This window comes from Pollicipes pollicipes, unplaced genomic scaffold (genome assembly GCF_011947565.3).
Source record: "Pollicipes pollicipes isolate AB1234 unplaced genomic scaffold, Ppol_2.1 Scaffold_3447;HRSCAF=4054_pilon_pilon_pilon, whole genome shotgun sequence".
In the NCBI taxonomy this organism is placed as follows: domain Eukaryota; kingdom Metazoa; phylum Arthropoda; class Thecostraca; order Pollicipedomorpha; family Pollicipedidae; genus Pollicipes; species Pollicipes pollicipes.
The window spans coordinates 19,227,432-19,298,113 of record NW_023596297.1 but is presented as its reverse complement, the minus strand read 5'-3'; the positions used below and the strand labels follow the sequence as shown (position 1 = coordinate 19,298,113).

At 51.6% G+C, this 70,682-nt stretch overlaps 4 protein-coding genes and 1 pseudogene across 4 annotated transcripts; 3 read left to right on the top strand and 2 right to left on the bottom strand.

Annotated features, from left to right (window-relative positions):
* Positions 1-8,565: 8,565 nt before the first annotated feature.
* Positions 8,566-12,783, bottom strand: LOC119092697 (7,8-dihydro-8-oxoguanine triphosphatase). The gene is made up of 4 exons (XM_037215666.1): positions 12,705-12,783; positions 10,458-10,615; positions 9,727-9,872; positions 8,566-9,123 (listed from the first exon to the last, which is right to left on the bottom strand). Exons 1-4 carry the CDS (start codon positions 12,705-12,707, stop codon positions 8,948-8,950), a joined length of 483 nt encoding a protein of 160 aa, XP_037071561.1. The 5' UTR covers positions 12,708-12,783; the 3' UTR covers positions 8,566-8,947.
* Positions 12,784-26,377: 13,594 nt separating this feature from the next.
* On the bottom strand, positions 26,378-31,530 carry LOC119092246 (uncharacterized). Its single transcript, XM_037215217.1, has 5 exons — positions 31,515-31,530; positions 27,434-27,563; positions 26,858-26,961; positions 26,525-26,769; positions 26,378-26,473 (listed from the first exon to the last, which is right to left on the bottom strand). Exons 1-5 carry the CDS (start codon positions 31,528-31,530, stop codon positions 26,378-26,380), a joined length of 591 nt encoding a protein of 196 aa, XP_037071112.1.
* A 2,616-nt stretch (positions 31,531-34,146) lies between these two features.
* LOC119092245 (uncharacterized) lies at positions 34,147-65,308 on the top strand (annotated as a pseudogene).
* Positions 65,308-66,052, top strand: LOC119092244 (uncharacterized). Its single transcript, XM_037215215.1, has 2 exons — positions 65,308-65,838; positions 66,044-66,052. Exons 1-2 carry the CDS (start codon positions 65,308-65,310, stop codon positions 66,050-66,052), a joined length of 540 nt encoding a protein of 179 aa, XP_037071110.1.
* Positions 66,053-66,372: 320 nt separating this feature from the next.
* Positions 66,373-68,108, top strand: LOC119092243 (putative tRNA methyltransferase 9B). Its single transcript, XM_037215214.1, has 3 exons — positions 66,373-66,685; positions 67,316-67,512; positions 67,890-68,108. Exons 1-3 carry the CDS (start codon positions 66,400-66,402, stop codon positions 68,106-68,108), a joined length of 702 nt encoding a protein of 233 aa, XP_037071109.1. The 5' UTR covers positions 66,373-66,399.
* Positions 68,109-70,682: the final 2,574 nt, after the last annotated feature.

Sequence of the window (70,682 nt, the reverse complement as noted above, 5' to 3'; positions counted from 1 at the left end):
TGCTCCTTTGCTGAATATTCCGATCCGGGATTTTATCGAATGGACAAGGAGATATATCATAGTGCTCCTGGAATTTAGTGCCTTTCCTCAAAAAAAAATTATGAACTCTGTGCGGGCTCCTTGGAATATGATGTCTCTTGGAAGTAAAGGCTATGGGATTTCGAAGCATAGTTTTGGTGGGGTCCAAGGGAGTGGCTAATGATTGGCACAAGGGGTGGCGATATTTCGTCTCCCACCCACCCTCAGGAACATCACTGTCTGCATTGTTCGATTGCGAGCAGAATGAGATAATCGAATTAGTCGATCTTGGAGCATTGCCATCACGCCATTCAATGAAGCACGTTAAGCCCCAGTGGCCAGTATTCCTGGGAGAAGCAAACAGTCACCTAAAATGGCTGCCTTTCTGCAGCCTCATGGAGTAGCCCCGAAGCAGTGCCATTTGCAAAACACGTGTGGTGTGCATTATGATAGCCAGGTGTTGTGACCGTGTGGAGGTTGGCCCTTCTCCACCAAATGATTTGTCTTTGAACTAAAAGCAGGATGCAACACCGGTACCTTAATTTGAGGAATCTTGAGACGTCTATAAAGAAACATTACTAAACTACCGATGTCCATATGCTACCCTGTGCTCATTCTCAAGAGATGAACTCGTGCGGACGAGCGCAGCTCGTAATATTGCGCGTCGTCATTACACTATTCATTAAGCACTACAATGCCGTTTAACTAGTACCTCCTGATATACGGGCTGTCATTAGCTGACTTTGGCTATGACTACTTAAAGCCTTTTCATGCATGATTTGCCATTACCTATTGCATAACACAATTCCTGCCGAGTCTGCACCACCTCTTCGCCTGCTTCTTTATGTTCGCTCTCTCTCTTCCTAGCTGGGAGTGCTGCGACTTGATTTTGTTTTCTGGCTTATTGTTTACGGTTTATTGCGTCGTTGGGCTAGAGGGAGGGGCACTCCTGGTTACCTGTTCTTGGGTAGTAGCATAGAAAAAATCGAAGGCCGTGAAGTCAACGCATGAAGTTTGAGTTCATAATAACGAAAAACCAGCAGCTGAACTTTTTTCTTACGTCAAGTTAAAATCATGGCCGCAGAGTAAAGTATGACAAATTCGTGAAGACATGCGTGTCGGAAATAGGGTAGGCGAGGTTAATGTGTTCGTCTCCCCCCCCCCCATCCCTGCTTACGCGCATTTGTTACCTGAGCCTTTTCAACTTTTAACCCTTGTAACCCTTTTAACAGGCCCTTTCCCTTGGTACGTACACTACCGCCACGGTGGTTGGGCAGCTGCCGTCTCCGCCTAGCGTCCTCGGTTCCGATCCTCGCTCGTCTTTGACCGCTCCGGTGCCCGCGCGCCCTGATGCTGACGCTCGTTTGACAATGACCAGTGTTCGCCTGAGTTCTGAGCCAGTTCTGAATCCTCTCTGCTCGTATGCTGCCGTCCAGCCTTGTGATGAGAAGGTGTCATTTCGAAAAAACAACATTTTCTGGCCATTAAGGCACATTGAGGCTATGTGCGACCCATGCGACTTAAAAATTGAAGTACCGGCAAACGCATCACTTAACATTAACACAACCACTTGCGCACAGATCAGGAGACTTCTCGGAACAACGTTATTCTGTAGCAAGCACGTAAAAATGTCCCTTCATCATGTCCGCAACACCACCACAGGCACCATCTTCGCGCCTGAGCTTCGTTCCATGACGGAGGAGATCCCGGCGGAGCTCGGAGGCGAAAATGTTTACCATGTCTGACGGCTGGCGACTTTCAGAGACGGCCAGCGCCGCGACCCCAGCCTACTTGTCATCACCTTTGCTACTACCCGACTTCCCGAAACGTTCATAGCTGATTACCTCCGTTGTGAAGCTATAGCGTTCATACCGAATTCACTCAGGTGTTTTAAATGCCAACGGTTTAAGCACGACAGCAAAATTTGTAAGCAGAATACCAGGTGCCTGAGGTGTGGCGAGACCCCTCACAATAGTCTGCTTGCACACCACCCCAAAATGTCTGAGCTGTGGGAACACTGATAACGCCGCCAACTGTTGACAGTGTTCCACACGAAAAAGAAGAATTTCGCCCCCAAAAGACCAATACAAATGTGTCATATCCCGTGGCACGACGCACTATTCAGTCCAAAACATCATCGCAGCCCAGCAAAACATATTCATAGACAACAAAAGTCACGATGGCCGCATATGTAACGCAGACAGGCTCCATTTCCCAGCTGCCTTCCCTGTAGCTTCCACCCCTCGCACCTGTTGTCTCAACTGTTTCAACCACGTAGACCCAAGCGAAAAACACCATTGAGTCGTCCCTTGCTGGGCGCTCGGATGCTCAGGCGCCCGTGCACCCCCGGCCCCAGGCTGGCCGGCGTTTCAGTCCGTCGGCTACGCCTGATGCGCGTGCGACTTAAGCCGTCCTGCGTCATAGCCCTCCGGCTATGAACAGTCGGCATCCCGGTCCCTCTGACGCCACACGAACGTTGCCTCCCCTCCCCCCCCCCCCCCCCCAACGCCACACCTGCCGTAACACGCCCGAACTAAGGCCGTCGGCCCCGTCTATCAGTGATGGTGGCGAGGGGACGGCCGCGGTCTGTCCCGTTCAGCCAATTCCCATCAACCGGTGGGGATGGGTTCCCTTCATCATTAACACGAGCCCAGGTGGCCGGCTAGATACCCTGCGCTCGGGTGGGTCAATTTGACTCCCCTGAGATCTCCGGAACTACGAAAGCCCGAGACACCAAATTTGCGCCAATTGCGCCAGCGCCCCCCACCACGAATCAACCTACATCCAACACTCAAGCTTTCCAAATTTAGCGAAAGAAGGCAGGGATGCTTTATCGCTGCCGCCCTGTCTCACGGACATTGACCTACGCTCTGGGGGTCCAGTTACAGTCGGTGGTCCAGTAAAAACATGTTGTACACAGACAAACGTGTATTTTATGGAAGCGTTACAGGCAAAACCAAAGTTAGCTTGCCAACCAATGGCACTGAGACCCGAACAGACTGTAAGGACCAGTACCACATTTTCTAACTCCGATAACTCTTCGCTGAATACCCACACAACCAGAATCCACACGACCACACTACCAGGCTGTATAACGCTGCAACCGCGTTCTAAAGGCTTGTGGAAGCTGCGAAGTAGGACTGCATCGTCAGCTGAATGAGCTCCTCATAGAGGTGCTGGTATTTCCCTCGTTAGATGGCAAACATGGGAAAAATGGCTTCCTAGCTTCCCTCGTTTCCCCACTGCACTGGTACCTGCGGTGGGTCTGCGCTACCAAGAAACGTAGACTGTAAAACATAAGGAGTTTTTCGCCACAGATCGTACTGGAACTGAAACGACGGAGCCAGTTCTTTTCCGCCCTGACTGAACCAGGCTGGCCATCTATTGAGAACATGATCACAGATACGGACTTGTAAATAATCCCTCCACTGTATGAAGCGGGCCTCATATTTCAGGAGACCAGCTCGTACTTCGTAGTCGGGTAACAAACTACACGTCTCGGTCTCACGCGGCACCACTTGTAGAGCTGTCACAGGTACGCCGCTCCCTCAGCTTTAGAACCTTGCGTCAGGGGCGGATCCAGGATTTCGTCAAGGGGGGGGGGGGCACGCATCATTGTGGGGCCCCCTGGAGTTTGGGGCCCGCTCCAAAAAAATATAATTGCATTTTGGTCATTACATCCTAAGACAAGTCGTATGTAACACACACACACACACACACACACACACACATATATATATATATATATATATATATATATATATATATATATATATATATATAAATACATATATAGACATGGCTATATATGCATGGAGGTACGTATATATGCATGTGTTTACTTGTTCATTTATTTCATAAATACGGAAACCCATCTTACTGTGCGCGGCCTTATAAAACTATGCGTGCCACACATGCATACACATGGAACTCACTCACTTTCTATTGATCATGTTGACCAACCCCTCACGTAAGACCAACGTCACAAAGCCTCATGACGACCAACGTGATGGGCCCATGAATCGTAGTGCCTCGGCAGGCTAAAATGTAAGGCCCCGGCCAGAGCACGGGACCCTCCAAGCGAAGGGGAATTATCCAACACCATGAATAAGTACCCCTGCGGGATCAAGAGTGCGTGGGCGGGTTAACAACACGAGCCTCGATAGGAGTGAAGAGTCCCTCGCAAATGAGACCAAAGGGAGAGAGCCCTCGATCAAAGTAGATGGCCCCTGAGCATCGAGTGTCTCCGTGCCTTACCTTAGCCTTAGCAAGAGCACAAGGCCCTCCACGCGAGTAGGAAGAGCCCGACACTTAAATGAAGGTCCCTGAGCGGCTGAGCGTGCCCTGGCATATGGTGCCTGGAAAAAGCGTAAAGAGCCTTTCGGGCGAATGGGGAGAATCCGCGGAGGAAAACCTGATCGATCAACAGAGCTCAGGCATGGGGCCACATAGCGTCGCAACAGCACATTGGGGCCTGGGAGAAAATGCAAGCGGATCAAGAGCAACGTGGAAAGCTCCTTAGCGACCAAGACGACCCGGCAAGTGGACATATAGGGCCAGGAAACCAACAGCGCAATGGCTCTAGACAGCGTAATGATCTACAAATGAGCCACTCCCTAGTTGATGGCCTGGTTACGCCCGTGAAGGTAACCTCCCTGCCCACGCAGGTCACGACGATGGGTACCGAACACCCGATGTGAAGACCTGCTAGTGTTTTCAATCATCTACCTTTATGACAACGTTCGACTGCACCCCAACCTCTTCGAGGGGTCCATTTCCCACATTTTTCGCAGAAGCAGGTTGTTTCCATCTTTTGCGTTTTACTGAGCAATTGTTTCCATGTTACGTACATGCTCATTTCGATGCTGGTCATTCCTGACTATCCGCTGTAAGAAATCCACCTTTGGCATGCATGTCGTCTCATGCCATTTGCTCAGTATGCCATCCTGTCTGTTTTACTCCCCAGGTCAACTGCAGGCACACATGGAGGCAGTTACCCATTGAAATTTCACAGTTTTATTTTCAATATGCTTGCCCTGGTTCGGCTCTCCCTGAAAAGTAATATCCATAGTATTCTCACGTATCTTTCCTTTCTTTAGGCAATCCATCGCAGCCTGCCATGGACTGGAGCGGCATCGTCAGCCCCATGGAGCAGTGCCCTGCGGAACAGTCGAAAGACGAAAGTGCCGTTCATCCAGCCACCCACCCATCGACAGGTCCAATTGAGGCACATGTCAAGCTGAAGAACTTTGTACAAGGTAGGTCACAGCTCCTCAACAAGTACCGTTGTATCACCAGACGGCAACGTATCAAAAAAAGAAACTCAAAGGCGTCATTCCGCCTGTGACAACAGGAGAACCCCTAAGACATCTGTGAGAGCTTTTTCTCAGAAACGTATTTGACTTTGCCACATATGAGGTAAAAGCAGCGGGATTAAAACATCACGGTCACCGCTACGACGACGAGGAGCTCACGTTCTGTCTGGCTCCAAACTATCATAGCGCCAGAGCGTATCGTCTACTCTGCAAACAGTTCGTCCTGTCCAACGTCCGCGTGCGGCGCCGGCGGATGGAGAACATCCAGATGCAACGAGGCTTCCAACAATGCGTCATCGTCATTCCCCCGAAAAACTGCGGCAGTCATCCGACACAGAGAAAATTATCGCTACCTCATTCGATGACATCCAGCTGAGGTCAAAGTTGACGTATCTCCGTGGCGCTGACCGTGTCCAAGACGTTGAGGACTACGACCAAATGGGAAGAACGTCCAGACTGGCAGACCATGCGCTTGTCTACATGGTGCGTGGCGTCACCAAGCGCTGGAAGCAGCCGATTGGCTTCTTTTATAGCGCCGGGTCGGCACCAGCAGACGTGCTTGAGACGCCGCTGAAGCAGCGCATCAGCCAACTTCAGAATGCAGAGCCGCGTGTCGTCAGCACCGTCTGCGACATGGGCGAGACGAACCAGGAGCTGCACAAAGAAAAACTGGACGCAACGGCGGACAAGCCGTGGCTCGATGCGGGCGGGCAGCGAGATTTTGCGATGCATGACGTGCCGTATCTTGGAAAATGTTTGCGCAATTGCTTGTACAAGCACAGCGTGGGGTTCGACGGCGAGCTATGTCTCAGAGCCACATCATAAGCTTGTTCGAGGCAGACAGCAAGCGGCACTTGCGTGCGGCGCACAAGCTGTCGTGGGTCCACGTGCGGCTCGGGCCCTTCGATAAAATTTAAGTTCAATTTGCGATGCAGGTTATCAGGTCACTCCGTTGCTCGTGGGATGCAGCTCTTCTCAGACTTCGGTGAGTCCAACAATTCGCAGGACTTGCCCCTGGCGTTAGTGGCTCGAGACTGGTCCTCCCACATGTCGAACCGTAACGCAGCTCAAATGTTATACGCAAAAATTGCCCACAACAGTCGAACTGAAGGCAAATTCTTCATTGCTCGATTCCTGCAGGCCCCCCATCTCTCGCTGCTTTTGTCACGTGCCAGGGTTCCCGCTGGCTGCGTCGTACGAACGCTCAGCTCCCCATGTGGTGCATTTCCACGTATTTAAAACAAGCATCGGACGTTTCCATGTTCTGTTGAGAATTTAGAAATGCATTGTTGGCCGTGAAGCGAAATAAAATGCACGACTTTTCACGGGTAATTGGTATCGTGGCCTGCATCGCTCTAACTGCACTCGGATTTTGCTCATGAGCCCATTATTGTGCACAGGAACAGCCGTGCAGCATTTGCGCTTAGGTAATGTGTGTGCATAGATCTTCTACACACGTGATCTTTGGGTGCGTTTCTGTCTTTCTCAGGTCTGATCAAAGAAAAGTGAGGGGGACCATTGAAGGGCTGAAGCGCCGCAACGACGCGACGGACGTGCTGAACAGCAGCAGCGTTTCTGACCCATGCGCGAACAAGGAGCGTTCTCGCGATCGACTGAGACGACCCACACCCAGCTATTGGAGGAGACGCGGTACTGGCTGCAGCGCTGGGTGGCGAGAGGCGGGACGTCGGTGGACAGCATCCATGGACTCCAGCTGACCATCAACGCCTGCATTCGTCTGTGGCAGAGGTTGAAAGGATCTGTAAAGTTCTTGTTCACCACGCCGCTGAATCAAGATTGCATCCAACACTTCTTTGGAGTGATTCATAAGCTGCATATCATGAGTCATCCCCGAGACCCCACTCAGTTCCGGCAGGGTTTCCGTACGTACGCGGTGAACGGATTCCTGGTGACCATGGATACTGCGGACCTGAAGCTGATAACCTCATGGCTATCATCGCGTCCATAGCGGCTTGTCCCGGCCGCCCATCTACGGCTACCAGTGTGCATTGCACCAGAGACTCCCGCGCCGATCATGGAGGTGACCACCGACGGCATCGATGAGAACGTTCTCTCCCACACTGGCGAATATTTGGTGACAAGGGACCGGGAGCGGCACTCGTGCGGACAGTGCAAGGCTGCGCTCGTCAGCTCCGGAAAGCTCGTTGACCGGGACCGGGGCGCTCTGATTGGGCTGAAAAGCTATACGGTATCAGCTACGATGACGTTGGGAGCTTGAAAGTGCCCTCCGAGGAGTTCTTCCAGTTCGTGGTGGTCACCTTCGAGGTGACGGAAGCGCGTGCGCCCGGCGCGCTATGCGGGCGTGGCGCGCTGCGCAATCTGCTCGCCTGCGTGGAAAACACGCAGCGGTACACAGCAGTGGCTGACCTCTGCAACCGAAGCAGTCTGACTTCATGCTGCAGACCTTCCGGCGCATGCGGCTTCATGAGCTATGTGAGAGGGTCGCGGCGCCGCCTGGGAAGGGTGCCAACAGGTGGAACCGGGAAATGCTTAAAGTATGCTTCCGTGCCTAGAGCTCAGCTGCGCGTAGGCTTTCGTCCCGGTAAGCCAGGTGAGGCTCCAGTCCCGAAAATCTCTCCTGGTACCGACCATTTCCGCCGCCCGAACCCTGAGTGATTCTGTGCGGCGGCATGGCATCACGCTAATTCGCTCCATTTCTCCTGACGCATCGTTGTCAGCACTTTTTGTGCTGGCTTCACATTTGCCGCGCTGTTTTACTATTTCACCATCGCAATTGACATTTGTCCACCTGCCTGGAATGATGTATAAATATACTGGTACTGACGACGCGAACATGCGACCGGCGGTTGATTTTGGGCACTGGCATTGTCGACAAGAACAACATCGGTGAGAAATCTGTCTCACGGCGTCTCGTGGCGAGCATCATGTATCACATATATCGCGTCGCGTTATTCCGTTTGCTGGACTGCATATCGTTACCTCTCGCTAGATGGCAGGAGGTCCGCGCGTGATCGCTGAGAACAATGACTAAACCCGAAAGTGGCCAATCCTTTAGCAACTTCATCTCTGCCCTGACGTAGTCTTATAAAATGCGTCGTCTATAAATATATATATATATATATATATATATAATATTCATACCCCATGCTCGAACGCGTTCCTCTCCCTCCAATTTTTATTGGAATGTTCCGCTGGCAGCACATTGCCGAATGCGCGAGGCCAGCGGAGGCCTAGGTGAGAAAATACGATAAACGTCAAAAATTGTCTATAATCCAACTCAGAACGTGACCTTGTGTATGTCATAGCTGAACAGGATGATCATAAAATTGCACTGTAACATGTTGATCGGCTGATGGCCTTCCATCAGGTCTGCTCTTCGCTTCATAACTCGACGAATCGACGCCGATCCGGTCTGAACAGACCAATGGCGGCTGATGAGAAAGACTGCACGTGGCCATTGCATACAATGTTTTGCGTCAGATCTAGAAACAAGTATACTGGAAACTACAACATACGACAAAGATATACGTTACAAGTACACGAGAAGGAAGGTAGAGCCACATAAAAAGGCGGCGGAATGACTGCTCATCCGAGTAAACCCATGGAGGGTCACCATCCTACGCACTCAACGATCACGTTAAACTGTCCACAGCCTGCAGGGAGTGTTTGAGAATGGTGTCGTGTCCTTGAAAAAGGAAGCGCCCGCGGAAGAGCTTCCGTTCGAAGACGAATGGAAACCAGTGTATGTCGTCAACCCACATCTTGTCGAAGGGAATGTCTGCTTCCTGGTACCAGGCCGGCCGCATCTCTGTCCAACGGGGGCACAACGGTGAGGTGCAGTCCACGATCGGCTACTCGGTCAATGAATTACCAGACAAAAACATATGTTAATCATACCTACACAGACTGAAAACATTGCCTACACACGAAAAGGGTGCGAGAATAATTACGGGGTAGGAGTTGACCAACTCATGAACATAAACTTTGCTGTTGTTTCTTGGGGTTTTCGGGCTTATAAATTGTGCATTCTTCTATTTTGCTTCTTAACACCGCCAATATCCTGCAAAGGAGGTACAAAAAAAACAAGATGTTCAAATATGTCTGTGCATCATGGGTGGAGCATTCCACCTCTTCGCGGAGGCTCGGGTCCCATTGCTTGCCTCTGCCCCCCCCCCCCCCCCCCTCCCCTTCCCATCCCGAAAATGAGGACATGATATGACCACGTCATTGAGCTGCGACAAACGTCTTAAAGTTATAGTTAGAGTTATAACCCAGCCACGTGATGTCGCGAATTGCTGCTCACGCCCGTTAACGTCAACAACTATACACAAGATGCCATTCATTCTGATGTTATTGCCCGACGCCCAAGATACGGAATACCGCGATGCGCCAGGCACGTGCTTCACCGCACCTTCCGTCTCCTGTGGCTCGCCGCTGAACTTCTCCACGGTGAACACGTGGACATCCAGCAGGCAGGGGTCGCCCTCGAACTCGAACTCGATGCGTCCGGCCGGCAGCAGCTCCTGAGCGCACAGGCCGCTCTCCTCCAGCAGCTCCCTATCCCGGACCGATGAGAGGTCAGCTCGTAAATTGTGCTCAACTGAGCCCGTCGCGGCAGACTACTTGTATCTGACTGTTCACGAAAAGAACAGCATATTAGGGGAACCAATGGGTAGGGCCCATAAAAATGTTTTCAAAATATTTTCCCTAAGAACGAAGAGAATGATGATTATAAGAAGCAGCATATAAAACGAACAGAAAGGGCACGCGAAATACGGCCTGAAGAAACTCATCTTCCGTACAATCCGTGTTACAGCCGCACATTTACGTGCCGGAGAAGTGCCCGACATACCAGTGTGTACCATACGCATCAAGAAATGCAACAACGTCCTGCATAATATTTTCCCTGCACTGAACCATCTTATCAAAAAGACAGCCTGCCTTCGTCCGTGGAAACTAGATAACCCGGAGCCAGCAGTCATCCAGCACAAAGTAGCATCTGCGGCACGCCGCTGTACGGCCAAGGCACGGCGTGTTGACATCAGCCCCCACCACCATCTCACTCCGCTCCACCTGGCCCTGCGTGAGGGACCTAATCGCAGCAGCGGTACGCGACGGCATGGCAGTGGCGCAGACCCTCACCGTCTGGCGCCCTCCTCCACTGTCTCGCCTGGCTCCACCTTGCCGCCGAACCCATTCCACTTGCCGGCGCCAAAGCCACGCTTCTTCAGGCCGAGCAGGACGCGGGAACGGGTCACGTCCCGCACCAGCACCAGCGTCAGCAGCTTACTGCGCAGCGACTGACCGGCCACCCCGGATGGCAGCAAGGTCAGAATTGGTGCGGTATTGTTCGCACCCAAGTTAGTTACTTTCTGAGCTCAAGTGCAGTAATGTGATCCTATTCCTAGGATGTTGCACACTAATATGTTTGCCACCATTTACACACATACCTTTACACAAAACCAATGAAAAATAATTTTTATCACAAGGCTACACATGACCAGCTATAATGGCTAGTACATGACAACAAAGCTGACCAACAGCATGTAACACATGACAAATATCCATGTTTGTCATGATTTGCTGCCATTCATGATGCAGTGCTTTAGTACTCATACAGCTTTAACTGTGTAAAATGTCTTCTACTGGCTCATATATCAAATCTCTGTCTCTTTCTTCTAAAAACATCAAGACATGCAGTGTGAATGCAAAAATGAGCCAGAGGTGCACTCCTATGCTGTTCTGTCACTGCTAGTATTCACTAGTGTAACAGAAGTACATAAATTTGTCACGGCTCCCTCACAAATGCCAAAATTTTGAAACATGCCCAGTTTGTTTGAATGTATCCCAGAATGTTCAAAAATAATTCCCTGTGACATTCTTGCCTACACTTTTTCTAAAATATTGAACAAGCCAATATCAAAAATTTCATCAGGCAAATTGTTCAGATTACCTTCTACACAGTTGCCCAAAATAGCAGTGCACTTAAGTCCTACACTCAATTTCAATTTGGTGTAGGTGTCTTTCAATTTTTGTAACTAACACAGACTTAAATTACACCTAGCCAACAGGTAACACTCCTCTCCATAACTTTGACCCCAATCCTGGACACAGTAAGCAACAAGTGGCCTAAAGCATCCACAGCTTTTTAAAATGATCCTGTTACATGCATATAGTACATTCATATTAGCCCAAAACATTTCAAGTATTTTCTTTTCTTTTGTCTACTAACTGATCTGTTGCTAATTTACTGTAAATAATGACATCTAGGTCTGATCTTTTTAGATCATAAAAGTTGGGCAACACTCATAACACATGGTGTGTTCATATCATCTTCCTATATAAGTACTTGCACCATCTTATTCCCTTGAGTTAACCGCTCAAATTATCTGCATACCATTTTGAATTTCATCTACTTCCTATATAAGTAGATGTACCATCTTATCCCCTTGAGTTGCAAAGACCTGTGTACCATTTTGAATTTCATCTGATGTTTCACTTAGATGCATATTCATAGATTAATTACGCAAATATACCAAAGGTAAAGTTGAATCATGTTTCCACCATTCTCTAAAAGCCCAATCCAAGAACTTCGCTGTAAGTCAAAATCCACTTTTTCCAAATATGCGGCAATGGGATATTCCAAAACCAGCAACATTTGTGCATGTTCACATACCATGGGTGTGATACAGAACAGTTTTAATCTCTACTTCTCCCATCTTGCAGTTAGACAGTTTCATGGCCAGGCACCATGTACCAATATTTTTGTTTTCATTGACACTGACATCTCTCTGTTATGTCCCAACAACTATAACTTCTCAAAAGTATCAGTTAAGTCCATCTCAGAACTCACTACTCAGTTATTACAGTGTCTTATGAGTATTTCACCCCTTGTAAGTATATCCGTTCACTTCTTTACATCACCTGCTTTACATCTAGTCTATATGAGCTGAAATTTGAGCCACAAAAATTGCAAGACACAACACTCCCTCCAGGGCCAATCCAAGCATAATATGCACTGCACCAGTCTTGTGGTGTCTGTGCTGCTGTTCAAGTGAATTTTGTACTTTCGTAATTTTTGCAGGAAGCAATGACAGCTATTTATTAATGTGGCCAGCATTAACTCCACTCCAAACTATCAGCTTAGATCAAGGAGAACAGCTCCAGGAAAGCGACCACAGCATTCCTTAAGAGGAAGTCAAAATTTGTCCCACCTCCTACGACTTGCGAACGAGTCCCTGACAAAAGTTAAGGATATAGCATGATCCTCCTGGCTCAAGGGGGCATGGCATTAATCCCCGACCCGTTGGCCGTGTTTGCTTCAGCCACAGGATAAGCACTTCACATGTGACATCCGCAAGAATGGTAGATATTTCTCAATACGCTCACCATTAAAAGAACAGTCAATCAGAGAAACGCAAACCCTTCCTAATCTACGCTTTGGGAGGCGGAGGTCGGAGAAATCAACACCCACACCGAAATCCCAATTTGGCGCGTGCCTCATTACGACTAAAACAAGGGCATTGCCCGCGGACAAACTGATCTAGGAGAACCACGGAGTTAATTTGTGTTAAAATTACACTGATCGGTTAGTAATAACGAACTGACGATGTGGTGATGGTATGGAAGCCTATCCAAGAGTCATACAACTCATAGGAACGCTCCGCGTTTGAAGATATGTAGGATCAAGAGGGGATATAATCAGGATTCACTCAGGGAGCCGGGAGCCAGGAGCCAGGGCCCAGTTGGATCGTGGAAGTCTCCACCATCATGCTAGCTGTCTAAACAGCAGAAATTACTCTCGAATTGTTCCTGGATGTGGTTTCCTGCAGCTGCACTGCTGAAAACAAGGCGTGCAGCGTCGCGGGCTGCAGATGCAACACACAGTGCCGGCCTTTGGCTTATAGACTACTTGCAAGCGTCAAGGAGAAATCGCATGCTATAGTTCTTGCACGAGCAAGCAGATGGACATCCAAGCAACCGAGGAGAGCTAAGTGTACAGCGACGATGACTACGCAAAATAGAAGAGGAATGTGACGGGTGCTGGAGGCAGTGCAGCGCGCAATGTTTCCTTAGATGTTGTGGCACTGCACGTGATAAGCTGTTTCTGCGTTTGACATTTGTTCTCCGAAGTATTGACCCATAGCCAAAACTGTTGCTGAGGGTGGCCAAATTGTTAATGTGTCTGGTGCCATCCGGGAGCCCTCCAAGGTGTATCATGCCGTTTTACCGATCACATCCATTAACCATCCAGCTCATGGTCATTGTAACTTTTGAAAATTTGGTAGGTAGACAGTTTTTGCCTATGAATACCATGGGGATTACATAATATTTCAAAGGCCCGGTTGTCACGTAGTAAGGCTTGACGTGCATGCAAGTACTGTAAGTGCAAGCAAGTAAAGATACCTGTAATTTCATAAAATACTCTTCGCTGAGTTTCTTTTATGCATTTTCGTTTTTATGTCAGGGTAATGTCAGGAGGTACATATCAGTGAAAATTCTCACTGCATGATGACCATGCCACACGTGATGTTTTTTCATGGTTCATTGATTAACCCCTGCCCTGATCCATTGTATTTTCATAACGCCGACTGATAGGAGGGGAAAGGGAGGTGGGGTAAATCGATGCGTACCCTTTCCTATGGCGTTTCGACATTAAGAAAGGTAAAGCCTCGCGAAAAGCAAGCAATAGCTCGGTCTCAACTAGATCTCGCAATTGGTAAAAAGTTTTATATTTCTATAACAAAGATAGCTCAAGAGTCAAATTTCCTGAAATTCGAAAATTTCTCAGCTTTACGTGTTTATATCTACGAGACCATACTCATTTGTACCACGAAATCTGCATTAGCATGTTTTTTTGTTGTTGTTTGTTTAATTATTAGTCAATGGTGTGCGGTTTTATTTGTAGTTCTATATTTATCTGTATTTCTGTATCTGTGTTTTATTTATTTATATTTATCTATATTTATCTGCATTTCTATAACAAAGATAGCTCAAGAGTCAAATTTCCTGAAATTCAAATATTTCTCAGCTTCACGTGTTTTCATCTGTTTTGACCATAAATTCATCACTTAGAGCGCCGTTGATGAACAATGTCGGTCCGTTGCCCGCGCCGTCCGTTGATTACCGTGCTGTGTTCCTGAAAGCAGCACTTCTCAGTATCCAAGAATGCTGGTGATACGTGTTTCGTGTCAAAACATGCGCAATAGATGCCTCAGAGGCCACCTAAAAAAGTGCTATTGCATGGCATACAGGAGTGGTATCGTCAGAAACGTTTAAAAGGGACGCTGTGGGCATCCCCTTATCAGGGTGAGGGTTAGAGGGGGTGTTTCACAGTTATATGAGATTTTGAACTGAAATATCCATCTTGAAGACCATTTGGCGCAGTTCACAGTCCTGCCCTTCTTAAGACCTAAATCTCTCTAATTTCCGAGCTACGTGCCCGGGAAAATGGGGAGAGTGTTTCAGGAAGAGCATTTTAAGGTCACCTAGCATGCATGACAAAATGGTGCCATTCAAATTCGGTCGTTTCATAAGCCATGGTGCGAGCAAGGTCGAGAAAATGTGATGGGCGATTCTTTCACATCTGGCGTTCGTGAGCACGATTTCCAGATATGACCGGCCGTCAACTGGTCCTCAGTTAAAGCTATGCGAGGCACGATGACATGATCTCACAATGAGGTATCGAGGAGCATTTTTTGTGCCTGCCCGTGACGCAGGGGACTGCCGGGGCTGGGTGTCCACCTGAGGAGGCTGTGGCCGCAAATCTTGCTGCAGGCCAAGCCACGGCTGGAAATCAGCCGGCAGAGGCCGAGGCTGCGAATCCCACGTCATCCCAGCCCGCGGCTGAACCGCCTAACGAGCCGGCAACAACAGCGGTGCAGACCCTGTGCCATATCCCGGCTCGCAGGTCACGTACACGCGGCCCACGTCGCCACTGTCCCTCCGTAACCTGGCCCGAAACAGTGACTCACTACCAAGTCCGAGTCCCCATTCGAATGCGCCCAGGTCTCGGATCCCAGTGTCTGTAGGGCAACCGTCTTCGAATGGTCATTGCGAACAGCGGAGCGCTTGAGTCAGACGTTATCCAGATCGATTTAGCACGTGACTGCGACAGCTGGGTGCATTACAATGATTCATGGTGTCTTTGTATGGTTCGTGTTAATATGTTGCCTAGGTTAGTCGCAATGATTTGACGGATATCGCTTAAGCGCCTTTCTTACTGTGCACGTTAAGTCAGGTTTGTCAAATATGTGCCCATGATGTCATGGATTTCTTTATTATGTCATTAATGAATAACTCAGCTATGAGGGCATTCTTCTTTTATGAAGGGTGCCTAGTATAAGGTGCCGGGGAACACCTATGTGCTAGCCAGTAAATGATTGCGTAGTTTGACGAGCGCGGTTTACAGGCACCTGCGTTCCCCTTCTCCTGTCCCAGGCGTCCCGTGCGAGGGACGCGGCCGCGGGGCCAGGAGAGGGGGTTACAAGAGGAAGACCTCGAGAGCCGCCGGCGCGGGGACGGACGCGCCGGTGGGACGGACTGTGTGGGTGCCTGTGGCGAGCGGCAAATACAAGAGTGACTTCGAAAGTACCGTGTGTACGAGTGAGCCGGAGGCCAGACACAGGAACAGTAGAATTTACACATATCTACTAAACAGAAAAAATTGGTGTCTAGAGAAGCTTTTTCTAATTAAAACCACTGGTTATAGGTGAGCTTGTTTCATCGTGTCTGATGGCCACATCAATATCTTTAAATGTGAAACATTCCTTTTAAGCTGTTATTGTGGGTGTTGATCGCCACTTTACTTAACACTACATCATGATGATGATTAATAAAGCCTCAGTACGCTTTATGAACATTGTACTTTGCTGAATTGGTTCCAAGATAGCGTTGTTGATGGGTGATACACATGTCAGCAAGGGCTGAGAATATCTGTCTAACACGCGCCCGGGTGGCCGGTTGGATACCCTTCGCTCAGGTAAGAGGGGCTCAATTTGGCCCCCTGAAATCTTAGGAACTAAAGAGCTAGAAACACCAAATTCACAGTGTGTGTTGGCCAATACGTGAACGTAGGTAGGTCAAAATATACGTACATACAAAATATACCTACGAATACGTAGGTCAAAGTTTAAGGTTCCTAGGCCATGACATTCAGGTCAAATAAGGCCGAAGGTCAAACTCCAAGTTGGTCTCCAAAGTGTTCCCAGAACCTCGATACCTGTCCTAAGCAAGAGTTCACATTATCATTTAAGGTCAGTGACCTTGTTTGATCTTTCAAAGGTCATGGTGGCCAAAATCATACAAGACTGCTTTGAGTTTTGCAGTTGAATAAGCGACAAAGATTAAACTAGGAAGAGCGTTCCCAAAGACCAAATTTTGCCCTAGGTGAATTTAGGTAAATTACCTATTCTGGACTATATATGAGGTCCATGTAAGATGTCAAATACGGTTCCTGTTATCAATAGATTCGAAATGAACACCAGAAACTGCCCCCTACAGCAAGCCCTAAAGAAATGAAATAGGTTGGCTTGACCTTGATCTGACCTTCATACCTGACACCAGGTCAACGGAATTTGGTCATTCAATTGCTGTGTTGCCTAGGAAAGTAATTCAGAGATGTATGGCTTCGTCTATCACTCATTTGTCGCATCAGATTGGACGATTCCCTGGATATTGACTTCGCCGAATCCATGGTCTGACTTTGACCTGCCGTAGATCAACGACCTTATAAGGTACCTCTAAATTTGTGATAGCGAACAATCCGCTTTTCAACTGTCTACAGCTTTGCAAAAGTTGGCGTGGCTACATTGCGCCGTTCAGAGACCATTCAGAAAAAAACTTCAGGTTGGACCAAACTGACCCCAGTCGAGCGTCAGTTTGGCCCACACTAGCATTTAAAAGCTTTCGATTGGTGCGAGCGCCTTGCCCATCCAACATCAATACAAATGGCTGCAATTTCAAATCAAGGTTCCTAAGACAATTGATCAGCTCTCGTTATAAGCTAGTCTGATTTTATGTCCAGACGAAAGATCGACATCCATATGTCGAAGTCTTTAAATTTAATCTATCCACTGCCGAGAGACAGCGATGAGCCCAGTTGGTCAGGGTCAGGCATCGGGCGCGGCATTTGGGCGCGGTTCGTCGCCGTACGACCCTGGTCATATCGGCTTACAAGACGACACGACTCTAGCATGGCCAGATCAACAGTGTTGCACCTGATGCCGCATACGCCCTGGTCGAGCTAACGGGATTGATGGCCTGGTCAAAAATCCCCACTTCGTTGGCCAGGCACACAGTAGCTTCGTTCACATGACTGAAACCTGCGTGACCTAGTCCCTAGTGCAGAGCCAGGTTGTACATTTGTCATTCAATGACGTCATGTATTCTGCGAAGTCAAATTAACCCTCCGAATGTTTTTCCAAAATGGTTTCCAAATGGCGGGGCGCAGCCACCCCAAATTTGGCACAGCTGTACAAAATTAAATAGCGGATCTTTTGGTTTTAAAATTCAGATGACCTTGCAAGGTTGCTGACCTACCGCAGGTCAAAGTCAAATCATGTATTCTGCGAAGTGAATTTCTAGTTGTTCAGTCTGATGCAACAACGGAGTGTTAGACGAGACCATACATATCTGAGATATGTTCTCAGTCAACGCAACATTCAAATGAGCAAGTTACATTGACCTATTGACAGTTTTGAAGGACAGACCAAGGTCAAAACCAATCTGTTTTATCACTGTTGGGCTTACTGTATAGAGTGGTATCTGGTGCTCATTTCAAATTTGTTGATAACAGGAACCACATTATATATCTTCCATGCACTTCTCAAAGGTTAGAATAAGTCACGGACCTAAAATGACCCAGATCGACACGTTGTTTTTAGGAACACACTGCTCAGTGTAATCTTTGTCGCTTGTTCAAATGCAAACATCAAAGCAGTCTTGTATGCTTTTGCTCACCATGACCTTCAAAAGTCAAACAAGGTCACTGACCTTAAATAATCGCGTCAACTTTTGCTTAGAACAGGGATCTAGGTTCAGGGGCACTTTGCAGACCAACCTGGATATTGACCTTGTTTGACCTTATTTGACGCGAAGGCCACAACCTAGGAAACTCAAACTTAGACCTAAGTGAGTTTAGGTACAGGTCAATGCACCCTGTAAATTTGGTGTCTCTAGCTCTCTCAGTTCCTGAGATCCCTGGGGGACAAATTTACCCCACACGAGAGAAGGGTATCCAGCTAGCCACCCGGGCGCGTGTTAAGGAACACTGTACGACGATCCGCGCTGGCACCGGCGCCGGGCGGTAACCGACCATTTCGCGGACCGCGCGCGACGCTCCGACACCGTCACATTTGCTGATCCCTGCATCATAAACTTGCGTAGAAACACGCCTGTTAACATCCGTGTCGCTGCGGACCAAGATCTCGTACATTAGGGCGTGTTAAGTTGAACAGTTGGATTCTCTGGAAAATTTGACGTTTGACGCGGTATAGTCGGGTCAGTTATTGACATAGTAACGTGACACTTATTTCCATTCGCAAGATACTGTTGTCACCCATCCACTGTCTTTTTTTCGAGTGACTCTATCTTTCTTTAATTGGGAGCTCCAGATAAGTCGCATCGACAGCCCTCCCCTCCGCCCCATCAGCTTGCGGCATGAAAATCGGCGGATCAAAGCGAGAGTTAAACGCTCCGCAGCCCGGCGCCACCGCTTCCCAGACCTGCGTCGGACTCGCGGCCTCTCCTGTGCCAGACATGCAGCCTGGAGCGGCTGAACGTGCGCTCACTCCGGTGTCGGACGGTCTCTCTCGTGCCGTAAACACGAGCGCCCTAGTGCTGGACGGCAGCTCCTGCGTTGGACTCGCGGCCTCTCCTGTGCCGGACATGCGGCGTGGAGCGGCCGAACGTGCACCCAGTCCAGTGTCGGACGGTCTCTCTCGTGCCGGAAACACGACCGCCCTAGTGCTGGACGGCAGCTCCTGTGCCGGACTCATCGCCTCTCCTGTGCCGGATACGCGGCCGCTCCAGTGCCGAATGTGCGCCCACTCCAGTGCCAGACACGCGGCCGGTCCAATACCGGGTATGCGGCCCTTCCCGTGGTCAACGGCCGCCCCTATCTCGAACACGCGACTCCCTTTGTGCCGGACATTTCACACTTCCAGTGACCAAAACAGTGGCGCTGCAGTGATCGACTGACCACCACTGCAATGAGTTACAGGCGCCCTACGTTCTGTTTAGGTGCAAAACATTGTAATGGCACAGTGTGGGTTAATCCAAAAGTATCTCACGCCCTGCTCTATTTTTTACGAGTAAATTACGCTTCGCGATTCTCTTCCACGAACGACGCTGAAATCAAACTTGTGCTAAACATTAAACTGAAGCGTAATACAACAAAAAGGTTGCGGTGCCCGAGATCCGAAATAATCAACAAAGGCTGCTACGCGGATATTGATCCACTATCCATTTAATCCGTGCCATGAAATAGCTTATCCAGTGTTGGATTCCTGGCTGGTGGTTCTGATTGGCGAGTAAATAATTCCTAGGTACCTATTGTAACTGCTAAAAATGTAAATTTTAGTAATCAGGGAAGTTTATTAGGTTTTATTTTGGACGCTAAGGCATAAGAAAATAATTGTGATAGTAAGCAGCAAAACCACTCTGAACTTAAGGTAACGCAGGCTGTAACAACAAAGAGAGGATGTACAACTGATAGGAAACAATCATACAACTGCTGGCGGCGAAATATTTTTTCACCAATGGATTAAACCCTGCAAGATCTCTTTCCTCGACACTGGCATGTCTTGAGATAGTGCAGTTATAGTTGTGATACGACCTCTGACCAAACATGTTCTCGCCTTGCTTCGTGCATGCAACGTCTAAGGCTCGAACCAAACCGACGTGCTCACTAGCCTTAAGCCGCTGCGCCGGTCACTCATGAAATAAGACCCGCACCCCTATCGCCGGCACTTCAGGCATGGTCAACAAATGATGCTTAAGTGCAAATAAAATTTCCGAAATGAAAATATTTATAATATTCATGACTGATTGTACTACATTTATATCCGCTTTGTGTGTTTTATCGCTTTCAGTTATATTGCAACGGTTTCTGAAACACGTGACTCCAGGCGAATATTAAGGCTGTTTCAAGTGTCGTCGGTGACAGAACCGCATTTTTTACTCCTTGATGATGAAACAAAAGCGTTTCCCCCCTAAAGTGACCTGTGCGGGAATGCATGTGTTTCATCGCTGCTTAGTTTCAGTTCTCGTGCATGTTAGATTGATACCTATTTGCTTTGTCGAGTAACCATAACGTAAAAAGAGTTTGTGCAAACCAAAGTTGGCTGCGCCGGTCTTGGTCCGCATTAACCGGAGTGTGGTTAAATCCTAGCATTTCAGACACTCAGCCTAATAAAGGAGACCCCATTCTACTATGTGTGGCGTTCAGACAGGTGGAAATAATTCCCCGCGACCTGGCTCTCCCATCCACCATTCAACCTCCACGACCTCAATTACTTAATGGTCCTGTTTGGTGTCCGTGCGCGTTTTAGCAATGCCGGTAACTACCACCATTTCCGTCGGCCATCTGTTTGGATTCATGCTCCTCCTGACCTCAAGGCAGTAATCTTGCGTGACGATCTATAGTGTGATCCCCGTATTGAATATGTGCACATGTGCCGTGTTTCGCGAATTGAAAGACAAAAAAGCTTCCAAGTGCATTAACTTGGGTCAAATACTTATGTGTTTTCTCTCATTGTAAATGATGAAGACCATGTATCTCGTTATCGCTAAGTGCTGCATGCTAATAATCAAAGTTGTTACATAATTTTTGTTCCTGGTAGGATGGAACGATACCCTGCTGTTTAAGAAAGGAGGGGGCACGCCATTTGTCAGGAGGCATCTACGGTGCTAAAAGGATATGTGGACTATGGGCGGCCCCACTTTCGTTGCCCCTGTGTTCCTCGGAATTCTCGACCGCCGATCCGCCCCTCCCAGACTAAAAAGCTTGAATGCTGTGCATGAATGTTTTTGTGTTAAGCGCTTTTTAAGCGAAGCTTGTTGCGTGTTTCCTTATCCCATCTTCCAGGGTCAGTGGAGGCACCCATCGGATCATTTTCCCCACAAGTTCAGGATTTCTCCAGACCTTAACACCAGACATAACTGTGGAGGATTTTGCGTGTCGCGCAGTATGCTCTGAAACGACCGCAAAGGCCTGTTAAACCCCATTTGGCGTGTTGCCAGCAAACCTTCCCTTGACACAGGAACGTGACAACAGGGCAGGCGGACGGGGGAAATTTGAGAGAATTGAGAAATTTCGAATTTCTATTGAGAAATTTCGCATGGGTTTGGTTCGATCATTACATATATATATATATATATATATATATTGCATTTGTCATGACAATATATATGCATATATATATATATATATATATATATATATGCATATATATATATATATATATATATATATATATATATTGTCATGTATATTACGTATCATGTATACTAAGTACCACATATGTACCGTACCATGATCCTGCTCGTCGCCTTGATAGTCTTGTACTCCGCCTCCAGCTCGCGGCTGAAAGCTAAGCTACGCACTGCGCTTCCTCAGCACGTGGCGGTGACTAGCCGGCCGGTCCAGCGCGAGCTGCCCTCCTAGCCGCACCTGAGGCGTACATCACCGCCGCGCTTCTCATCCACTCCGGCGCTGGAGCAGTCGTCGGCGTGCCAGCTATGGCAGGGGCCCGCGCCGAGCGATGGCATAGCCGCAGCGGCCCAGCCGGAGTACGTCTCGTTCGAGGGCCGCAGCGGGTGGAGCTGGGCGACGGCGTGTGAACCGTGGCTGTGGGCATGTCCCGAAGCTCCTCCCGAACTGAGGCTGCGCAACTGTGCAGGGGGTGCCTTCGATCTTCCAAGCTGCGCAGCCGTGCTGAAGCTTAGTCCAAGCGGAAGCTGTTCAGCTGCGCCGGAGCTGCGTCTATGCCGCGGTGACGCGCAGCTCAGATACAGCCGGAGCTGCAGCTGCGTCAGAGCTGAAGCAGGAGTGTGGTTTCCCTTTCAGTTGAGTGGGCTCCAGCCCCCCCACCCCACCCTGCACTTGGGCTCCAGCGCTCCCCCCCCCCCCCCCCTCCTCTCAGCTCTGAGATGAGAATTGGCCAAATCTGGGAAGTTTCCACTTTGGAGATATGCTCGTCATGCTTCACTGTTTAGCCCCCACCCCCAAACCCATTTAACGAGCCTACTGTGTAGAGCATTTTGCAAGCCTCCCTTGCCTTGCTGTCCAAATATGCCGGAAATAAGTTACGGCTTTTGTCTGTATGGATGGATCCCTGCGCGCTCCAGAGACTGTAGGCTGCGTTATGGTTTGCCGTGGTTTCGCTGTATGGTTTTGATGTGTGAGCTGGTTTGCTGAATGCCCAGCAATATGGACCTGGTGGCAGGACGCCATATCATTGCTTCAGATAGATGGCGTGCGGATAGCGACTCAGTCGCAAGAGCAACGTGCACGTGCGCGACGCCCTTATTACTTATTATTACTGGGTTGCGTACCTTTGCAGTCCTGGCCTGATATATTTTGCACGGGGTATAGTGTTTAAGAAAACCCTCAAACTGACTGGCAATTAAGTGCGAGTGTGATGCAAATCCTGTAGCGTAACATGCGTAGCGTAAAGTAACGTGAGCGTAACAAATCGTCCAACATAAGAAACCACACTGGTGCCTGGAATAGAGGGCATTCACGCGTCCCTCTGAACACCACCTTAAAGCGACTGCTTTTGCCATAAACGTGGTCGATATCATTCATCCAGTAATGACCATAAGAATGGTAACGAAACAAAGCTTTCAAAACAACCAATCAAGCACACAGGAGCTTCCTATGGCGGTGGTTGTGGGCATGTCCAAGCGGAAGCTGTTCTGTTCACATTTTGGTAGCTCACCAAAATGTGAACGTATCACTGCTGAGCCATGCCTTGCGCCGTAACGTCAGGAGCTTAACACGCGCTCGGGTGGGCGGAGGGGTCAACATAACCCCCCCGTCGAAGGTTTTTCTGAAATGGTCTCCTACGGCGCAGCGTAACCGCGCCAAATTTTGCATAGTTGTAGACAATTGAATAACGAATCGTTTGGCATCAAACATTTAGATGTACCTTGTAAGGCCGCTGATCTATGGCAAGTCAAAGTCAGGCCATGGTCTCCACGAAGGCAGTTTCTAGGGAATCCTTTAATCTGATCCAACAACGGGATGTTAGACGAAGGCATACATCTCTGAGATGCATTCTTAGCCGACGCAACAGTTAAATGAGCAAATTACATTGACGTAATACCAGTTTTGAAGGGCAGACAAAGGTCAAAACTCAAAGCAATCTGGTATGATTTTGGTCACCTTGACCTTCAAAAGGTCAGACAAGGCCACTGACCTTGAACGAGCACGTGACCTTTTGCTTAGAAACGGTGATCTAGGTGTTGGGGGCACTTTGGAGACCAGCCTGGAACTTGACTTTGTCTGACCTTTTTTGACCCAAAGATCATAACTTAGGAACCTGAAAATTTGACCCAAGTGAGTTCACGTACAGGTCAACACACCCTGTAAATTTGGTGTCTCTGGCTCTCTTAGTTCCCGAGATCTCCGGGGACCAAATTGACTCCCCACCCCCACCCGAGTGAAGCGTATCTTGCCGACCACCCGGGCGCGTGTTAAATGAAAAGTACCACTAAGCTGTACCTCCCTCCCGCCTGAGCCAGTGATGCGGCCAAACCTTCGTGCAAGTAGAATGGCGTAGGTAAATATAATGCTCACCAAAAAGAGGGTACCAAATGAGTCAATGGGTATCTCGTCAACACTTATAAATGTAACTCGAAAAGTTTGTTTCGGAATGCGCAATCTCTTCGCCCGATGTCACCAATCTATGTTACTGTCAGACGTGCAAACAGCCCTGCAGACGCAGAACCGCCATTGCAGTTGGCACGTCATAAACATCAACAAACAGGAAGACCACCAGCAGTCCGCTCCCCCGCTCTCCAAGCGTCCGGTGCTGGCGGTCATCCGACCGGCTTCTCGCGTCCCCTGTTGGATACGGGTGACGCAGGCTGTTTTTACGGGACGCGCTGCTGCACTATATATCATTCAACAATCTTGAAGGCACGCTTAAGTTAGCGTTCTGCGTTCTGGATTGCGAAAACAACCCCGCAAAACTGCGCATAACATCGCAGCAGCACATACTCAGGATGCTTTACGTCTGCTTGTGAACGTTCCTGGAACGCTACACACGCAGCACAGTTCTTAAATGGATGCTTTATTTTTGGCATTTCTGAAAGCTTCCTCTAGATCGCGGTGACATTTAATATCAAAACTTATCCCAAAAGATCACCAGGAACACCTGCAACTCATGACATGTCGTGAGTCAGATGATGCATAAAAGGCTGGATGCAGCCATGCACATTGGAGCTGACTTAAGCCGCAGCTTTACAAAGCGCTCATGCACAGCAGCTGGCCACAATATGGCTCATGTAAATGATATGCATTAATCGTCTCAAGGCACGTCAACACAGCATGGGAAACGGTAGACATCAAATCGTCGCTAAATCAGGCACAACAAATTGTGTCAACTTTGCAGCACAGGTGCAAGGCAGCGCTTGTACCCAGTATGTCACCAGGGCGTGATCCGAATAAATGGTGGCGATTCAGCCGGGCTGGACTGCCGGTCAGATGTGCCGTGGAAAATGTGGAGAGAGCAAGTTCCACCCAGCCGCCACGGCAATGATACACATGCTTTTCGTTTTGAAGGGAGGCGGGGCCGAAGCCGTCTGCGATCCGTGTAGAGACTGCTCTCGGCTGTTCATGCATGTTTCAGGCGGCTGTGGTCGCTGTCTAGGCGTCCCTCCGCCTGCCCCCCGCCTAGGTGGGGGGCGAGGGGGGGGGGGGCGGAGGAACGGGGCATGGTTTGGACACACCCCATTACTCCGCGCAGCTGTTCGTTTCTGACATATGTGACAAGATACACAGATGACCAGACGAAAGCAAATTATTTTATATACATATATATAGTATCAAAGTCATCAGCTCACTTATGAAAAGGACGTACAAAACGAAAAGGATGCTAGCTTTTTTAGGGGCTCTGTTACCTGGTGATCTCACCAGGCAACAGAGCCCTTAGGAAGGCTTCCCCGTAGGAAAATGTCCAATATCAGTCGACATTGTGGCCTAACATGCTTTAACTGGACGCAAAAGCTTAGTGTTTGGATGCTCGTATATCCAAATGCACAAAGGTGCGATCCCTCTTCCACTGTGAGGCCCCTGCCCGCCCTCACAATTCTGAGTTCTCTCTCATTTTTCTCTCTCATTTTTCACCTCCCTCTCGTTTTCCATCCTCCGGGCTTGCCAGTCGCGAGGGAAGATAATTTACGTCAGTGATGGCTCGATGTCAGAAGATGACTCCATGAGCCCCGACGCAGACACAATTGACTTCAGTTGTCTGAAATCATATATTCTTCACCGGACATTGGTTAGAACATCCTAGCGAGACATGGAGGCGCTATCACTGACGGTCCACCGCGTTGCACGATATGTGCACGGCTGCGAACAATCACGGCACCAGCCGTTGAAAATCCAAACATTCGAGGATGCCACCAGACCAGTCGCACCCCCCCCCCCCCCCTATCATTCTTGGCACTCCACACATGACAGACTCCTGTTACCGTCCACAACAGTTTATTTGTCTGACCAAATGTCCATTGCTTCTGTCAAACTCAACATCACTGCTTCGTTCCTGGAAACTTTCCCAGGAATAACAGGTGAAAGGCAAATGTTAGCCAGTGCTTTGTCAAGAGCGACTTCGCTGATTTTCTACACTGGAGCTAGTTACGTACCGCAGAGATAGTGTTTCACACATATAACGTGACCAGCTGCCCACTTCTGGAATGGACGGTGCGGAGTTAGATTCTGTTAGCCTCGATGCTCGCGCCCCGTAAACTCCCCTCCCCCTGCCGTCGGTCGCCGGGGGTGACCTAGGCAGAGGCTCTGCCACCCACCCCACCCCCGCCCTCCCGCCGAGGGCCGACTACGAGATCTGGGCGGCCACCTGCCGCAGCCAGGACTCGTACGGCTCCAGCCGGGTGTAGACACTGGGTAGCACGTCCGAGCCGCAGCCGGCTGCCTCCCGCATCAGGCCGACCAAGCGCGGCCGGCCGACGGCGTCCACCGTCACCAGCGGGCCGCCGCGGTCCTGCGGGCACTGGCGGTCGGGCGCGTCCTCCCCCGCTGCCGCCACGCACACCTCCGTGTCCCCCACACCGCGCGGGAACTCGCGCTCGTACGTGGGGAAGAGCTGGTAGGTGGCGTCACAGTCTGCGGCGCTCACCTCGCGCACGGCGGTCGGCGTGAGCACCGCTGACTGCGCCGCCTCGCCGACCGCCAGCGGGCTGAAGCCCCAGCCGAGAGTCACCAACGCGCCTGCCGGCGCCAGGGCGCCGCAGGCAGACGGGCTGGAAGCCGGCCGGCAGCCTCTCCAGCAGCAGCAGCGCCAGGTCGTGTCGCCCGCCGGCCTGCAGCGGGTGCAGCACGACGCGGAGCACGGCCAGGTCCACGTGTGCGCCGTCGGCGCTAGAGCTGAGGTCACGCTCGCCCAGCCGCACGGTCAGCGAGCTGACGGGCCGGCGGAGCACGCAGCGGCCGGAGGTCAGCACCAGCCGAGGCCCGACCAGCGCGCCGGCACACAGCCAACGCTGCCGGCTGCCCACCAGTGCCACCCACGACGAGCCGTCGGTGGCGCAGCGGACCGCCGCCGGCGCTTGGGGCCGGCTCGGCGGACGCTCACTGGGGGCAGCTGGTTGTGGTGGTGGTGGTTGGCGCCTCGGTGGTGGTAGTAGTTGTAGTTGTGGTAGTTGGTTCTTCGGTGGTGGTAGTTGTTGGCTGCTCGGTGGTGGTGGTGGTCGGCCTTTCGGTGGTTGTGGTTGTGGTTGTAGTGGTGGTCGGCGGCGGCGGCGGCGGTGGGCGTCTCGGTGGCGGTGGGGGCCCCGGCGGCGTCAGCTGCTTGGCCACGGTCGGCGGCGGGCCCACCGGTAGCACTCGGGTGGGCTTCACCACCGTCGTGGCCGCCTCCTCCCCCGTCACAAACTGCGTCAGTACCACGGTGGTCACGGGCCGCACTGTCACCACCTCCGTGATCGTCACCACGTTGGTTTGCGTCTTGGTCAGCTTGGGCGTGGTGCCGCCGGCCGCCGTCGGCACAGGCGCGCGGACTGGCTCTGGGCAGCAGAAGACCACGTCGGCCCCCTGCTGCTCACAGAGGATGGGCCGGGCGGCAAGCAGCGTCGTCAAGCTTGGATAGGCCTCACAGAAGCCGGTCAGCGCCGAGACGCAGCGGCCTGGCCCGCCGTCCGCAGTGCGGCACGGGGTCACGATCGGCACGGCCAGCACGTCCAGCTGTGGCGGCGCACCGAAGCCGCGCTGCGGAACAACAGGCCCAGCAAAGCCCCCCTCGGCGAATACCGGAGCCCGCTGAGGCTCGGCGCCGCCCGACCGGGGCCAGGCGACCAGCGCCAGCAGCAGCAGCAGCGCGCTCCTCCCCAGCGTCCGCATAGTGCACGACTGAGCGCTGGCGGCGCGTGCAGCGGTGAGCCCTGCTCCTCCTGCGGTGGGAAGCCCGGCCGCCCCGGCTGGCCTTGAGCCGACTCAAGCCGACGACGCCTCGGCCGGTACCGGAAGGGGGCGCCGTCGTCTGCGGCCGCTGCTGCCGAAGACGTCCACGCTGGTCCGCACGCGCCTCCGCCTCTGGGTCCGCTCGGCCTGCCGCCGTCGCAGCGAAAGACGCGCGCGATGCCAGGTTGCCTGCAGTCCCGGTGGGGGCCCCTGCGCTTAACCTTCAAACGCCGTCCGGTGCATTAAGCAGTAGGCTAATCTATGGCCGGCTAAGTCGTTAAGTCGTGATTATGGGCGGGCCTCGCCCCGTCCGGGACCGGGGCTGAGGGGAGCCCTCAACCGGATGGGGCTGCGGATGCTGCGGTCAGGCGATCGCCGAGGTTCGGACTGCTTCTCGTTTTCTTGTGAAACTTCGATCGCGGCCCGTCACGCATCAAGGTTTAGTACCATCGGGATTTGGCTGGGCGGCTCCCGCAGCATGGAATCCCAGCTACAGACACCATTGGGGTGCCCAAGCTCCGCTCGCGCCGTCGCCGCATGCGTGGAAAGTACGCGGCGCCTGCTTGAAGCCGGCAATTTACCTCCGATTCGTATAAATTCGCAACGAAGATAAAAACTGGACGGGCTTCTATCGGGCAACAAGAGGCTTTTGCGGGAATGTGGTCGTCGGCCGGCTGTGGAATGCGGACCGAATACCGCATCTGTCCTTGTCCCGGTTTTGTGGGATGTTGAAAACAACGTCCGGTGACACTCATATCTGATGAGTAATGGTCGCTTCGGTGCTCTGATGGCGGAGCAGTGACTTTCATTCCAGCGCAGCCGGCGATAAAAAGAAATATTGAAAAACGATAACGACGTTTACGGATATCGCTAAGGAGTGAAGGCCATGGGCTATTCTGCCCACGCTTCTCGGTACGAAAGGCAAAAGATTGCGAAAGCGGGCCTTAAGCAGCACGCGAGTTGGGATTATATGCAATTTGAGCCGGTGAGTAAAGGATCGCTCGTCACGATCAGCGGAGATTTAGAGCAAGTGAAGCGGGCTGTTTGCGCCTGGCCTTACTTGCTATACCTGGGGCCCCACTCAGTGCCCTCGAAATGGATCAACTACCCCGATACATGCCTCGCGGGAGTAGCTGGCTCCGAGACACATCCTGCCTCTGCGCGCCCCGGTGGCCCGGCTCGCGACACTCGGAGCCTCTCTGGCTGGACGGTGTGGGGGGGGGGGGGGGGGAGCGGGCATCTCTGCGCGTCCCCGCGCCCGAGCCCTCGACACCCGGAGCTCCTCTGGCTGGACAGAGGAGAGGAGCATATCCGCGCGCCCCGGGGACCGTGGCCCAAACATGCGGAGCCCCCCCCCCCCCCTGGTGGGACATGAAGACCCACCGTCAGACGGCCCGGCCGTTGCAAGCCCCGAGATGGCGTGACCCTGACAGGACCGCGGCCTCTGTAAGTCCCAGGGCTGTGTGACCCTGACAGGACCGCGGCCTCTGTAAGTCCCAGGGCTGTGTGATCCTGACCGGACCGCGGCCTCTGTAAGCCCCGGGGCTGTGTGAGCCTGACCGGACCGCGGCCTCTGTGAGTCCCAGGGCTGTGTGATCCTGACCGGACCGCGGCCTCTGTGAGTCCCAGGGGCTATGTGATCCTGACCGGACCGTGGCCTCGTAAGTCCCAGGGCTGTGTGATGCTGACCGGACCGCGGCCTCTGTGAGTTCCAGGGGCTGTGTGAGCCTGACCGGATCGCGGCCTCTATAAGTCCCGGGGCTGTGTGACCCTGGCCGGACCCCGGCCCCCGTACGCCCCGGGACTGTGTGGCCCTGACTGGTCCCCGGCCGTCGGACGGCCACGCCGGCGGGACCTGTTTTATGAATGGCGGCGCGGGCGGTCGTCGGCGGCCGTCGGCGGCGCACCGGCGGCCGCGCCGCCGACGCATGACGTCAGCGCCGTTCGATCGGCGCCGAGCTCGGACCGGGCGGCGGCGGCGGGAGGACGCGGCGCCGCCTACAGCCGTGCCCGGCGCCAGGCGCTCCAGCCGCGCCGCCATCGCCGCACTTGGTGCGCCAGGTCGGGCTAATGCAGAGCTGCAGCTGCGGCACAGGCGGACGTCTGCAGGCGGCGGCGATGGCCGTTATTCTGCGGCTGTGAGGGACGCCAGGTAAGCTGAGAGTGGCGCTAAGCCTTCGTCTCTGTTGGAGGTGCTCAGACCTGTCCAAAACCTGCACAAGTGGTGCACTGCTCAGGCTGTCAATAAGTGCGCGACTTTGTGACTCCCCGATAACATCACGCCACTATTGAGGATCTGACTGCGCTCATGCTATATACATGTGAAATGACAGCTGGATGGAAGTTGGTGTTACTTACACGTGAGGAAACTGGTGTTGAGACGTGCATCGAAAAATTGGTAGCCCTTGAGAACACCATGCCCCGCCCCCCCCCCCCCCCCAAAGCTGAGCCACACTCTCAATAACGAGTCAACCTCAAGGCTAAAATCACTGGAAAGGGGACAAACGGAAATGTTAAGCCCGCTTCACCTTCCAAATATAGATTCAACCCCATTTTGCTCTCCCACCATGTCTTTTAAAGCTCCACCCTCCACTGCGTGTGTGTATGCGTGCGTGCGTGCGTGCGTGCGCGCGCGCGCGCGCGTGTCTGTGTAGGTGGTTGGCGCGCGCATGTTTGCATATATGCGTGCGTGCGTGCGTGCACGCGCGCGCGCGCGTGTGTGTGTGTGTGTGCATGTGTGTACGTGTGTGAGTTTTGTCACTCATGCGATGCATTTCGGCATGTTCCATCCGTTAAAGATGATACCTTTCTAACACTGAGGAGCCGCAGTTTGGAAAACACGAAAAGTTACAGGGAATTCCATGAAAAAAACGGCTGAAAAATATCTCAAATGGCTCGTAAGCTCAATGCTCTGCTGGCATATGGAAATGCCAGAGGCATGATCATGAGACGCAACAAACACGCTTTGCTAAGTCGCTTTTTATGATAGCAGTAACCGAATTAATGCTAGAAATGCTTACGCCGCATCAACCCCAGTTCTACCAGCGAACCACTTACCTACAACATCGGGATGACTGAATGAACGGAACAGCATCAGCAAGAGTTTGCAAGGTGCCCTGTAGGTTTATTTCTGGGGACCTAGATCACGCGCAGTCAATCTTGGTGTAGGAGAGCAAATTACAGGGTGTTTCATAAGTACTTTGTCACCTTCCGTCACCACATTTGGTCTTGTAATGACCGATTCGTTAGGTTTTATCGAGCCACAGATGTCAGACATCACCGAACATTTAACATGGGTAATACTAAACAGGCTCTGTCGAGGCGTTCGTGCGAGGGCCATGGAAATGCTCCAGGGCGTCAGCCAGGGAGATGTCACCAAGGCGCAGGGGCTGTCACACGTTACGGTGAGCACATCGTGGGGAAGAATTTGGCATGCGATCTCGAGACAGCAAGAAGTACTCAAGCACTTTCTTGAAGATCAGCCAGATATTGAAAACTGTTGTTATCAAAACCGCACTTAGGAAGGCTGTAATAAGAAATGGGGCTTCCCGCCTCACCGACCGTCAGGGACATTTCGAGACGGATCCCTGTGTATGCATCATTTGGGTAGCGGTGGCAGTGTGACAGGGCCTGAGAGGCCGGCACGCCATTCAGTCGTAGCAGCTCAGTACGTTGTTAAGTCCTGATGACACGCACGCAGCACACACACGGGACACGCTCCACCAGCTACGCCAATCGGAAAGGTGTCCTTCCCAGTTAGCGCAGTTGGTACAGCACTAGACGTGTCATCAGAAGACTTTTGTTCGAAGTGCAGCAATTTGAAGTCGAGAATTCTAGCTGCGATGCGTACATGGCTGAAAGCCAAACTCCATTCAGTTCTTCTCAGGATTCAGTAACACCTAACAACGGCCGGAGAGTTAACTGGCCGAAACGCTGTGTGCGTACTGGCACACCAGACCCGGACGACAGTCTGAACAAGTGTTCATCCGTGTCACAGGCTGCGAAGGTGCTGGACGTGTCACTAAAGGCTCGGTCTTCTGTGGTGATTAGTTCACGGGTGCTGCTTAGTGACTAAGTGACAATGATCTGAAGTACGAACTCCAGCCACGCTGCCGAAGTACTTTGTCTTACAGCGACGGTTAAGATTTGATGACAGCATCCTGAGTTAAACGGTGTTCCGGATCCGTTCAGAGTCCTTTGTTTCACAAGTGTCGTATCAATTGTTTGCTGCATTGGTTTCATGATTTGAGCGCACGCAGAGCTTATAAGGAATGTTTCACATTTGGGAATACTAAAGCAAGCATCGGATGTGATGAAACAAAGTCACTCATAACTATTGGCATGCCTTTTAAGTAGAAAACACTACTCTAGACAGCATAATTCTCTGTTTAGTTAATATGTTCTTCGATTCATCATGGTTCAAAGCGTCATTGCACCATGCACAACATCGATTGAGAACCAATTGGCGGCTGTCTTATCTGAAAATGGTGCTCACGAACGCCAGGTATGGACGCCTCCACAATTGTTTTTTCTTGGTCTTGATCGCCGCATGGTTTATGGAATTGCAGAATTGGAATAGCGTTGGTATCTCGTGAATGGTAACCGGCCTTGAAATACTCCCCAGAAATACTCTCCCCATTTTCGCAGGCGTATAGCTCAGAAACTAGAGAGACTTAGGTCTTAAGAAGTGCATGGTTTTGAACGGCATCGAAAGGTCTGCGAGATCGCTGTTTCAGTTCAAAACCCTTTTATAAGTATGGAACATTCCCTTTAAATTGATGCGCGGACATTACAAACCCGCAAAGACGGCTGTGTTAGTTGGAGCTGCCTGGTCTACCTACGCGTGCATCAGCGGGAGCTGCCTGGTCTAGCAAAGCGTGCATCAGCGGAAGCTGCCTGGTTCACCAAGGGTGCTGTCGGAACAGTTCCTTGATGAACCTGTCCCCAATCTGTCCCTTCAGCCGGGCGGTTGGGGGTATGGGATTGTTTTCTCCTGGCATGTTTCCGAAATAGTACTAAGAGGTATTTATTGCTCAATACAACTTCGTGACACGTCCGCCCATGGCCCCGTTCTTGCCGGAGAAATACGACGCCTGAGGCTGTAATGGAGCCCGTGCAAAGATTGCGTCTCGGATGTTCAGCGTCGTCACTCGTCTTGAGACAAGGTTGTGGCCCAATAGAACGCTGGAATGACATTCTAAATTGCATAAGTGTTTTGAGAAGATTTGGCCGACCGTTTTGGCATTGGAGAGGCGCACTTATATGAGCCTTAAGTAGCCGTAACTAGTGAGGTAATTAGCTATAGTATAAACGGACAACAAACTGCTAATAACAGATAGCCAAAAATGAATGCATTGGTATGCAAGAAATGGGGAGATTGGTTACGTGAATACGAGCCATGTGCGCATCGAGCGAGACCTTAACGTCGGCTTTAAAAACTGAGGAAGGTTAATGACGATTTCAGAAATAGCAGGATATACACAGACTGGCTATTTCAGGTGGGAAATGGTGGCGAAGGGTGCCCTTTTGCTCGGACACCACAGTCACGGGAGAGCAGACCGATCACCAATTCGTCGCACTGATCGAGAATGCTAGGAAGTGGTGAAATGTTACAACTAAGCTTGAGTCGTTAAAAGCAGGCGGGGTCATTAACACACCAGTCGTGCCGCGTCCTGCATCGTAGGCAAAGATGCAGGTGAAGCAGATAACGCCAAAGCTAAGGAGAGCTGAGCCAATGAATGAACTGGCATTGCATTGGCTGGCGTTGTTTGCATTCTGCATTGGCCAATGCACAAAGCATTGCCTGGCGTTGTTTCTCAGGCCGCTCAACTTGACCATCTCTCCTTGCGTTTCAGGCGCTTGGCACTGCGGACCTCGCGGCTGCGGGCAGCGACAGGCGGTGCAGGCAGCACTCACTGCCGTCATACAGGCTGGCAGAGAACGATGCGCGCTGCACACCCGGCTTGTTCTCCCGGGACGGCCTAGCTCTCCGCCGCCCGCTCCTGTCCTGACCGACTCCCGGCCGGCTGGCGGCGGTGGACGGTCCTGCCCCCAGCAGCGACCGGGCGCGCTCGGCAGGGTATCCGCGGCCGAGCTGGTGGGAGCTGGTGCGCGCGGCGCTGGCCGAGACGCCTCCCGGCTGCCGGGGCGCTCAGGTACCAGGCGTGGATCGGCCGGGTGCGGGTGCGGAGTCGCCATGCCGCCGGACGAGGAGGGCGAGCGGGACGCGCGCTCGGTCGCGCTCGAGAAGACCTACGTGCACGACGTGTACGGCCAGATGGCCGAGCGGCTCTCGGACCTGCACCACCGACCATGGCCGCGAGTGCGCCAGTTCCTGGCTGAGCTCGAGCCTGGCTCGCTCGTCTGTGACGTTGGTAAGTTTCGGCGTCAGCTCTCAGTTGCAGTCTTACAACCGGCGTCGCTGGCTCGGCCCGAGCTCGGCATCGGCTCTCAGCTGCAGGCTTGCAGCCTCGACGTGGCCCGGCCCCAGCTCGGCGTCGGTTCTCAGCTGCAGGCTTACAGCCTCGGCGCGGCCCGGCCCCAGCTCGGCGTCGGTTCTCAGTTGCAGGCTTACAGCCGGTGTCGCTGGCTCAGCCCTAGTCTCGGCGTCGGCTCTCAGCTGCAGGTTCACAGGTGGCGTCGCTGATTCGGCCCTAGCTCGGCGTCAGCCCTCAGCTGCAAGCTTATTGTCTTGTGCTGCTGTTTTGTGTTAACTTTATTGCTAGATTTTGTTGGAAACTTTCTTGTTCTGTTTTTTTTCTGATTTCACTTCCATCTTGCAGCTTGCCCATCAGCAGTGTTACAAAGCAAATGACGCTTCGATGCCTTTGACCTTACCAATCACATCATCCGGATTCAGACTGCTGTTCTCACATTATGCCTTTTTTACAGATAACTTGATTCGAATTTCCCTCGGTATTTTTCTAGCTCACCCAGCAAAAGCCCAGCAAAGTTAACAACACTTCAAAGCGAATTACCGTAGCGATTCGTTTGTAATAATCAGATGACTGTTCTAACATATTACGTTTCCTACCGATAACTTCGCTTCGGTTTGACTTCTTTTATTTACCAATCATTTCCAAAATACATATGTAACTAGATGGTTCACGTGCAGATATCGTACTTCCGTGCCAGCCTCCAGAAATCCCACACGAATAAAAATGTGGTTTAGTTCCGCGCGCTCTTCGAACCTAGAGCTTTATGACCTTACTCCGGGTCACGATCTTTGTTTGCCCCTTCTGGTTTTAGCCGAGAGGATAGTGGCGGACCCTCCTCCGAGTGACAGATTCTCTTCTGCCCTCTCACGTAGACAGACCCTCTACCGGTTTTTCACAGCGAAGCATTGGACTGTTGCATTTATGATGCAGTGTGTGGATGGCGGTGGTGGAATCTGGGGAAGCTGGCTGGAGGCCGGGGCGGCGTAGCAATGGAGGGAGGAAGGGGAGAAGAGGGGGCAGTGGCCCTTGACTGTATGTCTTTGCCCCTGAAATTTTTTGGGAGTCCCCTTTTCACAAACTAAAGGCATTTTAGCTATCCGTAGATTAACAAAGTTCAGATCAAGGAGGCACCCATGACTGAGCCAAAGATGAATTAACCGGATTCAGGGAACATTTTTCTACATGAAGATACCCGTTTCCTGGATCATCAGACCGTTTTATGAATAAAGTAGCCTATGCTCTAGATTAGGAGGCCCAATGCTATAACAAGGAGGACCTTTTGCTGGCTTGGGAGGCCCCCGTTATGAGCTAAGAGGTCCCTGATCTGGATCAGGAGGCACCCTCTATGCTCAGGAGCTCCATTTATGGAACAGAAAGCCTTTTCATGCATCCGATGGATGCGGCTCCGAATAAGGACTCCCTTTTTAGGGATAACTGAATCCCCTGGCTAGGTTTGGAGGCCCTTTTTGGAATCGAAAGTGTCCTGTTCTTAATTAGGAGGCATCTCTATGCATCAGTGACCTCTTTTCTGGAACAGGAGGCCCTGTTTTAGAAGAGAGATCCTTATGACACCGTCCAAGCGACCCCTCTGTGAGGTGACCCCATTTTGTCAAGGAGGCCATCTGGAAGAAAGTCCATAGATCAGCTGCCAATAGGTCATGCAAAAATGACGTACCAGGTTTCCTCGTCTTCTCAATAGTGTTACGTATGTCATGGCCCTCTCCTGGCAATGGGTTCACACGCATTGCGTGGGGCGAATAAAGGACAAACCATGTCACCCTGTCAACATCTTGCTTTTTCTGCCAATCATTTTCACTACTGCCTACAGAACCTAGCCTATGATATCGGGAAAAGTATGTTTCCGTGTACTCCGTAGTCCATTTCTACCGTACGTGACTCATCGGGGGCTCGCGCACGCGCACATGAATGTGCTGAGTCTTAATAGTTGAAATTATTAGGCTCTACCCAGTGTGGGGTTGGAGTTATGAAACGTTGTTCTCTTCACTACATAAAGGCCCTCCCGGCACGCCTGCGAATTCGGGATGCAGGCTGGCGGATCACCTGGTGCTTTAGTTGATCATATGTGATGAGTTATGGAGAGTTATGAGTGCGTTTCCCCGGCTCCAGCTCTCATTATACCGCAGGTATTCTATTTTCCCTCTTTTCCGTCGCTCCCACATCCTGTTGTTGGTTTAGGACTGACCTTCTCTAATACGCAGTCTCTTACAACCACCAAACATGTAATCGTGTGCCACTAAATGTTAGCCTAGAAAACAAGCATTGACCCCTCTTAGCCCTGACTCCCGGGCAACAAAATCGCCTGGTGTAGAACCACTCGTCCAGTTGTCAAGAGCAGTCGTCATGCCAGTACATATCACACATTTAAGGAACTTTGGGTGAGGTGTACACACCTACAAATAGCAACTAGTCACGAACTTGCCGAAACGTTTCAATTCGGTCTGACCTTTGACATCGTCAGTGACGGTTACTAAGTTAAAAGATGTTGCTCGGTGGGGAACCCAGGCTTACCGACTGCAGGTGGAACATACTTGTTCATGCCTATCGGTTGCAATTCGCATCGGATCTAAAAGGGTCATAATTTGGAGTGCTCATACTAACATGCTGAACGCACACCGAAACAGGCAAGACTCGCCTTAGGAACGTTGCGCTCTGGCGCAATATATCTACGACAATTTGACGCAGTTGGTAACGTTCCAAGTGCCTTTAAGTCCCTGACGTATTGGCTTGAAATCTCATAGATGGCATGAACCTTTCCCTCATAAAGAACCATTAGGTATGTGTTTTCACTTGCATTGACTCGTCAAACCTGATGAAATGACGCCGGCTGGAACTTGGGCTTTGCCCCATTAAAACCTGCATCCTATCTTTGAAATATTTTTAGCTGAAATAGCAGGCTGCCAATTGAGGCAGGGAAATCTAAATCGTCACAATGGTCATCCAGAAACACTCAACATTCACAAAGTTCCCATTCTCCACTGCTTTTTGCGGAAGGTTAACGTTTTCAAAGTAGCACCTTTATAACGGGCTGCGATTCAGTCTTAAGGCGCCATCGGAAGTAACAATTAATTTGTCTTTCGGAGGTTCAGCAGACCGCCCAGTGTTGTTGCTTTGAATCCAGGCCGAATTTATGTGCAACGTCATGGCTCATCAGGACATAATTGTGTGGTGCCAAGGAACAGAAAATTGTCATATATCCCCACACTACAGGGATACACCAGTTCCGCAGCATGTCGCTGTTTGGATAGTGTACTGGAACAAGAGCTCGGCGTATGCGTCTGCTTGCCGTGAATTCTGTGGCGTCGGCTGAATCTGAGGTTGCAATTCTGCCAGAAGAGAGAGGTAAATCGACGCGTCCTAATAGTGCTGCAACTAAGGCAGCAAAAAATCCACAACCCAATAATGATCACCCAATAACGTAATCTATCCCAATACTTTATGTTTGTCACATTACGCGCATTTATGTTAATGTACGGACAAAAAGTCTTAAAATGGAAAAAAATAGTTTGACCAAAACTACGCTGCTGGTTATTAGAAACTACGCTGTAAACGCTGCTGGTTATTGTGGACGCGAAGGCCTGAACCAGTTTGATTTAGCAATGAAAGCGTTTTGATGTGTCTCTTTTCATCTAAATGGTAGTACAAAACTACAAAGTGCACAAAATGATTACCAAATCACATCAATTATTTTCGGATTTGCCGAAGCCGGTGCAATCGCCGCACCCTAAAAACGGGTCACGACAAGTGACCCGATTGTCTTTTATCTTCGTTTTAACGAAAAAAAACACTCATTGTTCAATTAACGACACCCTGTCCTTGAAAATGTTATGGTTGTTGGAAGCTCATGCCAGAAAGCAGGGCATATTTCCTATTTTACATTCACATTTTAATCCGATTTCACAGTGAGCACAACACTGTCACGTGGTGGCTGGGCGGAACAGCCGGACTGTTCGACAGGGTAAATCGTGGACGCAGGGTTCAAGGCTATGGTCAACACTTGGACGCGTCGTCCCCTTGCTCACCACATCGCTCCTGTAGAAAGGAATGTATGCGGCTGTGATAACGGATCGCAGCTGACCTTGTTTTCTCATCAATCAATATATAACAATAATGCCCCTTTCTCTCTCTCACTTGTCACAGCTACTAATGTTTGGAACATGGCCGGGTATGCTGAGCATGCAGCCCGCGGGGGCTCGAGGGATCCCGCTCTCCATCAGTCAAAACACCGAAGAAACGGCTGACCATATTACCTGACGTCTGGGTGTCATTTTAACAATGACTCCTCGTGACCATGTGCTCCACACCCATGCGGGCGGCTTAGTGTTACCGCGATGAAAAGTATGGGATACTGCACGAACAAGAAAGCTCTCCATTTCTGGGTCAGGTCAGCTTTTAACATCTGATCTCTACCGATTAAGTCGCCTGAGGGGCGTGAATTAGTTACCGTCACTGTAAACAACTCCGACAGTTTCCCTCTCACGCCGATCTCACTCCTGTCGACCCGCTCGCGAGCCGCTGTTTCCAGTCCCCTGGGTTCCCGCCAGACACGGGGCTGCGACAGGCAATGCCACAACCTTGAACCCTGCGTCCACGCTTTACCCTGCCGACCAGCCCGGCTGCTCCGCCCAGCCACCATGTGACGGTGTTGTGCTCACTGTCAAATCGGATTAAGGTGTAAGTAAAAAATGCAAAATATGCCCTGCTCTCTGGTAAAAGGTTGCAACAGCCATAACATTGTTAAAGACAGGTTGGCGTTTATTGCACAATGCGTGTTTTGTTTCGTTAAACCGAAAATAAAAGACAAAGTTGAACTAATTAGATAAAAATAAGTTACATCAACATGATTGATATGGATGCCGAGCTGAGGTTTGGGAGCCTGGGAAGGAGGAGAACGCCTCGGAGCCCGGGACTGCACTGCTTTTTTTTTGTCAACTACTGCAGAAGAAAAGCAGCCTATCTATTTACCAGACATCTGGAATGTATGGTACGATCCGCTGGGTCTGTACGTGACGGAAACAGAGACGCGCCTCAACGCCTTAAGTTTCAGTGAATATTATTTCGATGCATTGATCATGGTACTAATTTGGTATAGGCTATTGGTATAGTAATTTAGCTTCGCAGTTGCCTAAAAGTGGGCAGTCTGCTTGTTGTGATCGTTTTTTAGAGTCCGGCGGCCGCACCGGCTTCGGCAAATACGAAAATACTTGATGTGATTTGGTAATCATTTTGTGTACTTTCCAATTTTGTATTACCATTTAGATGGAACGAGACGCATCAGAACGCTTCCATTGCTGAAACTAACTTGTTGGGGTTTTCGCGGCCAGAATAACCAGCAGCGTTCACGGTAGTTTTGGTTGCATACCAAAATTTGGGGCAAAACTGAAACTCTCGCACGTCGTCGCTTCGTCACCCGTTTGAAATTAAATGACGAACATGGTGATATCGCAGTAAGCTTTCCAATTGGCTAAATGGGCTAGAACACAAGCTTTAAACGGACTTCAAACTATGGCTACCTGAACTTAAGCATAGCAAGTGAGAAGCAAGCAAGTAAGAAGTGCAACGTTTCACGTGCGTCTGCCAGGTTTTAACCGGCAGCTCATGTTAGCATGCAAACCCCGCAGAAATATTTCAGACGAAAGAGCAAAGATCTTGCAAAGCGAGTGATTCAGCATTGATCTGGATTAGCGGCGGTCTCCTCCGTGCCCATTTCCCTCTCTGCTACGGTGGTACGGTGGACCATTACGCATGTCTATATATACGCCCATTGTCCCACCCTCCACCTGAAAGGCCACTGCAGTTTGTCCTTGCGTTTTGCGGACTACTGTTCAATGTGACCATCTAACGGACAGCCATTGATTTGTTGCAGGTTGCGGTGATGGGCGTTACCTGACACTGAACACGGACGCGTACTTCGTCGGCGGCGACAGATGCGAGCGGCTCGCGCTGACAGCCGCCCGTCAAACGCGCCAGCAGGTGAGTTATGCGCCTCTGCTGGCGGCCGGGTTATGGTCGTCTAGTGGTTGCCGGCCACCGGCGCTGCCCGCCGCCAGCTGGCGGGATCGATCGTCCCACGCTGGCGAGCCAGGGGTCGCCAGCCAGTTGGTGCCCGCCGACGCGACGGCACCGATGCGGCTCGCCGGGTCCGCCCGCCACACAACAGCGGCGCCCGAAAGGCTAATGGCCAGCGCCGGCGGATCTGGGGGCGGCTGCGCGGTCGGCCAGCCGGCGATCGTGTCCTCTGCGCTCCCGCTTCTGATGGGAGCGTGGGATGGTTGGCGACCAAAATAGACACAAAGAGGGAGCGAAAGAGAGTGGAAGAGACGGAGGGAGAGGGGAGCAGAGAGAGAGAGAGAGAGAGAGAGAGAGAGAGAGAGAGAGAGAGAGAGAGAGAGAGAGAGAGAGAGAGAGAGAGAGAGAGAGGGAGAGAGAGAGAGAGAGAGGAGAGAGAGAGAGAGAGAGAGAGAGAGAGAGAGAGGAGAGAGAGAGAGAGAGAGAGAGAGAGAGAGGAGAGAGAGAGGAGAGGTGATGAGGTGGCGTCGAAGCTCTCATGTAGGAGGTAGAAACACCCGGAAATCTCTCAAAAGCTGATCGGCCACCCGTCGTCTCAGGAAGCTGCGGCGCCTAATGCACGGATGAGGTCAGCGTCTGCAATGCGCTCAGTCTAGACGTGGCGCCGGCCCTGTCTGGATCCGACCCTGCACTGCACCATCGCCCGGCGGGGCTCGACATGGGGGGGGGGGGGCGTAACTTCGCATGTGAGCGTGAGCCGCGGGTCCTGTAGATAAAGCGACTTGGGACAAGCGGGTGAGGCCGAGGGCGGCGCGTGCCTGGCGTCCGTCCGCCAGCTGATCGATTCTTGATAGATCTATACCGCGGGGGATCGCCTCTGTGGGTGATGCGCCGAGTGACGCCATCCTATGACATTGCCGGACAGCGCCCGAGACCGGAGCCGGTGAACTCAGAACAAAGGTGCTGGCAGGCTGGGTGGATGGGGATGCGGTCCTCCTTAGCGTTGCGCAAGGATTGGCGGTGCTTGTTAGGTGGAAATGTAATTGCAAATCTGGTTGGAGTTGTTTCCACAATCCAGACCGGATCGCGGTCACTCGGCGACGGAAGATCCGCTTTTCTTATTCCTCGCATATTTGCGTCTCGATTAAGCGTAACCAGATTTGAGGAAAGTAAAGCTGACCACACACCTTTGGAGGCTCTTACCAGCCAGAGCCGTGTCGCAGCGCGTGGTAATGATAGTTGGCTTGAGAGCAAGGGGAGCACCACGAACATTTTGTCCAGTGAGGGGCAAGATGCATGTCAGGATTTACCACGGTCGGGGCCAAAACGGCCCTACCACCAGAAGGCTGGAAATTGCTTGGCTTTCAGGCAACTTTATTTTCCGAAGCTGAATGTTTTCTTGTTGTTTTTTTCATAGAAAACAGTAAGATTGGGCACATTTAATGTGGTATGGTCACCTTGACTGCGCTGGCAAGCCATGTCCCAGAATGAGATGCGAACATGTGCGGGAACAGTCGCCCTGCCGCGTGCAAGGCATTGGAGTCACGCTACAATTGAACGTTTGTCGAACAAAATGGAATATTGTGACAACCTCATGATGTATTTGCTCGGTGCGCGGCCACCTTTGGCATCGTACGCCGTCACTTGCGTGGCTTTCTATGGTTAGAACGTATATTTTTGTGCATAAGACCTATTCACCTGGTTGGCTGGTTCGTCCCCGTCGACCTAGATGCAGTTGCGGTTCTGTCAATCGCCAAATTCGCTACGCAGTCGCCATCACCCTCACGACCAGTTCTTAGCCCGCTGGCCCACATTATCTGTACCGGCGAGCTTTCTGTGTGCTCTGATGGCCAGCAAGGGACGTTCTGCGGGATTTCGTAATTGACAAAATATTAGAATTAGATGGAATACGCGGAAAGTAGACAGCAGGACTCATGCAAACAGCATGAGGACGATGTGGTAGCCTTATAAAATTGATTGATTAGGTCTGCAACTGACATTTAGGCCATAGGTGTAGACTTAAATTATATTCTACGGACTTCTGCGGACATTTTCTTCGTAACATTTTGTAAGACTTTATCCGAGCGTCTTGAATGGATGGATTTCTGGGATCAGACTCACGCTAAGCAGTGCTTGCTGTCTGAGCCCGGACTCTTACCTCCAATCGCACAATCCCAGTTCAACGATGGAATTTGGTGGTGAAAGTTTAACGTGGCGCAATGTCCGGCGCGGTCCGGCCTGCCCTCTGCCGTCAGTTGAACTTCAGCGCGGCCGCTACCGCCGGCCGCAGACCATACCTGTGAAAGGCAGATAGCGGGCGACTGCAGTGACTCGAAACCATCCCACGACGGGTGGGTGGGTGGGAAGGCAGGCGCTCTAACCAACTGAGCCAACGGCTCGGACAACATCACTGTTCATGGCACGGGCACGCCCGGTATTTGATATCAACGAGTGTCGGCTGTGATGTGTCCACAACAACCTAAAACGATCATCTGACCTAGAGAGGCAGGGGTGTAGTTAGCTTTAAAGAACGTTCAAGACGAATATTCGGTGTCACTTCGCGACCGCGCCTCTGACTTTGACAGCCTGCAGGCAGTAAAAGTGTTGACCTCGGAAAATGTTGTCCGAGTTGGTCGTTGACCCTGCTGCGGACTTGTGTTACGACTTGTCAGCCTGGCCGTTGCTGATGATGTGCCCGTTATTGCTCGCTTCTGCAAATTGTCGCCGTTGTTTGACGCAGATGCTAGGCGTGCTCTCCGAAGACTTCACAATCACCCCAGGAAACCGGGCATTCCTACAGCAAATTATGCTGTGTTCTTTTGTGTTAGATCAATATTTTAGCCAGCAGCTAATGCTTTGCACCATACTTACTTGTTAAACTTAATGTGTGATACGGAGCTTCCATTAAAACTCGAAAAGATTTGAGTCGTTCATTAACACGCGCCTGGTGACTGGTTGGATGCGATGCGCTCAGGTAAGGAGATGGGTCAGTTTGGCCCCTTAGACAGCTTGGAGCCCTAATTGCGCAGTGTAGGTATGAGTGTATGACATGCCGGTGTCAAATTTCAGACTCCTAGGTCATGGCCTTTGGGTCGGATGGGGTCAAATAATGTCAAGCTGCAGATCGGTGTCCGAAGTGCCCTCAGAGCACCTTACGTAACCAGGTTTTAAATCAGATACCTTTTTTAAGCAAAAAGTTAGGTGTCCATGTCAGGCCAGTGAGCTTAATTGGCTTCCAAAAGGTCGAGGTTACCCAAAATATGCAGCATTGTTCTGATACGTGAATTCAAAATCGGCGTCAAGGAATATGCTGGCCGGCATGCCCCTCAAAGTGAAAGTCGATCGGCGTCATTCCGTGTTCGTGGTCGTCCTGACGTTTATTAAGTTACGATAAGTTGTCTGTTGACGTTCGTGTGATCAAGGACTTCGAAATGAGCGTAAAAGCTACCCTATGACGCTAGTTTTCCAGTAACAAGGCCGTTCGTTTTTTCCGGGACCTGACAATCATAATTGACCCAAGTTCAAAGGAGTAGGTCGTAATCCTACTTTCAACTGTCACATTGTTTCATTTCTGTGGCCTTTGGGTCACCTAAGGCCAAACATAGGCGCACTCTAAATCAGTGTCGGAAGTGCCATTAGTCCTCCTGATGCAGCCCTATTTAACCTAAATACCTTTTCAAAGCACAAGGTCATCCAGAGCTCTTTTACCACAGTGATCTTATTGGATTCTTAGGAGGTCGAAATGACAACAATTCTTGTGAGATTATTTTGATGTTTGAATTTAAAATGAGCATAAAGAGCTATACTCAGCCGCAAGCTCTTCAAAGGAAAATATTGGTCAAAGCCAATTTAGGTTAGTCAGTTCACCTAACCTTCTTAAAAACAACATAACAAATGTGCGAACGTCTTTGGAATCAAGGAATTCGAGCTGGGCGTCAAGAACGTCCTCTTAAAACAAGCCCTACGGCCACAAATCTGGTGGAGTTGATCTTGATCTGATCGTTCTAACTGATGCAGGGTCCATGCAGTTAAGTGTAATGATCATTTCACTTGTTAACTTGTCTACGAAGCCATTTCAATGCTGCATGATTTCGTCCGTAACTCTGCTGTAGCATCAGCTTGAAAGCGGCCCTAGGAATTACCTCTGCTGGCGACCATGGCCTCGCGTTCACCCGCTACAGGTTAGTGAACCGGGGCGATGCATCTGACTTTTTAAGATTTTAACATGATTGGCTTTCTTGTTGGTCACAGCTTTGGAACGTTTGATGTCACTACGCTGCACCTTTTGGAAATCTTTCTGGAAAACCCGTGGGCAGGTAAAATTGGTTCCCACCCGAGCACGTTTTATTAGTGTTTCGTTACTGTTCAACCCAGGATTTCAACCGACGATCACGAGAGGGACCGATGATAAGATTACAACCTTTATAACATGAGAGGAAATGGATTAGAGCGATTTCTCCACCAGGGATTTTACGTATCATGGAATCGGGGCAAATGACCTTGAAAGAACTTGGCGATGCTAATTGTAAAGATCTTGACGCAAGGTCTGCTTTACTCGCATACCTTACGTACCGTTTTTCCGCTCACCCCACTGGACAATACGGCATCAAAATCAGCAAGCCATCTGCGTCGTCAAAGCTAGCAGCTTAAGCTCAACAACAGTGAACGTAAAGGCATCAGCTTTGGGACTTTAGGCAGACCACAAAATAGCACCACCCGCGGGCATTTGGGCAGCAATGTCGGGCGGGCTTCATAGTTTAGGCTCGCAATTGGCGTCCCAAGTAATTATGGAAAAATGATAGCATCAAACACCACACGCAACTGCTCTTGTGAGGATAAAATGCAACGATGAATCGAGTGAGATTAAGGATACACACACGCGACGTTCGGGAGTTCCCATCAGACAGACTACGTTTATTTATCAAGCGAATGACATAAAACACAGTGCGTGGAAATGACGCAACACGAGAAATGTCATAACACAATAGTTCAGGGGCTTCCAATCCCTAAACGTCCACACATCCCCGTGGCGCGTTGAACAGCACCTGTGCGCCGGAGCAGGCCAACGCTACACTTCTCACCGAGCGGAAAGCGTAACTTGGCCGGCAAATAACACTTGCCATTTGGGAGCCCTGGTTGAAAACGCTCATCTGCAGGTAGGGTATCGGTGTGGCGTCACGTTGACAGTAAATCTTCGATTGCCTGGCATACTATCTCAACTCGGGGTGACGAACTGCACTGGATAGACCCAATGTGCGATAGATCCTGTGTTTGTATGCGGCCATGGGCCGTGCCCTAAAATGTTTTTTTTTTTAAATGACGACTTGCTTTTAAGCTCATAATGTGGCAAGAAGATTTCACACTTCCGCGGACACTTCGTTAATGACTGATTAATATGCCTTATATTTGCACTACCAGTGGTGAAAAGCTACTGATTTACAGTATATGATCAGTGCCAAAAAAGCCACTTTTGCGAGATGTTTGGTGACAAAATTGCGAAAATGGAAGCAAATTACAGCAGACGATCTCAGTAAGGTGAGCCTCAAAGCATAGTGTTGGTCTGTACTCGCTATTGCGTCCAGCGTGAGCTTGTGTGGGGTTTTTGCCGGAGCAGCTGGGGCAGGGTGGAAAGTCACAGCGTAGAAGGGCGCAGTACAGAGCCAACAGGATGGGGCAGGGCAGGGGATAGTGTTACGAGGTAGGGGAGCAGATAGTAGCACAGAGCAGGAGACGACAGGAAAACAGGGCTGAGGAAGGGCTAAGGGCGAAGAGGACAGAGCGTTGAGTGAACTTAGAACGAGTTTGCCGTGAAAGATAGGTTCTAGGTACACACAGCGGGTTCTACAGATGACAGATTAGAATAAAACAGATATAACAGAGGGGCAGACAGCACACCACAGCACAGCACAGCACAGTATTTGGCGGGCCCAACCGGAATTTGTCAAAATAAAAAAGATTTAGCTACAAGACCATTTCAGAAGATGCTTCCTTCACTCCTAACGCAATTGTCTGCATGCAACTCGTCTCTTGCACATCTTGCACGTCTTCGCCTGGCTTGTCGACGTTTGCGTACCATGCCTTTCGAGCTACTGGTGATTTTAATGTGAATATAGTGCCTGCACACCTAGCGAGTATCAAGAATATTTGATATAATCTCACGAATCTTTGAAATCGCACCTTTTCAGCTTTACAACATTACACATATGAAGGCATGTCTCATGGCAACACAAAACCTAAACAGGTGTGTTCAATGTAAAATTAGATAAACAATGGTGCATGTTGTTGCGTATTTTGACAATATGCTTATGATGTATGGCTATGTTAATGCAACAATCTTGTACCGCCGCGTGCGTTCCGAGGCATTACCGGTCGCCAACCCTCCCCCTCGCTCAGCCGGCCGACCGTGGATTGCTGTGTAGCGTTCCTCAAAAACCAGCGCTGCGCTCCGAACCACAAACGCTAGGGACGCGTTTTTAGTGCCACGACACGTGCAATAAATGCCCCATGAGCTACCGAAAATTTGAGCGTGATCGCACGATATCCCGGAGAGGTATCTTCAAGAAACCTTAGCGTTTCTCTTTGACGCTATTGTCAGGGTGAGGGGTTATTGCGAACAAGCATTTGGGCACGCCCTAGCCTCACTCCACACTTTTAGAGACATCCTTATGCCTGCGCTTACCTTACTAACATGATTCATGATTCAAGCTCAAATTTGTATCAGTCCAGGGGTTAGCCACGACCTAGTCACGAATCAGGAGCAGTGGGAACCAAACCAGAACCCCACACTTCATCGGACTTACAGAATGACTGCACAAACTTTGCTCACCATGCCGAGCATCGCTGCGACCTTTTGACTGATTCATGTGAACTTGGAAGACGACACCACGCGGTTTGGCGTGACGCAGCGATGACACGAAGCGGTGACACCTGCGATCGCAACGACATCTCCTGATGTACGGGTGTTCTGATGCGTGGGTTTGGTATTTCGCGCGCAGGTAAAAAAGCTTTTCTAACTTGATAGCTTTGCAAGACAGTTTTACCACGCGTGGAATTTTCATGTGCTGGATTTTTAACACGCCGTGACCAGATGCCAGGGTGACCTTGAAATAGTCTGCACAAAAGGTCTGCACATCTGCGTGGACATGTAGCTCAGAAAGTAGAGAGTTTATCTCTTAAAAAGAGGAGAGTTGTAAACTGCACCGAATCACCTTCAAGACGGCTATTTCAGTTCAAAGTCCCATACAAATGTAGAAAACTTCCTTTCAGACGCGTCACGGGTCTTCTAAGGACTTACCATGGAACACGTCCTTGGGAGTAACGTTAAAAAGCACTTCCGATCTAGGAGGCCCGTTGTTTGTTGATACCCGAACTATACTTTGAGTTGTCGGCGGAGGACGTTGAAGCGACACAAGGCAAGGATTCATGCGGGCTTCCTGCTGCCGAAAGGACCAGCTGCTTTGGGGTAAGAGGCCGAGTAAACGGGTTTCGGATTGGTTGGTTCTAGCTGACAATTTAGGCTGTTCCAAATTTCGTCGGTGACAGCAAAGACACTTTCTGCACCCCTGTGCACTGCATTGAACAATCCTAGGGATGGATCCTGTGTGGTACACCACTCATGCGACATCTTATTGCGAGGAGAGCCAGAGCTTTGTTTTTGAATGCTTTAAGTTTCGGATGAACCTTGCTCAAGCCGCAGACCAAAATGTGCCTTAGCTCTTGAGCGTTCGGTTGTGTTTGTTTTTGCTGACAGTTGTATGGTTAGTGAGGTGCCTGTTCACGTGTAAAGTGATGTCACTCGGGTGCATGCTCCAGAATACTATGTCAAGGACGGCACACGTGCCTGGCTGAAACGTCTGCATGTTGTTCCGCTTTGAATCGGGTTGCTTTAATCCGAGCACCAGTCGGATAGCTGTCTGTCTGCTGTCACGGTAGACAGTCATGAGATGACTCCGAGGCGACGTTCCTGCTTAGACGGCGAAACTACTGGCGGCTGTCCGCGCTGCCCCGAACCGGCCATCACCTAGCAACGGCTGGGATAGTTCCCCTGGAAATGTCTGAAAACAAAAAGCAACAACAAACAAACAAACACCAGCGGTCACGGTCCCATCGTGCAATCGTCGCGCGGTTGTGCGACCCGCCATGGCGTTGAGCCTGTCTCTGTGACGCTCCAGCTCTCGCAAACCGGTCCCGAGTGTGGGGGCCGACTGCTCACTCCCACCCGGCGGGATATCCCAGATTATCCTGTAACGGACGTGGCGGAAGTCTGGCCTTGTCCGTGTGCCAAACGCCACGTCATGCTCCATGCGCCGGGTGACGTGTCGAGCGTCAGGTCGCGAGCCGTGCCTGGTGTCAGGTAGGACGTGCCTGGTGTCAGGTAGTGTGTCGAACGCCGGCCGTGCGCCGGGTGTCAGCTCATGTGTCGGCCGTCAGGCTGCGTCCCTGGCGCGCCGGGAGCGTGACCCACCTCCGGGCATTGATCCGACATGCTCGGGGCCCGCCACGCGCTCTCCCGCCACGGCGGCCGCCGCCACGAGCAGCCGGAGGACCCGGAGAGCTTCATGGCTCGAGCGGCTCGCAACCGCTCATGCAATGAACTGGTGCCCGAACACCCACTAGTGGCGCGACCAATGCTCGTTGTAGACGCCAGGCAGGGTGGGTCTTTCTTAAGAGTCAAGGCCCATGTAGTTGAAAGACAAGCACACCTAATGCCGCGTATCAACATCATGCAGTTTTCAAACAATCTGTTCAGTCCCATGCTTGCAGCCTGCCTTCACAACTTTGAATATGAAGGCCACATCAGCGGAGTTTTTATCTTGATCCGATTTGTTAGCGGGTTTGGGCTCTAAGAAATCGCTTAAAGTGGCCGCCTAACTCCCTACCCACCTGATCTTGCAAACTTACAGTTGTGTTTGCAGGAGGGAAGATCGGTTAATTTATGGGCGTAGGAACAGGGGGGGGGGGGGGGCAGGAGGATCATGGTCCCACTTTTTAAATGGGGGGGGGGCAGCAATGTCAACTGGCCCCCCACTTTTTATCTTAAGGTTGCATTTGGTCTACTTTTGCACTACATTAAACATGCATGTCGATTTAGCTAGTTCACCAGCCATCTCCCTCAGATGCGTCATTTTTTCTCGTTTGCTCATTGGCTATCGCTTAGTGTTACAACCACAAAGCCGGCGCTGGGTCGTCTGGAGACTGCAACGCCGGGCGTCGAGGCGGTTGTTGCTATGACCTGCGAGCGCGCACGTTCAAGGCCATATGACATAGCTTTCTTTTCAGTGATGCGTTATGACAAAGCATTGAGCATTTTAAGACGAACATGGGCTAGCCATGTTAATAAAAATTAGGAATCCAATTTCATTTGCAATCTACGGTCCAGGATAACTCAACATTTCTGAAGAACACAGAAAAACACGGAACTGGAGTCCATGTGACAATTATTGGACTTCCTGCGATGATCAGGGATGTTTTTGCATGAGGATTTCTGTGAGGATTGCAATGAGGATTTCTGTGCTGATCCGGGGCTAACTGCGCAGGTTGTAAGGTCTCCCGTGTCAGGGATGGGAACAATGTGATATGATATATCCTTGATCGGATCGACGAAGAGACCCTGCCCCATGTCACCAGAATAATAGCCAGAAGACACTTCGCGATGGGACGGAATGGCCCTTCAGCCCTTGACTGGAAACGTAATGTACCCTGATGTTCTGCTCAAGAGGCCCCTTGTCCGGAAGGAAATAAGGGGTCTCAGTATTGTTGAGTAGAGTGGGGGTCTCATTATTGTTGAATAGGGTGGGTTGAAATGAGCTTAAAAAACGAGCAGGGTCATGCCATGTTTGCCTAAGAACGTTCATTTTTTTCAAAAGAATGTATTAGTGAAACAAATCACGTGGAAAGGCATGACCGCCCGCAACCTCGAGAGCAAGAACAACAATAGCCTGGGTTGCGACTTCCGTAAAACCGAAAAGTTTCGGCCACTGCAAGTGCCACCAGACGGTGGGCGCGGTGTTAATCTGTCTTCTAGATAGGTAAATAGCTGCAAAAACACGAAAAATAGAGATTTTACCATCACGCTTCCAGTTCAACCACTAGGTTCCAGCCCAACTTCGCGGCGGTGTAAGGGCTAATCCGCTCTTTTCATCAGTCTAAAAAATTGAACACGTGAAATGTGCGTCCAGACTACTTTCTAAATGTAAGAAGATCCGATTTCATGAGGCGTTCAAGGATATCTTTTTCAGAAGCGTCGTCATTTTCGGCCAACCGTTGGCCACAGCTTAGTATTTAGCTACTGGGCTAACGCTCAGCGGACTATGGAGACTGCAAAGCCTGGTGTCGATGTTTTTGTTGCTAGGATTTGCAAGCGCGCACTTTAAAAAACGCGTTACATAAATTGTATCACTAACCGATTTTTACTGAATGGTGAACATCTTCAGACAAACATGGCTTGGCCATGTTAATACACAGTGTTGACCACTCGATCTGGAATCAAATTTTCATCTTCAAATTTGGATCAAACATTTCGATCTACAGTCTACCTTCGCGTTGTCCTCAATGTCTGTAGAACCCAGATAAATAATTATGATAAAGCCTCTCAGTTCTATCAATTTAGAATGAGTCAAATAGCCATTGTAAATGAACAGCGCCGATGATTTATTTCATGCAGTATTCGTTCAACGTCTGATTTCTGCAGTTTATTGACCTCAAAATACAAACAAAATTGAGCGCATGGTAGCTCCTGGCTTCTGTTCTGGTTACAAGGTAAAAATAAAAACAAAACGAAGAAAGTCGTGCGACTTGTTAACAAGTAAGCTATATCCAGGGATTTTTGGAGAAGCACCATAAGACGGACTCTTGTCAACCTTGTATTCCCCCTTGGCAAGGCCCTGGCTACGCCCCTGCCTACACACAAAAGTAGATCAAGTCGTGTACGTTCCATGATGGGCAATGAAATGTCAACTTGGGCCAACTGATACCTAAGGGAGACAGCTTCCCGGAGGCAATTTTTCTGCGATGGTGTGATGTAGGGGAAGATAATTCGGAAAAGGATGCTGTTGCAGGTGTCCAACTCCTGTTTCATACACCATGTAGTAGAAACGCTGATTCAAAAGTATGCAACAAAGCAGCCATACGGTCAGTTCGCAGTCAGTCATGCGGGAGACATCCCGGCGAGGGCAGTGGCCACCGATGGCGGACAGGAGCAGGGCACAGATAAGAAACACATGACAGACGGGCTGCAGCCTTATGGCTTCTGTCACATTGTTTCTGGAAGTTTCAAGCTTCTGAATTTGTTTCCGCCCACAATGCTGCGACAAGCCTTATCATTGAAAAGCAGCCAGCGAAAGGAAGGCGTATGAAAGATCTGTCGCACTATGAGCCATCGGTTCTCTTTCAAAATGCTGAGCGGCCAATGTCCAGGCCGTATTTTGGTATCTACCATGTGGTGGCAGTTGCCTCCTCAATGACCCAAAATGCCTACCCGCTTGTGGAATTCCGCCTCCCCAGGGAAGACGATGCTAAAATGGACGAATAGTCTTGGGAAGCTGGACAGCCTTATTTGCCAAATGACAGATGAGTCGAACAGGCAAGATTGTGCGCCAGTGAGAAACAGCTCTCATTTGAACAAAGAGCGACAACAACCTCCATCCCCCCCCCCCCTCCCCCCCCCTAGTCATCGGGCTCGCTTTCCAGAAAAAGTTGCTGAAGTATACCCTGAGCTTGCCCTCCCCCCACCCCACTTTTTAAACGTTCCTACGCCAATGGGTCAATTACCCATACAAAGCAGACATCCGTACCTGAGACGGTCATGCTTTGCACTGTCTTGATTCTGTACATCGGTTTCAGTTGTCACTTGATCCATCCGCTCTCCTGACATACAAGACATGTTTGCACGACAGACGAGCTGTTGTTGGTGCGAGAGACAGTTTGCCTCCGATCATAAATTCAATGCGTCGTCATTCAGTCCGCTGAGTTCGACGTCCCGTGGGGCCTTGGACGTCTGCAAGAGTCATTTCGAGGGCGAAGTACCCAAAAAGCTGAATTCGATGTGAACTGCAAGTATTAACACGTCCATTACAATCATATACTAGAAAAGCAATGAGTGGTAGGATGACTTTCCGCTTAAATTCTGACAGTAGTCAGAAATATAGTGCTGTTCTCAGTCAGTAACATGGGTTTTCCCCGGAGCCCATGTGTTGCCGCTCGCTTGCTCACGTATCCGTTAGATCTGAGGAAATCTTTCGACACGATGGAGCATGAAAAACTGACTGAATCAAACCTGTGTGGAATCGATGCTTCATGATCATCGGCTTATCTCTCTAATCATACACAGAGTACGAGCAGTATCGATGCCTTGAGTCACCATAAATTCCCTGCGAAGCTTCCCGAAAATGAGCGAGATTTCCCGGATTTCGTCCTGGAACCACTCCTTTACTGCATATTTCTATTTTTTTAGCCTTTTGTAGATGGCACAGTGATAGTGTGATATGCAGACGACGTGCAGGTTTTGACCAATCGTAAAAACCCTAAATTGTAACGTCATCCATGAAATGGCACGTGTTGTGTACTTGGTGACCTGTGGTGTTAGTTGTAACATAATACGTCGCGGCTTCCGACTAGGGAAGAGAGCATCAATAGACGAGCCGAGACCGAAGCGCTATGTTGTATGGGTGGCATGGCCACACGCTGGCGACGGGCGCGAAGCGCACGCGAAATAGGCGAGGTTGGGGAATCGGTCCGCGAGTTTAGCACAAGTCGAGGCTCCTTCAGAGGCGGGAGGCTAAAGCAATATTTTGTTTTTAACGTGGTGAAAGAAGATCGACTAACCAACAGATGGGCGACCTTTCCTCGTGTCATTACCCAAAGACGTTTGCCTTATTGTTTGATTCAGCTAGGCTGTTAGCTTCAATTACTGCTGCCTTATATTATAGCATTATTTTGTAGGTTCTACAAACAGTCGGTAGATGTGTTGCGAGAATGCTTTGAACTGTAGTCGTCAGTAATCGTAGCCCGGTTCTGGTTTTACTCTTGCTATCAGGAAGGCCATTTGCGTCCGGCGACTTGGATGTCGCGCATGATTTTGGGTTAGAATGTGGACGTGTACGGGGAGAGATCGCGCCGCTTTCTGCTGCACGGTGATATTCAACACGAATGGACCGAGTGAAGGGGGCGCTTTGTCCGCGCGGACGTCGTGGGTAAGCGCTGTGGACGGCGATGACTCAGATGAGCCTCGCCAGCTGTTCTGCCAGCCTGTTCTGCCATGCGGTAATCGGAAACACCGAACCAATCGAATCATCGCCGTGAATGGCCGTGCCGCTCGCGCAGAGTTGGACGCGAGACAGCAGTCGGACGCAGAGCGCTGTATGCTCTGAAAGGAGCATCTCGGCGAGTTTCGCGAGGTGCGAGGACCGGGTGATTGGGCCTTCGTGCCGTATGTAGTATATAGATGGTGGTGGCAGTCTCGCTGAGTGGCAAAGCGCTTGTGTATTTGCAGCATGACTGAGTTACAGTTAACCTACCTACCATTGATTATGATCGAGTCTGCTTTACTTTTGTAGGGCTGAGACTGGTTGGCTGATTTCTAATTGGGATGGTTTGCTATTTTCCGCAAGATATGCGCGTGTCCTATCTCAGAGTCGGGGAATCGGCAGCGTCTCGTGTTAGTGTAATTCACGAACGCTATCAGGGACCAATAAAGACGATTTAAGGGCGAGAAATCAACATTTATTTCGAATTTGAGACCATACCGCGATTTGTCAAAGCTCGTGCATCTTTTCTCGCGTACCGTTCACGTCGAGCTAGACAGGGGTATGCGCGTAGGTTTGTGGGAAAAACTACCAGACACTGCTGCACCACCGATAGTGGTTACAATGCGAGCATATGTCTGCTTCTCTGCGGTGATTACTGCTTGACCGTCAACCAGGTGACTCGATTGTAACACTGTGCGCTGCTGAGAGTTGAGGAGTTGCTGGTTAAGCTCACAAGTACTACTGCCTTCTCCAAAATGGACTTGGAATCGTGTTTTATTAGTTTGTCTTTGACGATAATTCCAAGGTAATATCTCACCCTGGCGACGCCACGCGGTCTCGTTAGGCCGATGCTTATGGGGTTTAGTTATCGATATACAAGTGTGCCTTCCCTTTTCAGCGCGTGTGGAACAACCTGACGTGCGGTGCCTGCTGTGCCTTTGGCCTTTTGGCTTTCCCGATCACTTGATAATCGCGATCCTTCCCAGAACGCCTATGACAATTGCCTGAGAGGTGCTTGAGCGATGGCTAGACAATGGGCTCGGTGTCAAGTGTTCCAAGTGCAGCTTTCGGGTGGACTCGGTGACCTGCTATGGTTACGCGGTGATTGGTGCCGGGATCCACACTACGGGTGAAGAGTGCCTGCTGTTCAATGTCCTCCTGAACTGCTAATGTAGCAGAGCCGCATGCTTTGTTGGGTTTGGTCAGCTATTGCCGTAAACGCTCTCCAAGCGTGTCATCCGTCCTGTTTCCGCTGTATCGCCTTCTGCGGCCTAACGAGTCGTGGCCATGGGTTAGACCGAGACCAATGTATTCAGTCATGGGTTGCGGCCGAGACCAATGTATTCAGTCATGGGTTGCGGCCGAGTCCGGGGTGTTCAGTCATGGGTTACGGTCGGGAACGAGGCATTCAGTCATGGGTTACATCCGGGAGCGAGGTATTCAGCCATTAGCTACGGCCGAGAGCAAGATATTCAGTCATGGGTTACGGCCGAGAGCAATATATTCAGTCATGGGTTACGGCCGAGAGCGAGGTATTCAGTCATGGGTTACGGCCGAGAGCAAGGTATTCAGTCGAGCTGAGGCGTTTCTGCTGGATATACCTGTTTGGCGAGCTCTGATTACAGATCGCCGATCGCATTGGCATGTCACGACGGCGAGGGCGGCGCTTCACAACAACATCGTTCGGGCATTGGCCCTACGGGTGATATATACCATGGGTATTTACCCTGCACGTATTGGCGCTGCTTCCGATCAACGGGCTCAGCAGGTGAAGCGTCCAGTGCCTTCTTTGTCTTTTTCGGAGGGCGGTCACTGAGCCGGACAGAGCAAAGATGCAGTCAGACGAACAGACATGCCTTGGCGCTCATGCTTCTGTCAAGAACTTAAGTTATTCTTTGTTAGGGTGGTCAGTTGTGATCCGTAAAAATCATAAGCCGCCGCTGGGTCTCATCAGCGAGTGCGATGCACTCCTAGTGCTGGCTTCTCCGAGGACGGTGAAGTGCATACTGTCTCTTAGCGTCCATGAGCACCAATTGGAAAGCATAGCGGGCGCCAGACAGGGCCAGTACGATCGTCTGAGTCGCTTCTCATTACCTTGCACCCCTGAGGTGTTTCCCATGCCAGCAGAGGTAGTTAATCCGCTGAAAATTTCTCCGCTTATCGTCTGCGGCGCTATGACAGATCTGTAAATGGCCGACTCGTGACCTAACACTAGCGACAGTGCTCTGTGCTGGTCGTCGTCGTAAGCCGATCTGCAAATCGGCTTGCGGCGATCTGCAGATCGGCTTGCGACGGAAACAACTGATCTGCCGGTCGGCGGCGGATCAGCTCGTCCGTCAGCGAGATCAACCGGAGCCGGAACACCGGCCATATTAGCAGCGCAGAGCGAAGCTCGGTTGTCAACACGGTTGTCTGCTTTTGGGAAGCCGGGGTGTTATTCCGCTGCAGGGTCATGGGAGGGCCCATGGTTGTTGCGTGATGGCCGCCAGTAACCAGCTATATAAAGATAAATTTATCCTTTCATCAGGCCGGCCAATGTAATTTCCGCGTAACTCCGTGCTTCCTACGCCGGTTTCATAAACTTGGCGGTGCCCCTACGAAGTAAATCGGAAAATTCCGAGGCTGGAGTGATCTTAATGGCGGTACAAGCGGACGTTGCCGTGGCAACGATGTCGTCGATTTGGGCCCGAGAGATTTGGATGCCTATAGTAGATAAAAAACATCACTAAGCTGGCATAAAAGGTGTGGACATTTACTGCTTAACTCATGGATAAACTTGTGATCTGCGTGACGATTGATTGAAAGTCTAATTGCCATCACTTTTTTCTTTCGCTGATATGCAGGTGTATAATTGTCGATATTGTTCCGTTTCTCGTAGAAGCAAACAAAGTCGCTTGCCCCGTGTGTTCATGCTCTGAGCTTTCCTGTACTACGTGTGAAGGCAATATACACTTCGACGACGAAAGTTCTGTGAAAAAGCTGACTTTCCTTACCTCAGAATGTACATTTGGTAAAGTTATATCATGTCTGTCCGAGTGATAGCAAGAAAAAAGACATGATCTCGTGAAATCCGGTATACGTGGGGAAGAGGTAGGTTTCAGGGCGGTCTGCCAGCTTTATCCACCACAGTTTATGGCATATGTTTGTGATGCCTACAAAGCTACAATACGAATTGCAACTGTACTTATTTCCTCACGTAGACGTACACGTCCGCCCTTAATGTGCTGGCATCGCTTCATAACTCAACGGTTGCTCACTGAATGGTGATTTTTGGTCTGAATGCTGTATTCCTCCGCTGCTCCGGCCATGCGTCAGCACCTCTATGATCATCACTGCTAATTTTACGACGAGCCGGAGCACGTTTTTATTTGGCTTCAGTTTCGGAGTGGATGTCTGCTCCGCGGTCAAATCAGCTGCGTTTTTGAAACCCGATAGATGGTTGGTGAGCTATGGAGTGATTCCTTACTTCAGATTCCATAAAGAGGACTGCATACAGCTTTTGCTAGAGAGTGACCTTCCAAGCATTTGCTTCCAATCCGGTTGCATGAAGTAAGGGGGTAACTATGCACTCCTGCGCCCATCACATTCTACTATGTACAGGGAAACCCGAAGTAAGGAGTTATAAAACGAAACGATGCCCTGGCCCGATGTAAAATCAGAAGTGGTGATCATAGAGGGACTGGCACATGGCCATGCGGAAGCGAAGGAACATTTAGACTGACAATAAACCTGCAGTGAGAAATTGTTGAGCTATAAGGCGATGTCATCATATCGAGGGCAGACTTTGTACGTAGGGGCACCTGTGCGGATATGTGAGAAAATCAATATAGCTGCAATTCGTGCTGTAACTTTGTAAGCATCACAAACATGTGCCAAGAAGAGTGATGGATGAAGCTGGCAGGTCGGTATGAAAACCTATCTCTTTCCGGAATGTCGCGGATGTCTGAATATTATTTTTAATTTGTACAGTTCTTATGTCACGTTTTTTCAAGAAAAGAAACATGTGACAAATATATGACTCTCTTTTTCGTGAGACATGATATACGCTCACAAAATACATGACGTAGGGCAAGAATAAAGTGAGCAACTACCTGTGCGCTTACTTGATGTTGGCTGTGATGTAATATGTTTCAAATGCCAGAGAGGCTACACACAGTCCTGCTGTGGCAAGAGTAAATGCACAGTCGTCTTGTGAAAGGAATGAGGAAGCGTGGGTACCTCGTATTGAAGCGTGAGCGGTCTTGCATGTCGTATATAGCTGTGCTAGGCATGGCGCCGGTGTCAACCCTGGGGTGCCTGGTTTGGGATCTGGCTACTCTAGCCGGTTCCGCAGGGGCGCCCCGATGTCGGCATGGAGCTGTTTGAGGAGTGTCACATCGTGTTGGGAGTCTGGGACTGAGAGGGACCGAGACGTAGCGACTTCCGTTCTCACTGGTTTAAACTAATAGCAGAGGGGGACGGGCTGCCGGCTGCTCTATGACGTAGCAATCGACCCGTGTGTGGAGCCCGTTGGGATGGCAACAGTCTTTTTGAGACGCGTTGGCTAGACTGTGTGTTGACCTATACCACCTTGGAACGAGTGACCTGAATTGTGTATGGAGTCCGCCGAGGTCACAGCGGCCGCCTTGGGACGCGTGGCCTGCGATCTGTATGGAGCGCCTGCTGAGGTCATCAGCGGGACGTGTGTCCCAGACTGTATGAAGCCTGCCAGGCCTCAGCGGCCACCCTGGAACGCATGAGCTTAACTGTGTGTGGAGCGTTGCTGAGGTCACGGGGGTCATCTTGGAACGCGTGGTTCGGGCTCTGCATGGAGGCTGCTGAGGTCACAGCGGGAGTCGTTTTCCGGCATTGCACCTGAGGTCTGCTTTTAAAACGGCGCACCAATTTTCGCGATTCGCAACTAATGCATGGCAATATGTGCGGCCGAGCTCAGCTGGGACATTCAGATTGACTGCTTGACTACTTTCCGGGCTCGGGAGCCGTTGGCCCTGTTCGGACTGATGACACAGATACCGGCGGCAGCCAATGCGAGAACGGTGAGCCTGACTGCGTTTTTTAAACCTCGGGCCTGACGAGGTTTAAGATGCCTAAGATAAACGCAGAAATACCGCGAGGGTGATATAAAGAGTGGGGTCATTTACGGATGAAGTAAATAATTAATTTGTGATTTGTGTGACGAGTAGTTCATGGACTAAATGCGATCTCTTTTGTCATTCGCTGAAATGCAGACGTCTTATAATTGTCAATACTGCTCCGCTACTCGCAGAAGTAAATAAAGCTGTTTATATCTCCTGTACTCACACTCTGGGGTCTCCTTCCCGTGCTAGTTATGACGGCAACATGCACATCAAAGACAAAATCTGCCTGAAATAGCTTACCTTATTCTTACCCTAGGTGGGGTATTTGTGAACTTATATCATGTGTGTTCGCGTCATAGCAGGAAAGAAAAACATGATCTCGAGAAATCCGCGACAAGTGGGAAGGAGGTTGGTTTTCACAATAGCGTGCCAGCATTATCCTCCTCAGTACTTCTGTTTCTGATGCCCATCAACTACTATGCGAAGTGCAGTTGCATTGAATTTCTCATATATGCGTAGTCGTCCACCCGTATGTCGGCATCGCTTCGTAGTTTAGCAATTTCTCAAAGCAGGCTGATTTTCGGTCCAAATGGCCTGTTCCTCCGCTCGTGCTTGTCATGCTCCGCCTCCTCTATGATCACCATTGATGATTTGACGACGGGCTAGACCATCTTTTATTTTACTTCAATTTGTAGTGAATGTCTACTCCATGGTCAAACCAGCTGCATTTGTGAAGCCCGATGGATGCCTGGTGAAGTGCGGAGTAACTCCTTACTTGCAAAGTCTCCGTAAAAAGTAGAAGTTTATGGCGTAGAAGTTCATAGTTATTCCTTACTTAACGCAACCGGATTCATAGTAAAAGCTTGAGAAGTTACTGAGAAAGGAGTAACTTCCTACTTCAGATGTCCCTTAAATACAAGAATTTTACCGGCGTTTAATTGGTGGCCTTTTACCCTACGCAACTAGATTTGAAGTAAAAGCTTGAGAAGTTACTTCCTATCATGGGTGTCGGTTTGCATTCCTTTGTGGGGGCCCTCCCTGACCCTCCCCCTCCCATGTTGGCTTGGCCCCCAGTTTTTGGCTGGAATGCTACAAAGAAACGTTGGTAAAAGATGATCATAACGCAAAACACTATCTTCTTTGATCTTTCTGCGTAGTGGCGCCTAGTACCACTCTTATAACAAAAAGCATGGTTTGCCTCACCACAAGATAGAAATCGTTGTGGGATACAGCTGAGCGGATAAAAGATGCAATAAACTTCACATACCAAGCGCCACAAGACACATTTGTGAGGATAAAGCGAGAAGCTGTGGAATATGGGAATGACCTAAGCGCTTCGTGGCTAGCCCGTCCCCGTCCCCCACAACTAAAATGCGTGCCGCCCCCTATGACTGTCATGGGAGAGCGCCACCGGTCTCCAAGGTGGCCAGAAAGGGCGCCTTCTCGTGCCGATCAGAAGAGACGCGTGCGTCGAGTGCCTGCTCCTTGGATTCAACCCTGCATGGCTTCTGTACCGCTTGGATTAAATATTTTGTATACATAATACAAAGGTAAAAAGCATAAATTGCGTTTAATCAAAATAAAGTGGGCCAAATTCAGTGAAAAAAAATGGGAGGGGTGTAGGTTGTCGGGCCATCGGTTCGCGCCCCCCCCCCCCCTACCCACGATTTACAAAACTTTAAGACCCTACTTACTACGCCACAATTGTACGCCATTCTCTCTTCATGAGGACTGGTTTACATGTGGGGTGTCGCACGAAGGTGTTTTGCTTGGTCATGCGTATGGTTGCCGCGAGTGGAAGAGTATGGTCTGCGCAAACTGGCGAAGTCAGCGACAGAAGTGCAACGAAATGAGCGCTCAGGTTGACACTCATATTCATTACATGCGTTTGTTGCGTACCAAGAAACTATGGTGGCGGTGTGACTGGTGACCGGTGACCGTCACTGGTTAATTTCATTGCTCATGGCTTTTGACTGGTCACTTCTGGAACTGCGAACTGAGGGCTGGGTTTGCCAATACTACAGCTGGGACCAGGCTGCTGAGCCGTGTGGTCCACGTGAATATATCTTGGTCTCTACGGTTATCTGGTTCTGCGTGTACGGCCTTGAAGTAAATGCATGCAAAGCACAGCCTGTGTTGCTCGGCAGCAGTCCACAACTGCGCAACGTTCTCAGATATGCAGCTTCATGTCGTGGCCCGACCTTCGCCCTTGCTTGGAGATGAACAAATCAGTCTGCTTTCTAAGGCGTTCTCACGTGAAATTCCCACAGATCTCTTGTTACATGACATGTTTTTTAGGTTATTTCCGGTCGTTCACATCTGCGAAGCTATTTGCCATCCTCTGTGATCTAAGGACTGTGATCTCCGGGACCTTACGTAACTGCTTCATTGCATAACCTTTCACGGGAACACCCAAAACACCCGGAAATATGCCGGAGCTGCTTCAGGATCTCGACTGGTTCACCGCTGGAGGGCTGGCGCGATCACACTGTCTCTCTGAAGCACAGAGCTTTGGCCTCGGCAGTCCGAGGTGCTTGGCTGCCAGTTGGTGGCAGGTCTTGAGACTCACGAGCGTTGTGCGAGCCTGGAAGGTTGCGTCCATGTGATGAAGTTGTAGACTGACCTGGACCAGCCGGGCGGCTCCATTGTACCAGGTGCTGCCACCGGAGCTGGGGCACCTCCAGCTGGATTCCTTCTGACAGACTCATAGCGCGCCACATCCGCATATGAGGAAAGGTTATGCGGCTGTGGCTAGTTGGATCGGATTGGTAACACAGCGTGCATGTCTTTTACTTCGTATGCATATGCTTCCGCACCCCCTTCCTTTTACGTTGCGCTTATACTTTGGTGATGTACTGGAATGACCACGTGCAACATGGATGGCCCCAATATACGTCTCATGACTAATGTCACTTGGCGTGCCAGTGGTCAACCGCAATCTAGTGTGAGCCCCGCTATGAAACCGCCTGGGCCCCCTCGGCACTGCGCTCTGGAAAATCCCAGGTCTGCGCTGACAGGCCGGCTCCCTGTGCGAGCGTCTCGTGACGGCCCTTCGGCTCGCTGTGGCTGTGACTGTGACCCGAGCTCGGAGCTGTGATCAGGTCCACAGCAGGTGGTGCTCATCACAGCAAGCTATTGTTGTTATGCCTAACACTTTGTAATCAACGGATGGCGGCCTATGAGATTATGACTTAGCTGCATGTGTGCAAAACGCTGTGCGGGGCCAGATGGCGGTGTGTAACGCACCGTAACTGTGCCCGCTAGGTGGGGGTGTGACACAGACTGTGTCCGCCAGGTGGGGCGTGTGACACACCGTCACTGTGTCCGCCAGGTGGTGGTTGTGACACACGTGACTGTGTCCGCCAGGGGCGTGTGACACACCGTCACTGTGTCCGGGTGGTGGGTGTGACACACCGTCACTGTGTCGCCGGGTGTTGGTGTGTGACACACCGTCACTGTGTCCGCCAGGTGTTGGTGTGTGTGCGCGCTGGGCCTGCCGTTCCGGGACGAGTCGGCGGACGCGGCCGTCTCGGTGGCCGTGATCCATCACCTGGCACACCGAGCGGCGGGTGCGCGCCCTCCGCGAGCTGGCCAGGGTGCTCCGCATCGGCGGCAGGCTCATCGTCACCGTCTGGGCCATGGAGCAGCGCACCAGAAGGTACGGCCCGGCGCCCATCCGAACGCCCACCGCCGTACGGTCAGCAGCCGTGCTGAGACGCTCGGCGAGTCTGTGCAATGCGGCTGCTGCTCACCGCGCCGGCAGTATGAGCTGTAAGGTGACTAAGTCATGTGTGTTCTGTCGCGGCTCTGTTGGTGTGTCTGCGCACTGCGTTGATGCACTCTGTTGCACCGGTGTTTAAGCTATGCATTATGCATTGGCAAACAGCGTGCCGCTGAGAGCTGCTGCAAGCGTCATGTGAGTGGGTGGCTTGCTGACTCGCATTGCACCTGATCGGGCGCGAGCGGGTGAAGGCGGAGAGACTGAGAGGTCGCAAATATCCAATACAAACTGATTTTTTGCAACTTGACCATGCGTGCGGTGATGACAGCATGGCATGTATGATCAGCTGAGCGCTACGTCAGCGTTGGAGACGCTCGATCCCTTTATTCGAGCATTGCTGTTCGCTGTATTGCGCTGTCTGTGAGGTGATATCATCCGTGTCCGGGTTAACCTTAAAGCTCCAGTGGTTGCACTGGTATCGTGACCGAGAAGTGTCAGTGAGGGCCACGGGCCGGGCGTGCCACAGTTCGAGAGCCAAGACGTGCTGGTGCCGTGGAATCAGCAGCAAACCAGCGCCAGCGAGGAGGTGCCTTCCGTGGTCGAGCCCGGAAGCCATCTCTACCACATCGGACGACGACCTGCTCAACTACAGCGCCTTCACGCACACCAGCGACAGCGACTCGTCAAGGGTCGACCAGGTGAGCTGCACTCGGACCTGGCCGCAGATGACTGTGCCGGTACTGCTAGGCGCCCCCCCCCCCCCCCCCCCTCTACTTCTGCTGAGTCACCTGCCAGGGTGCCTCGTTGCAGCGCACTTAGGGGCGTCTGGAAAAGACCGCGCGGTCAGATTCCAGGAGTCGGATTCTGCACGTGAGCACGATATTCATCAGTCATTGTTGTGTGTGGTAAGCATACCTGCTGAGATAGCGTGCCGCAAATCCGGTCTTTAACGGGTTCTAAACTACTGACATTATGGCGTAATGCACAGAGCGACTTAACAGATCTATGGCAGCTGCCTTTGCTTGGAAAATCCGTACGAGAGACACGGATGTTCCGTCGCGAACATTTCGTGAACATTTAGACGTGAGCCGTACTCTGTCTGTGCGCTAATGTCTCATCAGTCTGGACGTTGTGAAGTGGCCCTGTAATGTCCTCGATTTTTATCAAATTGACTCCACAAACGCCGCCGAAATCCGTCGGCCGCCGGTTGCCATGCCGACATGGGCCGCTGTGCGCCAGGTTTCACGTGGCGGACGGGCCGGCGGCCGCGGAGGATCCGCTCAATCGACCCGACCATGGCCAGTTCGTCGCAAAGCTCGTCGGGCCTCTCGTCGCCCAGCAGTCGTGCTAACAGCTTCGTCCGTCGGGGCGCTGCAGGTCGCTGGTCGCCGCCGAGGCCGCCATTGTAGCAAGGAGAAGACTTCTTTCCGTCGTAATTACCGTTGTCGTGCCTGCTATTTTGTGGACTTGTTTTTAGTGAGGATGTGGTAAATGCTGGTCGCTCATTTTTGGTAACCTTTTCATAGTTGGCCATGCTTCACGTTCACCGCTAGAGAGAAGCGGTATGCGAAACATCAGGAATAGTAACCTAGAAGTGTCTTCAAATCAGGCATAGGTTTTCATGACCTGGATGAGTCTCATTTGTCTTACCAATGCGCTCCGTTCGCTCCAATCCGCCGTCCGACGCATCTCTGTCATAATGCAGCCGTGGCTGGCCCAGTGACTGCCGCCAACGCTGCAGAAGCTGGCCCGTCGCGGGGAGGTGGACGGCTCGCGGCCCTGGATCCTCTATCGCCCTGGACCAGCTACTCGGAGATGAAGCCGACCAAGTCCGGCGACGCGACCGACGGCAGCCAGCTGATCGAGATCCGGATGGATGATGACGTCACGGGTCTGGAGGAAGCGCCTCGCCGGCGCAACACTCTGGGCTGCGACGCGCCGGCGGCCGGCGCCGCCCAGCCGCTGGGCACCTTCAAGTCGCGCAGTGTCGGCGACATGTGGAGCCTGCTGTCGGCCTCGATCCTGGGCGCGCGGCGCGGCGATGCGACGCGGCCGCCAGCCGACCGACCGCGCAGCTTCGCGTTCGACGAGGCGACGGCGGTCAGCATGGAGCGATCTCACAGCAGCAGCTCGGCGCTGCTGCAGCAGCAGGCGGCCAAGAAGGGCAGCCGCAAGTCCGTCACCTTCTCCACCCAGTCGCTGACGCTGCCGCGCGAGAAGCTCGCGCTCACCGTCATTGGCGAGAAGTCGAAGAGCGACAGCGTGCTGGACTCGCGCGTGCGCTCATGTGAGCTCCTGAAGGCGCCACTGACCACCGTGCCGGAGAACGATGTGCGCGAGGAGACGGTCGAGCCGGCGGCGCCGAAGCCGTCGCTGGTGCGACAGCGACGATTGGCGGACGAGTCGGGCGTGCCGCGCGTGCTCAGCGAGGAGACGCCCTCGGTCGGTCGGCCGGTGCGCGGTATACTCAAGCAGGCGTCGCTCAACGAGAATCTGATGCGTCGCGATCGGACGGGTGAGCGCGACCAGATCCGCGCCAAAATCCGCAAGCAGCAAAGCCTCAACGAGAACGTCATTTACGGCAAGATGGCCGGCAGCCAGGAGGTGCCGAAGCCGGCTCACTTCGCCAACTACAGCCGTCTGCGCGCGCTGCGCGACAACTTGGGCAAGCTGAGCGAGAGCCTGGAGAAGCTGGCCGACAAGGACCAGCCGACGTCCGCGCTCAAGAATGGTTTGGTTAAGATCGTGCGCCAGCTGACGGACGGTACAGCGCTGCGCCCGGACGCGTGCGACGAGGAAGGGGTTCAGGGTCCGCCCCCGGAGGCCAGCAGCCGCCCGCTGTGATGCTGGCGGCGCCCTGTAACGGACTGGCCGCCGAGATGGCGCTCAAGAGCGTGGCGGAGAGACTGGAGAACCCGCCAGTGGAGTCGAGCTCCAGGGCGCCGGCCGCCGCGCTGCCCGGTGGAGCCACATGCACGCGCGCCGACAGAAGAACGCTATACCGCTACTGCTCTCGCGAACGGAAAACCTCGCGCGAGGAAAGCTCGGACAGCTCCAAGGAGAACAGCTTCCAGAGCGACACCAGCCTCGACTCTGAGGACAGCTGCGTCTCCGTCATATACGTGCCGAAACTGGACGCTGAGGTGGAGGCCAAGGAGCGCAGCCGCTCCGCCTCCAGCGAGTCGTCGGACGGCTCCAACGGTAAGGTGTCGCCCAAATCGCCGCTGACCGGCACCCTGCCCTCCTCGCCCACCCGGCTGCCGTCGGCGCCGATCCGAATCAACACCCTCAAGAGCCTTCCCAAGCTGGGCGCGCAGGTCTTGCAGAGCCACCTTCAGGGCCGGTTCCAGTTGATGGACCCGCCGCTGGGCGTGGTGCCGGCGTCCGAGTCGGAGGCGGTAGGTCCGCCGGCGCCGTCACCGTCGCCGGTCGATGTCACTGCTGAGCTGGTGGTGCCACAGACGGAAACACTCGGCCAGCTGCCGGCCGGCGGCTGTCCCGCCGTCGCCGCACCACCGGCCGATGAGAGTGCCCCGACGCCGGACGCCAGCGCACCGGCGAAGCACGGCCCCCTGCCAGACGTGGTGACGAGCAGTGGCGCCACCTGCGGCGGCGTGCGCACTTCACCGTCGCGAGGCCGGGCGCCGCGCTGTCGGCCGGCGCCGTTCAGCCGCCATCCCCAGCGCCGGCACGGACCGACGCCAGCAGCTTCCAGTTCCGGCCGGAGCCGAGCGATGGCGGCGGCGGCGGCGGCAGCGGCGGCAGCGGCGGCGGCAGCGGCAGCGGCGGCGGCGCGGCGCAGCGGCGGCGGCAGCGGCAGCGGCGGCAGCGGCAGCGGCGGCAGCGGCAGCAGCGGCAGCGGCAGCGGCAGCGGTGGCGGCGGGCTGGGCGCGGCGCGGCCGGCCGGCGTCAGCAGCCAAGTGTCGTCGCTCATCATGGGCGAAAACATCGAGATCATCCGGCGGCCTGGCGTGCAGGGCTTTCGCAACGTGCAGATCGTGCGCCGGGCCGCGCCCAAGTATCTCACGTTTGAGGTGTTTAACCCGGAGACGGATGACCTGGACAGCGAGAGCTCGTGCGCCAGTAGCAGCGCCAGCAGCCCCAGCAGCGCTTGCAGCGTCATCAGCATGGCCTCCGACTGGCCCTCGGCGCAAGAGATCCAGGAGCTGGACCGCGAGATCGAGCAGCAGCAGCGAGACCGCCTCAGCGAGCGGGAGACAGGTGAGCGCGCTGCACTCGTGCGGTGCAGAAGTTGGGATCCGGTGTGCCCTGCCACAAGGTGAGGCGCTCCACCAAGAACGCGCGTGCTCGCGGGCAAAATTTCAGCAGGGAAGGGGTTTGGCTTGACGAAGCAGAGTACAGACGGGTGTTGCAACCAGGGTTGTGGACCCAAGTAGCAAGTTCCCAATGTACAAACGCTGAATACCCTGGCCTGCGAGACGGATAGTGAGCAGAGCCAATGACCAGTCGAGTTTCCTAATTCATCCACGTATTCTGCACATGTTGGCGACCACGGAGCGGCCGGTTGTGGTCAGTGCTCAATCAGAAGACAATGAGCGCTGACGGGTTGGTGGCACGTCCGCCGGGCCACCGTCAGTCCGGCGACGCGCAGGTCGCAGCGGCTTCCGTTTCCATCCACTGGCGTTGATGTCATTCCGTCATAAAAGGCTAAGGCCAAGCGTTCTTCAAGCTCAATGCGAAGGAAACAGATCTGGTTTGGTGATGATCAGTATGCCTTAATGGCATGGCTAGATTGCTGTTGTTTCTAGACTCCTCTTCCACCGCTCGGCGAGCGTTGGCTTTTGGTGTAATTGCTGACACCGATGCCTCACTTCCTGTCCTCCTCCCCAGCGAACGGCGCAGCGCCGGCGGCGGCGGGAGCGCTGGCAGAGTCCGGCCCCGGGCCCGCGTCGGCCTCCCACCTGGCGGCGCCCTCCGAGACGGACGACAGCCTGAGCAGCTCTCCGGAGCCGCCGGCGCGGCTCAGTAGTCCGCGCGGCCGCCGCAAGGTGACGATGGCGCGGCTGGATGCGCCGCCGCTCGAGCAGGTGCTGGAGGAGGCCGAACCTGAGGCGGCGGCGCGCGCCGGCGCCGGCCGCCGGCGCGCGGTCGAGCCGAGTGAGTGGCGCACCTCGCTGGCTTCCAGCCTCAGCTCTGCCTCCAGTCTGTCGACGTCGGAAGCCTCGCGGACGGCCAGTCTGGGCGAGTCGAGCGGCCCTGAGCGGCCGAGCAGCACCGACGGCTCGGCCTCCGGTACGGCCATCTCCGACAGCGAGACGGCGCGCTGCGCCCGGCCGGCGCTCACAGCGCAGCACATCTTTGATCGCGCGCGGCGGCGGCGGCGGCGGCGGCGGCGGCGGCGACGGCGACGTCGACGGCAGCGACGGCGTCGGCGACGGCAAAGGCGACGGCGGCGGGCGAGGAGGAAGAGGGACCGGGCAGCCGTCAGGCGTCCTCGGAGGAGTCTCTGCCGTCGGACGTGGGCGGCGCGCTCGGCCACCATCGCTACTACCACGTGTTCCGCGAAGGCGAACTGGACCGGCTGATCGAGAAGTACGTGGACAACCTGCATATTATCTCGTCGTACTACGATCACGCCAACTGGTGCGTGGTGGCGGAGAAGGTGCAGGTGTGGACCATCTAGCGACATTGACGGCACCCCGATCTCGCTCTGTGATTCCTCGGTCTGCCCGCCCGTGTTGAGGATGAGAATGCTCGCATGTATCGCTCACTCAGACATCGTTTCATGGATCCCCGGAGGCTGTCAAGGATTCATGTCAGTTATGGTCGGTCTCCATTCGCCGTTATGGGCTTGCGCACAGTAGTTAAGAACTCCCTGTTGTGCGTAAATGGGGTTAGAATTTCCAAAAGCGTTGCCTTTAGGCTTCGTAGACTAAAGTATTATGCAATGTCTTTGTACTTAGTCTTCTAATAACTGGCCTTAGGCACATTCGCATGGTTTTATCAGCGTCGCGTCTCCCCTGCACAATACTTGTGGTGGGAGCGGTTTTTTTACATTTCACGTTAACAGTCTTTTTTGTTGCTCTCAAGCCAGGCTACGAATTTAGAGTATTGACATATTTCCGTTTCCGAGCAGAGGTGGAGACAGAGCGCAGACACTGTGATACTCTGACCATAGGGGTAGTCCGAATAGGATATGGGGATTCAGTAGACAATCCAGTTCAGTACTTCTGACTGGCTGGACATCGACTTTACAGCAAGAATACAAGCTGAGGTATACGTCAACCAGTGGAACATATGTTTGCACTGTTCCTAAATGTTGGTCAGTGCTTGTTCTGCAATACATATTTTGTGTTCTACTGCATTTGATATGTGATGAACGTGACACAGGCGATGAATATTCTTTTGCGGAAAAATCTCTTGTGCGCAGCATTGCTCAGCATATCACTAATATTTGACATATCTTGCGACCGTAAATGTACCACCACGTTATTGTCGTTGCATGGGTAAAACATTGTCTTAATTGCGTTTCACTTAAACGCTAAACTCTTTTCGACAGCCCTTCCATCCTCCCTCTGCATTAATTTTGCAAAGCTGAAAGATTCGACCTGGGTCCAATGGACGCAATTTATGCATGGGTTCTCGATCCACATATGGTGTGCTTATTCTGCGGAACAATCTTCACATCACAGAGTGCCAAAGTACGCAAAAGTCATCCAATGCGAATGGCGTTAAGGGGAATTTTACTATTGTTTTCACTTGCTTCAGTTGAAGGGAGTGCTCCATATTTGTATGGGGTTTTGAACGGAGATAGCATTTTGAAAATCATTAATGCAGTTCAAAGCCATGCCCAGAGATGGAACTTTACATTTTTAAGGGGGGACGAGCTCGTGAACATTGTGCATCCTATCTCAAATAATTTAGACTAATGAAGCGCTCGGGTGGTGGTCAAATTGACTCCCTGAAGGTTTTTCCAGAATTATTTCGGAACAGCGCGGCGTAGCCGCGCCAAACTTTACATAGCTGCAGAAGATTGTAAAGCGGATCTTTGATTAAAGAAAATTAGATGTACCTTGTAGAGCTGCTGACCAGTGCAGGGCTTCGGATAACATGTTAACTGGGGGTTGGGGGGCGGGGGGGGGGGGCAAATGCCCCCCGCAGTGACCGACCCCCCCCCCCCACCAGTTAACTCATTTTGCCCCCGTGGGAGATCAAAAAAATTAGCAAAAACGGTAATACGCTGCCTGAGTAGAGAAATCAGCAATGGTGGAACATACCTGAAGCTCACAATTACGAACGATGGTGACATTGTGTTTCTGTAAAGTTTTTCACCGCGTCTTTTCCTAAAATGGTAGTCTCTTGTCAGCCAGCGGTTTTTTAACGACGCAGCATATACAAATTCGTTGCTTGGCAACGGCGGCAAACCTCGGCTGGCAGACGTTAGGCTCAACGCCCTACAGCAACTTCTAGGGCTAGGCCCTATAAACGTTAATGCATTGCCTGTGGCGGATCCGTCGTCGATTGGTGTTCTCGTTTAAGTCGTTGTGTTCTGCAATGGACATACGAAGGTTCTTTGTGAAAAGATAGCTAGTTGATGCTCTTTCATCCCCAGTTCGATATGCACTGTGCAGTTGCTTCTTTTGGGTCCACGGGGTCACAAGACGGGGCAAGAAAGCAGGAAGGCCTGCCGCATGCTGTAGGTCTGAATGGCGTGGCTCACTATACCTGATGGATTTCGTAGGATGCCAGAAGCCAGAGATAGAAACGAACCGAAATTTTGCATGCAATTTGCAAAATATGGAAATAATGAGAGGACCATAGGTATACGTGCATTTAACTGTATTTGTTAAGGCTTGACAAGGCTGGGGAGTGCTTTGGATCCTCACTGTATCTGACATGACTGATCTCACCAGCATGCTATAATAAGTGTTGCCGAAAGAGCGATTGCTTAGAGTATCGTTCCCGTCCAGGATGTTAGTAAGTGCAGAACGTATCACGACATTTTGTTCGGATAAGTCAATGACAGATTGTTGGCCTCGTAATATCAAGACCCCGGTTCGGGCCCCAGCATTGCTAGTGCCACATGTTCTCCGAAATACTCGGATACTTTCATCGCCAGCTACCGCACGCCCAGCTTGAGAATTCTGCTTCACGCCGGCTTTCACCAATGAAACCACATGTGATGAAATTAGTCGGTTCATGCATTGCGCTCCACTGCATGGACCAAATGAACATGCTGACCACACGCTGTCGAGAC

Bases quoted from the DNA above. Each gene is read 5' to 3' on its own strand.
- LOC119092697 (XM_037215666.1), bottom strand. The intron at 9,873-10,457 runs GTGAGGGTCTGC...GGTCCGGGATAG, and splicing joins GTGGAGGAGGGCGCCAGACG to GGAGCTGCTGGAGGAGAGCG. The intron at 9,124-9,726 runs GTGCGGTGAAGC...CCCGTTGGACAG, and splicing joins CGAGCCACAGGAGACGGAAG to AGATGCGGCCGGCCTGGTAC.
- LOC119092246 (XM_037215217.1), bottom strand. The intron at 26,962-27,433 runs GTTTGTGACGGG...CCGGCCCGTCAG, and splicing joins ACCACCGTGGTACTGACGCA to CTCGCTGACCGTGCGGCTGG. The intron at 26,770-26,857 runs GCGGGCGACACG...TGGCGCCGGCAG, and splicing joins GCTGCACCCGCTGCAGGCCG to GCGCGTTGGTGACTCTCGGC.
- LOC119092244 (XM_037215215.1), top strand. From the start codon at position 65,308: ATGCTGGCGGCGCCCTGTAACGGACTGGCCGCCGAGATGGCGCTCAAG.
- LOC119092243 (XM_037215214.1), top strand. From the start codon at position 66,400: ATGGGCGAAAACATCGAGATCATCCGGCGGCCTGGCGTGCAGGGCTTT. The intron at 66,686-67,315 runs GTGAGCGCGCTG...CCTCCTCCCCAG, and splicing joins CCTCAGCGAGCGGGAGACAG to CGAACGGCGCAGCGCCGGCG. The intron at 67,513-67,889 runs GTGCTGGAGGAG...GCGGGCGAGGAG, and splicing joins ATGCGCCGCCGCTCGAGCAG to GAAGAGGGACCGGGCAGCCG.